The sequence below is a fragment of the Nelumbo lutea genome, chromosome 3 (assembly GCF_056320005.1).
Source record: "Nelumbo lutea isolate HS-2025 chromosome 3, American lotus-T2T, whole genome shotgun sequence".
Lineage (NCBI taxonomy): Eukaryota > Viridiplantae > Streptophyta > Magnoliopsida > Proteales > Nelumbonaceae > Nelumbo > Nelumbo lutea.
Window position 1 is genome coordinate 99,816,922 of NC_142686.1, and position 72,089 is coordinate 99,889,010.

Here is a 72,089-nt window from a genome sequence, read left to right on the forward strand (position 1 = left end):
TGCCGTTTTTGCCCTAAAACAAGGGTGATCATTTTAATGAGTTGGAAAATTTCACTCTTGGACCTAGATTTTGTGTTTAAGCCCTAGCCAAGACTCAAGCCCTCATTAGAGCCCTAAATTTTATGGTTGGGCATAGGCTTAATATTTTAAACCCGCCTTGGGTTTAACTTGACCCACAAGCAATGAAAGCTAGGGGTACTCAAATTTGGTTACCAAAATAAAAACCAAATCGAACCAAACTAAATAAGCAAATTTAGTTTGATTTATTTGATTCTTGGTTTGATGGTGGCTTAGTTGGCAGGATCTGTAGTTGTTGTAGCAAAGACCTAGGATCAAATTCCATTACTACTAGGGTTAGGGGATATGGTACCTCCCGTTGTGTAGCCCCTTGAAGCATATATATATATATATATATTACCAATAATTGATTATCAAATTAAGTAATAATGTTTTGTATTGTTATATATGTTATATATTTTATAGTTTATTATTAATCAATAATTATTGATTATTAATATACTATTAATTAATTAATATTAATAAATAGCATTGGTATCGTACCATTAATAAATATTTTATTATTTATTAATAAATATTTTATTATTTATTAATAAATATTAAGAAGTAAGTAATAAAAACACATGACTGACCGGTTCATATTTGAACCAGCCGAACCGTAACTCAATTTGGTCATACCCCTAAATAAAAACCCAAAAACCGCCAAAACTCCAAATTAATTTCAAAAACTCAAACCTTCCCTCTCCCTCCCTATTTCAGCATTAGGGCATTAGCACGATCTAATTAAAGAACCACCCCCTCTTTCAACGGCCAAAGAACCATCCTACGGCGAGGTAAGTCACCACCGATTATCGGTAATCTCTCTCCCTCTCTCTATTCTTCGAATCGTGCCTCCCTCCCTCCCCCCCCTCCTCTTCGTCCTCCTCTACTACCACTACTACTAAGTATTAAGCAGTTTTATCGTTTGCTAAGAGTAGTTGTGTCATCTAGAATGGTCAAAGGTGGGGAAAGGAGTAGAATTGACAAGGATTAAATATCAATACTATATTCTCGATATGGGGCATATCGTATCCGTATCCATGATCATGGATACAGGATACACTACGATTGGATACGTGTCCTACAAGTCGTGTGTATCGGTACGATATGCCTCCGTGTCATGTTGTCCTCCCCTAAGATAACTTGGGGGGTTGGCCCGGCATAACTTATGTCTCAAGCCCGTGCGGTGTCGTGTCGCGAGTCAGGCTGGCCCATCGGCCAAGTCGAGCTGTGGACCGGGCCAAAGCTATTTATTTAAAAAAATTAAAAAAACTTAAAATTTTAATTTTATATGAATTTTGATGTATATAATTACTTATATATACAATAATTAAATAAATTAGTATAATAAAATTGAAAATAATTACTTATTTTATTAATATAATATATACTATATTATTATATAATTATAATTTAAATAATATATTATATATAAATATATAAATAATATATATGGGACGTACTAGCATGCAGCACAACTCACTCGTTTGTGCCATGATGGCCCACCCCATAGACCTAAAACCCCAGCCAAACACGACCCACACGATTGTATCGGGCCTGGTCCAAAGTCGACCTAGCCGCAGGCGCCACAGCCTGATTTAGACCTCTAAGAGCCTTAATCGCATTTTACTTGCTACCTTCTTTTACAAATATCAATGACCCATAAAAAACTGAAAAAAAAATTTAAAGTCCCGTGCGCGCCTTCGTACCGTCTCTCCGAATACGAAAATACTGGAGAGTTGAGACTCATATTCTCTCTATTTCTCTCGCCGTCTTGGGGTCTCCTTCCTTTTTCTTCCTATTCTCCATTTCCCGTCTCTACTTTTTTCTCCGTTTCCCTCTCTGAAACTCTAACACGAACCAACTTGAAGAAGCCCTCCACCTCTTTTTGTCTTTCTCTTGCTGCGAGTACTAGGTGAGAGTGGCCATGGAGCTGATGGAGGAGAATCTCATTTATTGAGATTGAAGACTTGGATGGCTGATTAGGGGAATCCATTTCCTGAGATTGATGAGATATTGGATGAGTTCAGGGTCTGCCATTTTTCGCGCCAGGAGCTTCCCGTTAGAATGGCAAGTGGAGAATTGTGTCTAGATGCTCCATAGTACTCTGCAACAGTGGTATAGTTTTTTTTTATCAATTATCTAAAATTTTTATGGGGGATTTTGGTGTATTCTTTTCGTTTATGGTGTAAAAATTGTGGAGAGGAGATTTGGGAGATGATGGGGCGGTTTGTGTTCTGGTACGAGTTGTCAGGAACTTCTTCCCCTCTTGGTAGATACTACAAGTGTTTGCAGAGGTTTCAAGGGATTTAAATGCAATAAGTACTTCAACTAGTAAATACTTGGACAAGCATCTATTTCCTTGTGCATGTGAAGTTTCGGAACATCTACAGGGGTGTGATGAGAGAAGATAATATATGTTTGTTTTTTTTTTTCTATAATTTGATAACCATCCATTGTTCTAGTTCTACTATGTGGAATGCTATATCTCTTTTTGGAGTTTCGTGGTCTTCTTTTTTGTTTCTTATTACTTAGAATTAATTTTCTATTATGACTTATATGGAGCATCCTTCTGAAAGATCTCTCTTGCTAGATCAGTTTCCGCTTGGACTGTTCTCAATCAATTAATTGATAAGGAAACTATTGCTTCACTTAGATGGGTGATGGTTTTATTTCTCTGACGCACTTGTGTAATCTGAAAGACTCTTTTAAATTATTTGTTTGAAATTAGAGATGCAGAGTTCCAGATGGAGTGTGGGTTTTTTGCGTTTCTGTAATTCTGGAAAATTGTGTGCTTGTTAAGGTATTCATGCTTAGATCTCATTGGTCATATAGTTCCTAAAAAATGTCCTTGTCTGTAGGTTATTTTTTAATGCTTTTAAATTTAATTGTCATCTCTATGAAGCAAATCTTTTCATTGTTATAAATTCTGAAGAAAAAACTACTCACGAAATGAAACAAATCTTTTAATTGCACAAAATATGCTTTATTTACCTCTGATATAAAAGGCTGCTGGATTGTCCTGTTTGCATTACAGGAAGGAAAACCTCTTGTTCTGAATGTAGTTGGACGGTCTGAGCAGCTGCTAGTAAATGGCTAGTAAGCTATTAAATCATAGTTTATGCTATTCCTTTCTTCATATATATTAGTGACAGTTCTAATTTTTGTGATGTTCAGGTCTCGTGCTAAGGAGTATCTTCCCATTACTGGATTAGCGGATTTCAATAAATTGAGTGCCAAACTAATTTTTGGTGCTGACAGGTACAAATTTAACATATTAGAGGTGTGTTCAAAACTATTGAGAGATTCGGCATGAATTCCATACTATGTTGAATATGGAATATGAAACCTTGCAATATTTCTTTTACAGATCTCTGGATTCTCATGAAATGAAGGATTAAAGTTTAGACTGAGAAAGAAAAATTCTTATTCTGAAAATAACTTGGTTAACCTTTTTAATTATGATGTAAAACTGTAGCTCATCCAAGAACAGAATCAGATTACCTATTTTCAATGTTGTGATGCAACAATTACCACTTAATAAAATTAAACTTCAATCTTTAGGTAGTGATATGATTTATTGTGACAAAATAAAAGACTTCAAGTCCTATTTGATTGAAAGCTTTTCAATGATTGTCTTGTTAAAATGAACTTACGAATTACTTAAGAAGTGAGCAACTTTAAAAAGTCCATTTCTATAATGAAATTTCCTGTACTCTGATATGTAATTCTCTATTATTTACTTGTCTTTAGAAGAAAAAAAAACTTTTCTTGGATATTTTCATTGTTCAATCCTTTAACGTGGCATTGTGGCTTAACTTGTTTCCCATGTAATATACTTTGCATTTTTTGGTAGTTTATATTTGTGGTTTTTACTGAATACATTATTCTGCTTGCTTTGAAAATAGCCCTGCTATTCAAGAAAACAGGGTAGCTACTGTGCAGTGCTTATCTGGTACTGGCTCTCTGAGGGTTGGAGCTGAGTTTCTGGCAAAACATTACCACCAAGTGAATAGCTAACCCTTTTTAGTTTGTTGCCTTTGTAAGATGATGATTTGAAGGATAATTTTGATTTCACCATCCACCTTGCTTGCAGCATTTAGTATACATTCCACAACCAACATGGGGAAACCATCCCAAAGTGTTCACTATGGCGGGGTTGTCTCTGAAGTATTATCGCTATTATGACCCAGGAACATGTGGAATGAACTTCCAAGGTTTGGATTCTTCTTCGTTTTTCTGTGTTTGATTAGCCATAATGGTATCTTAGCAGTTGGCATGGAATATGGATTCGTTTAGTTGAATAATCCATTTGTTTGAAAATTATTATTAAACAAAACATCTTATAGTTTTATATGCAATGTAGTCTCATCTTCTTATCAACTATTGCCTATTTGTTATTTCTAGATTCATTTTGTATTTGTTAGTTTTTCCATAATTTTCTTTTCCACTATGTGGCATTTTTTCTGGAGTTTGGTGGTTCCATCTGAACTTCTATGGAACTAATTTCATGTGCTGATATGTTTAATTATATGGGAACAGGCCTGCTTGAGGACCTCAGTTCTGCTCCATCAGGAGCAATAGTGCTTCTTCATGCATGTGCTCATAATCCAACTGGTGTTGATCCTACCATTGAACAGTGGGAACAGATCAGACAGTTGACAAGATCAAAGGGGTTGTTACCTTTCTTTGACAGTGCATATCAGGTAAATGTGATTGCACCAAAGTACAAAGATTTTTCCCCCAATAATTATGCACTTTGTTGAAAGAAAAAAAGTAAGAAGGCAAGGGAGGATTGTCATTGGAGGCAAAGGCCCCAACAAGGCACAAGCAGAAAAGTCTTCCAGAATTAAGGCTTTGTTTGGTTAAGCTTTTGTCTTTGGGCCGTAGGAAACAAAAATAAGCCAAAAACACTTTTAAAATTGCTTTTAAAAGTGAAGGCAATGTTTCTTTTAAAACACAATAATCTAATGCCAAAACACTTTTAAACCCCAAAACACAAAGCTTTGGGGCTCAGGATTTGAAAGCACAAATTTTGAAGCTTATCCAAATGCAACCTAAACTAATGCAGATATGTTGCCACCAGCCCACTTTAACTAGCACATGATGTGTTAAATCATCATGTTGATCCAACCAGCAATAAGAATGCTACATTTTTTGTACTATGAATTTTATCTTCCATGTACTATGATTTATATTAAATATCCTAACCTAGTATCTTGCTTCCAGCCTATTGAAGAAAGTGTTTCTATGCTGTTTTTTTTTTTTTCTTTGATATATTCTGAAGGGCTACCCAACTGGGGGGGGGTAGGATTTATCTTCCATTAGACTCTTGAACCTGTCATCGAACTTGATTTGGGATGATTTCTGATCAGGGAGGGGAAAACTTGTTTCTACCTCTTTATTTGTGGTACTTGTGGGGATTGATAATTTTGAATTTCTGGAAGGTTTGCCAATATGGACTACAGAATTCCTCCTTCCCCAGCAGCAGAGTTAGAGTAGATTCATAAACACTTCTATTCTTATGTTGTTGCATAATACTTGATTAATATCCACTTATTAACTGGCCCTCTCTTAGCCCTCTCTTATTACCTGCCAAGGTGATCATGATGAAAAAGTTTGTTCTGTTATTTATCTGTTTGTCGGCTCTGACATATGCCATAGCACTCCATCCTTCTTCTAATGGGTTAGTGAGAATTGGTTTAAAAAAGAAGCAACTAGATCCTACTAGTATAAATGCTGCAAGACATGCAAAGAAACTAGGCAAGTATGCAGATGGTCTTGGGAACCTCCCTCGCAATCTGGATGGTTCTGATGTAGATATAGTATCATTGAAGAACTATATGGATGCCCAATACTTTGGAGAGATTGGTATTGGTTCTCCACCACAGAACTTTACTGTCATATTTGATACTGGAAGTTCCAACCTCTGGGGCCCATCAGCAAAGTGCTACTTTTCTGTACATTTTCTGTACAAATGACTTCATCTTCTGTAATTGTCTTCAGGGATTTTCTTTTATGATTAATATTTTTTCTATGCAGATTTCTTGCTATTTCCATTCCAAGTTAAAGGCAGGACCTATCAAGTACATATATAAAGATTGGTAACCTTTCCATGGAAACATCCTTTAGTCATTCATGATCTCTAGACATCTTGAGTTATAAGGTTGTCAGTATAATAAAGATTATAAATATTCTATCAAGAAAATCTGCACTAATATAAATTTTGACCAGGAAATTCTTGTAATATTCATTATGGATCTTGATCAATTTCTGGCTTCTTTGGTCAAGATAACATTCAAGTTGGGAATCTTGTTATTAAGGATCAAGTAGGTTCCTTTTTCAGTCTTAACTTCAAATATGTCCCCTGTAATTTGGCTGTATTGAGTGGTCATGGATGTATTGCAACAATATTTCAGGTTTTCATAGAGGCCACATGAGAAGGAAGTCTCTCTTTCTTATTAGCAAAGTTTGATGGCATACTTGGTCTTGGGATTCAAGAAATTTCTGTTGGCAATGTTGTGCCCTTCTTGTAAGATATTTTTTACATGTTGATTAGATTTTCAAAATTTATCTTGCATTAAACAAAATACTAGTGGATTTTTTACCTATCTTTTTTCACATTTTTTCATTGTATATTACATATTTAATTAGATCATCAAAGTAATCATTATTCTATTTTTTTTCTGTTTTTCTTTGTAGGTTAAAAGATGCAACGAGTGACTCTTAAAGCATAGTTGAAGACAATGGATAATTCTTTTATTTTTAAAATTTCTCTATTTCTTTTGAAAGTCAGACTTTAATATGTATTGAGGGAAATTTAACATTTGTAATGCATTTTAAACAATGGATGTATGTTTTTGGTAGAACAATTGATGTATTCAAATTATATGTGGCATGTATTGAATTATTACAATAATATAAGTATTTGTTAGAAGTTATTATATAATTTTCATGTGATGTATGAATAAAATAGATGTTGCTTTAAGGTGGCATTTCCTAATTGTCATTATTTTACTATTTTATTTGGAATATAGTCATAATATTTCTACAGGTTGAAACAATTAGCTATGGTTTTTTAAGAAATTCTGGGCATATATTGCACTTTTTAGCCACAGTTTGTCAAAAAACCGTAGTTATAGGTTAGAGTATTAAACTTCGGTTTTATCAAAAAACTGTGGTTATAGGTTAGTACATTTAGCTATGGTTTTGTAGCAAACCATATCTATAAATAGAAGAATTATAATTACGGTTATGTAAAAATCCGTGGTTATAAATTTGGATATATAACTACGGACAATATAAAAACCGTAGCTATATGCATCTTTTAGCTACGGTTCAGTCCTTATATGGTATGTGTTTGCCCTTTAGCTACGGACAGATACCGTAGCTTTATAACTATGGATTAGTCGAACCATAGCCATAGGCTATAGCCACGCAAACATAGGCTATGGTTTTCTGTCTGTAGCTAAACTGTAGCTATAGGTCTATAGCTTGACCTTTAGCCACGGTTTTGTTTGTAGTTAAATGTCATATTTCTTGTAGTGCCTAGATCCACTAAAGATAACATCTATAACAGAAACACTAGACCAATATCAGTGCTATCATATTGGGATTGGGCATCATCAAAGCCATAGAGAAAGGGAGTTTGATAAGAACTGACTATTTTAATAAATGTAAAATATTAAAACTTAAAATTTAGAAAATATAATAAAATCAACTAATCCTTACCCAGTCCACTAGAAAGTTGCAAATGCAAGAGTATAAGAGAATAATAGAATATGAGAGTATGATAAATTGATTGTTATTGTGATGAAAATGAGCCAAAGTAAGGGTATTTATAGGAGTTGAGAATTATTGAATTGATTGAAATCCCCTCCTAAACTAGTTATTTATAGTTGTTAGGAGGGGTATTTTGATCTTTTACACGTTTATTTATCACTTAACCAAAATTAGGAATGGCAATGAGGTAGGGCGGGTATGGGTTTTGCATGCCCCATCCTCAACCCTAATTTAAATGTCTCACCCCGTCCCTGCCCCAAACCCCATTGGGGCTAGAAATCTCAACCCTATCCCCATTCTTACGAGGAACGAGGATCCCTGAATTTTCCCCGCCCACCTCAGTCATTCTTACTTGCATACTTGCAAATTTATTTTTTATTTTTTGAAAATTAACTAAAGCTATATTATATTATATAATATAATTAGTATATTATATAATATATAATATTCTAATATAATAAAATATATGTTAAGATATATTAACAAGATATATATTATGTAATATAATATAGTTAGGGTGGGTTAGGGCTGAGGCGGGGTGGACAAATACCATCCCTGCCCCATCCCTAGTCCCTAGAGTTTCAGGTTTCCCCAAAGAAACCCGTCACGACTAGGGTGGTGTGGGGCAGGACCCCACGGGGTGGGTTAAATTACCATCTCTAACCAAAATTCCCCCAAATTAGCTGTTTATAATTGCTAGGGGGGAGGGGGCTAGCAGCTATATTTTGCGGGCCATGTGTACTAGGCCTATGGGCCTAAATCACTAGGCTCAGCCTAGCCCAAGTTTATGGGCCTGAACCCCTACTACCCACATTACACCTCTAAATCTCCCCTCCCAAGTTTATGGGCCTAAATCACTAGGCCTATGACCAACAATTTTCCTACCTAATAAAATGTACATCTTTTATGTAGCATTTAATAGCGGTCCCATCATATGTCCTAAACCAGTTATATGTTACATTAACCATATGAGGTGTCAAGAAAATTGGATAATTATTAATTTAAAAATAAATGCATTAATAAGTTATAAAATTATAAAACAAATTAGGAAAAAATCTATGCTATTGGAAAGACATGATACTAAAAGGGCAAATCAATCAAACCCATTTTGTGAATTTGATAAATAACCCCAGATTTGTTACCATTTTTTATGATATTAATTGATTGGTTGCAAGTTTTTTCAGTATCAATATCGAATCCAATAAATTAACACAACTTAATTTAATTAACTAGTGACACCCGATCAAGGACAAAGACGGAAATGAGGAGTGAGGTCCTTGTCCCAATAGGTAACCCGCTATGACAAATTGGACAAATTTTGAAAATAGTTCTATATAATTACAATAATGTCACTCCATACATTGGACAAATTTCTATGCTATCTTGATGATTAATGGTGATAGTTAAATGTTGAACCAATTTAGACTACTGAATTTTTCCTTCTTTTAATTAAATATTTTCTTGAGAGAGAGAGAGAGTGAGTGAGATAGAGAATTCAAGGATTCCAGCCCTTAATGGGGAAGAACCCATATTCAATGGGGATGGAGGTTCATTTTTCTCCTTGACAGGGATAGGGGACGAGGATAGGGAGTTACTTGGAAATTAGGGAGGATAAGGGTATGGTCCCAGACCCATTGACATTCCTAAATTCTTCCATGTCGAGAAATAACTAGGATGGAGACGAGGATGAGGAATAATTGGGATACCTGATCAAGGACAGGAACAGGGATGGGGATGGGGAGTGAAGTCCTCATCCTACAAGGAACTTATTGAGACAAATTAGACAAATTTTGAAAATAGTTCTATATAATTACAATAATGCCACTATATATTGGACAAATTCCCATGTTATCTTGCTAATTAATGACAATAATTAAGGGTAAAACCAATTGGATTATATGTTGATTTTTGGTCAAAGAAAACTTTTAATTCAAATCAAGAGGGATCAAGGACAAGGATGGCTAGTTACTTAGAAATTGGAGATGAGGATGGGGAGTATGATCCCAACTTCACTGGAATTCATAAATTCTGCCATGTAAATATATTAAATTAATCAACACATGAAACTAGTCACAATAAAATATTACTAAGATAAATTAGGAAAATTAAAATAAATATTAATAAACAATACTAAAACAAGTCAATAGGCATATATGCATAATATTTCATTAGATGTTTTAAATTAGCCACTTAATCTGAATAATTATTTGTATATTGCACATATATTTAAATTCCATTTAAAATAAATGAAAATGAGTAAAATCTAATAAAAATAGTAAAAAAACAAAACAAATTTATCTTACAAAAATGAATAAAAAATAAAGTTCGTGTAAATTCAATTTAGAATAATAAAAAGTAACAACATTTATCTAACCATAATAAAATTAATAGAAAATTTAATACAAGTTTATCTAACAATATATATAGCCCAAAAAAATGCTTGGGTGAGAATCAGTTTGGCTTTTACCCAATTGAAAATGTCACAAGGGCCTTTCAACTTGGATTTTGTTCAACAAAGTCCATGCATCACATAAGTCCCCTACTAGATTAGGTAGGTCAATTAAATTAAATAGCTTGATTATCTATGTTGATGTAGTTTATATTGAAGTAGAAAAAGCACTTACTTTAATTACACTTATATATGGTTAAGTTAATTTATATATTACTTTTATTTAATTAGTAGTGATTACAGATAAAGAATTGATATTAATAAAAAAGGTAAAATACAAAAACCTCCCCTAAAGTTTCTAACAATCATATAAACCTCCCATTTAGTTTCATTTTGACAAAATCCTCCCCTAAGCTTTTAAAGAATTCAGAAAAATCCTCCCTTCCATTATTAACACAAACAGAAAACCTATAAAGTTACAAATTGTTCCTAACTAATAGTTAGGGCATCATTAAAAATATCCTAAACTACTAGAATATTCCTCACTCGAGTAGCAACACTTTTATGCTTTTTTAGAGTTATTTTTTAAAGCATAAGAGAAAAAAACGAAAACTAACCCTACAAAATAATGAAATGGCAAAAGGGGATGGATGAACATAGATTTTTTTTTCTTTGGGGGGACCATTGAGCTAGTTTTGGCTGAAAAGAATAAGGTTGTAATTTGCTTAATGGACTATAGATGGGAAAATCAAGCACTTGGTTCTCTGTCTTTTGGGTTGCCGGTCTGATTCCGACACTAAAATCCAAGCTGACGTCACTCTTCCATATTTCTGAACAGCAAACTGGTTCAACTCTCCTCCACTTTGCTATGCCTAGTGGGTGCACAACTCAAAAGCAGAACGTCTTCCTCTAAAGTTCTTCCAAGTGCATAGCACACGACATCTTCACTCTGCAACGCCAATATCTCAAATCTCAACTTTCAAGGTTTTTGTTTTTTTTTTTCTTTTAATGGCCAATCATCTTGGGTTTCTCTACTTATTTATTTATTTATTTATTTTTTGTGGAACATGGTTTTCTCCTAGTTTAATCAAATCTTTTATGGTGGATCTAGTGGAGTTGGTACCAATATAAGTTTGAACAGAGTTGCCCATGTTGGATTTTAATCTCATTAAAGATTAAATCCAATGGAATTTGATTAATCAATTACATGAAAAACACACCTGCACACATGTATTGAAAAATAGTTTTTTCTCTTACTAAAACCAGTTTTTAACTTGTCCCATATTGGAAAATTACAAGACTTGTTTTGGGTTTTTAAATAGTAGCTTATTTACACTCCTTAGAAATAAATAGAAGAGTATGGAGGCTTTCTATTGCACAATGCACGTGCACGCATGTGCATGTATGTGTACGACGCAATTCGGCACCTTAGAGGCGCACCTTGCTCAAGTTGGATTACTAGTAATGGAGACAACAAGTCCACCAATACCAGAAAGGTATGAAGGAAATTGAGAGAGCTCTTGGGTACCTCAAAAGAACCTTGAAATTTGGCTTATTCTATTGTGATTATCCATCTGTACTAGAAGGGTACACTGATGCAAGTTGGATTGCCGGTAATGGAGATAACAAGTCCACATCTAGATGAATTTTCGTCCAAGTAATGTTCGGTTGAGTGTAAATGTGAGAGTACATGAGACTCCTATCAACTAAGTGATAAGAGAATTTGTGCATTACTTTCTTCATCTCTTCAACCTTAACTCAGTCTTTTGGACATTGATCTCTATTATGTTTCTCGCCTTTAATGATTGGAACATCTTCAGGTGAACAATGGTCCATGTCGTAGCTCTTGAGAACCTTGTCCATGTATGCTCTTCGAGATAGTCCCAACATGCCCTTGATCCTGTCACGATATATCTAGATGTTGATAATGAAGGATGCTTCTCCCAGGTCTTTCATGTCAAAATTATCCGTTAAAAACTGCTTAGTTTCCAAAAGTAGTCTCATGTCACTACTTTCAAGTAAGATGTCATCGGCATAAAGGACCAATATAATAAACTTGCTCCCACCAATCTTGAGATAGATGCATTCATCAACTATATTTCCTTTGTAACCAAAAGAGGTGATGACTTCATCAAACCTTATATACCATTGCCTTGATGCTTGCTTCAGGGCATAAATCTATTTCTTCAATTTGCATATAAGGTTTTCCTTGCTTTCCACTTCGAATCCTCTAGGTTGAACCATATATACATGTTCATGTAATACACCATTTAAAAATGTTGTTTTAATGTCATTTGATGTAATTCTAGATCAAAATGAACCACGGGTGCTCTGATAATCCTAAAGGAATCCTTCTTAGGGATAGAGGAGAAGGTTTCTCTGTAGTCAACACCTTCTTTCTAAGTGAAACCTTTTCTACTAGTTGAGTTTTATACCATTCTATGTTGCTCTTTGAATCTTGTTTAGTTTTACACACTCATTTGCAGCTAACTATTTTGTCTCCATCTAGAAATTCTACAAGATCCCAAACTTCATTGTTCTTCATGGATTCCATCTTGTCAATCATGGCATCCAACAATTTGGATGATTGTTGACATTTGATAGTTTCTTTGTATGTAATTGGGTCATTGGGCCATTTTCAGTGCCAACATCAAATTCACTCTCTTGTAGATAGCAAATAAAATCTCAAGAAATGCCCAACCTCCTCACCCTTTAAGATCTCCTTAATGGTACTTTTTCTATCAACTGATTATCAACTTCCATAGAAGAGTGTGGACCTTCTCTTTCTACATGATCAACAATCACTATTTGGTGATTATCATTCCTTTATTCATTTGGAATATGCAAGACATAACATTGGGACTTTGGCACAATGTGTTAAGCAGGCACATCATCACCAAAAACCCATCCTTAATAAATTTTGCATTTCTAGTTTCTACAGTTTGGGTTGAACATGAAGGACAATAAAATCTATAACCTTTAGATTTCTCAAGGTATCCTATAAAATGGCAACTTACTGTGTTGGGGTCTAATTTCTTCTCCTAAGGTTATTGTAGTCTGGCTTTTGCCCTATATCCCCAAACGTGCAAATGGTTTACACAAAGTTGTCTCCTATTCCATAGTTCAAGTGGTGCTTTGCAGACTGCCTTACAAGGTACACGATTCATGATGTATGCAACAGTCTTTCAGGTTTTCCCCAAAAGGGATTCTAACAATTAGGGGTGTTCATAAAAAACTGAAAAATTGAATAACCAAACCGAATCAGAAAATGCAGTTAATCGAACCGATTGGTTTATTTTCGGTTTGGTATTTCTGAAAAACCGAAGGATTGGTTCAGTTCTCGATTAACCTAAAAAATGGCAGTTAATCGAACCAACTGGTATATATATTTGTATGTATATTATATATATATGTCACATATTATATATAAATATATACATATATTATATTTATGATAATCTATTTATAAATATATTATATATTATATATTTATATAATATATATTATCAATATAAAAAATTGAAGAACCAAATTGGTCAAAAATCAAAATTGATCAACTGGTTAACCGGTGGTACCAGTTTGGAGAAATCAAAAAACCGGTAGGATCAGTTCAATTTGAAAATAAATTGTTTATGGTTTGGTTAACTAAACCGTGGACACCCCTAGCAACAATGTAGAATTGGATATCATGCTTCTAACCATGTCCTTTAAGGTGTGGTTCCTTCTTTCAACTACTCCATTTTGTCTTGGAGTCCCGGGCATGGTATACTATGCAACATGCAACAGTACCACATCCATCTAAAACTTGGCAGAATGTATTAGATGTTGCCCAAATTCATTAAATCTCCCATAATATTCACCTCCTCAATCAAATCTAACTACCTTAATCTTTCTGTTTAGCTTATTCTCCACTTTAGCTTTGTAAATCGTGATGAACTCCAAAGCTTGTGCCTTCTCATGTAGAAAATAAATATAGCCATAATGAGAATAATCATTAATAAAAGTAATGAAATGTCTCACCATTCCAAGAAAGTGTGGGAAAAGGCCCACAAATGTCATATGAATCGGTTCCAAAAGATCTAAACTCCTCATAACTCCCTTCTTTTTAATACAATCCATACATGTGTTAAAATCTGTAAAATCCAACTCATTCAGTATTCCTTCCTTTATCAACTTCTTAATTCTCTCTCTTGAGATGTGGCCCAACCATTTATGCCATAACATTCATGAATTTTCATTAACAATACAACGTTTTATACCAACAACATTATATGCATCAATTGATAAGAGAGATGAGGCATATGCAGTTGTAAGGTTCAATTTGTATAATCCATCACATAAGTGTTAGAAGGGTTAGAAATAAGGTTTGACATGGCTGAACCAGGTCTGGTGGCTGGCCAAATTTACAAAAGTTTTCTAATCCAACCCGAGAACTGATTTCCTAGTAATTTCGAAGTTAGAAATTTCTAGATTGATCTTGCACTAAATCGGACCAGATTTGAAACCCAAATTAAAACTGATCATACCTTATACAAAGACCTCAAAATGCAACTCCTAGAGTGGTAGTTCACACCCAATATCAGTTGCAAAATCGGTCTCTAACTGAAGATGACACAATATTTATGTGAAGTCGATTCAACAACACCGTTTTAACAAAAACTATTCTCCAACTCTCTTGGATCGAATTGGCTTTATGAACCTGATATGCCCTAATGTTTTTCTTGCAAAAATATAGTGGAGGACTGATAGAAATCAATCCCTAACAATGCTAGGTCGAATTAGGGTTCTTGGGTGGCAAGGGAGAAAAGAAAAGGAACAAGAAAGTGGAGAGAATTTTCTAAATTGGACTCTCCCCTCTTTCTCCTTTATATAGCGTACTCTTTTAATCTAATTAGGAGCAGATCCAAATCAAATTTGGATCAGGACTCTATATTTAATTGATAAGTATTATCCTCTTAAGAGGATAAGTTCTCCATACCCAGATCCATGTCCATTTTCAACCAACTCATGTGATCACTTAACAAATCATATTAGTAATGGGCCTTAAGCCCATTTTCTCCAGTGGCTCATGTCTCAAGGTGTTGCATGGCCACTTTGGGCTTGAATATTGTATGGCGTGGGACCCATAAAAGGTTTAACACAAGTCCATAAGGGTTCAACTCTACCTCTAGAAGAGGTTAGGCCAAATTCACTGCTCAGAGTAGTAAACTCCTGACCCAATCAGCTTGGGCTTAGTTTGGGCCTAACATTTATACCCAAATGATCATTGGATTTAACCACCTTATGAAGATGTAAGGATAATGGACTAATGTAAGATAAAGCCCATTAGGTAATCAACCTTGTAACAGTCTCTTATACCTAACCTCTCGACCCATAATCATCAAAACACTACCCACAAGGAAGGACCTGTTCCCTAACTACAAAGCACAATGTTACACTCTCTACAAGGATGGATCCCATGATTAAAACCCTTTGCAAACATTTTTTTATAAAATAATAATATAACATATAGATATATTTTGCAAATCAGATTTCAAATATAGTTGAAATCCATTGTCAGAAATTTAGATTTCCATCAGAGAGTGTAAATCCTGATATTCACTTTGTCTAAAAAAGGGGATCAACTCTATCACTATGATCATCCACTCAAGTAATTTCCCAAACTGCCCCAACATGCCCAACTATTTGACCCTTAATGGATCTCACTGGTTTATACATTAAAGACAACTCAGTTCAATACCTAGTGCAATATCATAATCAATTCTGTGATTTAGTAAAACTTTCCAGTTTTTCCCATCCATCTCCAAGGTCCAAAGCATAACTGGAAATTGGTCCGGGTTCAGTGTTTATTCTAAACACCCACTACATGTGCTTGGGGTCTAACCTTAGCAATTGAGACAAACTGGTCCACCAGTTCGATACACCAGTGTCAGTCTTGTCAGGATAAATTCATCAAATCTATCCAATAGTTGAGAACATTCTAAACTTAACACAAGTCTCGTAAGTGTCTAATTTAAGGAGTAATTCATAGAAAACATACTGATTAGAACATGAAACAATAATGTACTTTATTTATTCACTAATAATATTTTATATACATCAATCCGATTGGAGTTAAGAGCATACACTATCTAACAATAAGGTCCCAATACCAACAATACAAGGTTTAAAAATTAAACTAAAAACACCACTCCCAAAATTAGATTTAAAACCATGAGCATCGAGTTTAGCAACTGACAAAAGGCTTCTCCCCATACTAAGTACATAAATAACATTTAGGTCTAAAACAAAACCTGTGTTTAAAATTAATTTATAGACTCCAACTGCTTCCACTCGAGCTTTAACACCATTTCCCATCATCAAATCTCTTTCTCCATCACTTAACCTCTTGTTGTTGAGAAACCCCTACGTAGTATTTAAGATATGCAGGGTTGCCCTAGTATCAATCCACCAAGTATTAGAAGGTACATCAAAAAGATTAGACTTAGAAACTACATAGGATAGTGAGGTACCTTTATTATCCATGTTTCTTTTGAACTTCAAACAATCTTTCTTCATGTGCCCCATCTTCTTGTAGTAAAAACATCAAACTCTAATGTTCCCTTCATTTTGCCCCTAAGGATTATTTGTCTTAAAGTCCTTGAACTTAACACCATTCTTTTTCTCTTGACCTTTGAGAATTTACTTCTTATTTAGCCCTTGGGGTGTTTGTATAGCAAGATTTGCACTATCAACTTTATTTTTCTCCAGCCTCTCCTCTTCTTGAACACACATGGAAACCAACTCACTAGGGCTCCACTTTTCCTTCTGATCATTGTATGTGACTTTTAGGTTGTGTTTGGTTTGAAGAAAAAAGTAGGGAAAGGAAGAGGAAAGGTAGGGAAACCTTTACAAACCTTGTATAGGTTTCCCTATCTTTTCCTTTGAACCAAACATAGCCTTAGTTGATCAAATTGAGACAAGAGGGAATTTAGAATAAATTAGACAAGAAACCCATCATCTACATTCATGTCTATGCTTTTTATTTGGGTACCAATTTTAACCATGTGAGGTATGTGTTTTCTCACACTACCTGCACCATTATATTTTAAATTTACTAATTGTGTCATCAAGGTACTACCAATTGCTTTGGTAGAGCCATCAAATTGCTCCTGAACCCTAGTCATATATTTCTTGGCGACTGTCTCGTCTAGAATACCACCTCTAATATTCTTTGAAATTATTCATTTCATTATCATTAAACAAATACAATTTGGCTTTCACCCAATCTTCATGTTTATCCTTTTCCTCTTTTGTGTTTTGATTAGTAGGTTTTGTAGGTCCATCTTCTAATAGGACAAAATCAATCATGAGAATGGCCATGACTATCTTTATTTATTCTTTCCATTCAAAGTTTCAATGCCAAACAAATAACTGAGAATCGTAGCAATATTCAAGGTTGAAAAAACAAGGAAAAAACATGCTTACTATATTGCATCTCAATTCTTCATACATGTTAAGTCAAGATCATGCCATTAATATGCATAACTTCAATCAAACAAAGCAAGAAGGTTCCTGAAGGCTTAATGGATCTACTTTGATAAGAAGAGTTAACGTATCATTGCATTCTCACCTTCGGGCAAAAATGCAACACACAAATGCTCGCTCTTTCTTTCCCTTTTTTTCCTTTATGATGACAAAAAATCACCACAAGACTAATAAATATGAACATCATAAAATTCCAAGAATTTATTCCTTTGGGCATAAATTTCTTGTTTTCTATATGGTATTCATATTAATCATCTTGTCCCATTGGATTACACAAAATAATGATCCACCTTTGAGTGTGATCACCATCTTGATGCAACACAATGCAAACTTGTCTATGTTAAAATAAAAGGGCAATTATTAATCACTTAAACTCCATACGAATTTTCAAAATCTGACCACTTTGACGGTTACAAGATTTATCCAATTTGAATGGTTTTAAATTGGTATCATGATCACTCAAAATTATAGTGAGGCAAATTGTCACATATCACATAAACAACTATAACTTGGGACAGATACCAAGAAAGAAAAAAATGATAAATTGATGATAAATATATAATAAATCCACTTTGACGGTTACAAGATTTATCCAATTTGAATGGTTTTAAATTGGTATCATGATCACTCAAAATTATAGTGAGGCAAATTGTCACATGTCACATAAACAACTATAACTTGGGACAGATACCAAGAAAGAAAAAAATGATAAATTGATGATAAATATATAATAAATCCACTAAACTGGTGTTTAAATTAATTCTAAAATTCATGAAATAAGCCATTATAAGATTATGAAAACAAAATTTGGTCAAAATGGTTTTAGATAGCCCTTGAACCAACCACTCAAAGTTTCAAATTTTATAAAACCAGGCTGAATTGTAGGGCTTTGGTCATAATTAGAGTATGGGACCCACATTTATGGATTTAGGAGGTTTAAAACCCCATGGTACCAAGTTTCATCAAAATCTGAGATTTATAGTAACATGAATCAGTTGGTCAAAGTTTCAAATACAAGTGAACTAGTTTGGTTGAACCAGATTGTCAAATTGGATAGATACTCACCAAATTAACTAGGCGAGTTGACTCGAATAACTCAGTAAGTTAACATAGATGAACTTGCTGAGTCAAATCAACACCAAAATGGGTCACGGCTATTCGGGTTCAGGTCGACCCTCGAACCCGCAGTCTTCTTCGCCCGTTTTGAGCTCAAAAACCCAAATAAAGTAGCTTCTATGCTGCTATGTACCGGTCATCTCAGGCCACCATCCGGCTAGAAATCATTCATAAATGGATTATGACCAAAATTGACCACTTCCTTTGAGTTACCTCGCTGAAATCTGGCCAAATCGTCGGAAAACTTGATTTTTTTTTTTTTGTATTTCTACTGTTTCTCATGCTTAGGTTGAGCACCCAAGCTCTGATACCAATTATTATCTATTCTATTAGGATATACAACCTTATACTTGAGAAGAATGGAGTAAGCTTAGCTGAAGCCGGAGATCCTGAAGAAGCCATAACAACTTGAACTGGTCTTGGAGGAGTTCACTTGAACCCCATTTCTCACTATCTTGCTCGATGGGAGAGCTTTGCAGGTAGCTTTGGACAGAAAGCATAGGGCTGTGGACCCTTTCTTTTATAGCCATCTTAAAGAACGGTTACCTTCCCATCGAGGTGACAGTTCAAATTGTCTTTGAATGCTTTGAATGCTTAGTGAATGGTTGTTGTTACCAAATAGAATCTTTGCAAGGCCATTAAAAAAGAAACACTCGAACTGTTTGTTCTTTCTTTAATTCTAACATTTATGACCACCTCACGAAACACCCCCAAAGTTAACTCTGTTGATTTCTAGGATTAGCCATAATCTTGTGAACTTTCACTCATTTTGGCTTCTTTTTGTTACTATTCTTAGGAATGTCCTTTGAAGTATCTTAGCATAACACAATGTTCTAGAAATACTCCATAGAACTGTTGAGAGATATTTACATGGAGAGGAGTACAGAAAATGAAAGTTCCTGGTCCACACGCCAAGAGAATGCGTTTTTGTTTGTCAAGTGTGGGAAGGGAAAGAGAAGACTTACTATTATTTTACCTAGTGCTTTTAACCAACCGTCGACCCATCTAGTCAGACAGTTCGACCTACAAGTCACAATTTCGGTCCAGGTCAACCTAAAACCTAGAAAATATAAAAAAATTGTTGACTTGGTCAACAACCCACTGATCTAGGTGGTTTAACTGTTGACCCGGCCAATGGGTCATAGATTACAAATTAGAATTTATATGAAAACTTGGGAAGGCCATAACTTTCTACTCAATATTGAGATTAAATTTTTTTTCTATTATTTTGTATATCTTGCAACCTATGTGTTTTTGGTGCCTTGGCCCATTATTTTTGCCAAATAATGCCTCTTCTTTTGGCATCAAATCTCAATTGTTAGCTTTTTTATTTGTAAAAGATTAAAATATAAATTAGTTAGACCTAAAATAAAACATAATCATGGATCAACCAATTTGGCCCAATTGGTTGAACCATTGACCCACACAACCCAGAGGGAAAACAGATCAACCTCCGGGTTGGTTTTTAAAACACAGTTTCACCATGGTGATGTACATCATTGGAATTCATTTCCACCCTAGCTATTAAAAAATAGTGAAACTATTGAGTAACATGAATAGTATTGTTAGTGTACGCAAAATAGTTAAGAGGGTTAATTTGGTTATGATATAAATATTAATGACAGTTTATGTTATGGTCACTAAGGAAACTAGATCTGTTCCTCACACCCGCCTCACACAACTCATAGAGGCTTTTTTTCTTTTCTTTTCTTTTTTGGTTGAAACTCAAAGAATTAAAAAAAGAAATCATGGACAATAAAATTCTCGAGGAATAGAGAAGGAAACGACACTGTAAAAGCATGATTGACATGACTAATATATAATGAACTGCTCCATTATATAAGGCAACTGACAATGGAATTCCCATACATTTTACAAGTATGTAAATTCAGCCACATATTCAGAACATCTCCCATAATTTTAACATACATGTATCTAATATATATTCCTAATATGTGGCTAGGCGCTATGTGTACAAAATTTTTTATATATATTATTTGATTATCTTTATTTCTAATATTAGTCAAGATCTGTGATATATATATAAAACCCTGCCCCCTCCCCCCTACAATAGGAAAAGAATAAAAAGGAAATTAAGTTTCATTACAAAAAATAGACTCTTCAAATGGTTAGACCTTTGATTGCCTTGGACAACCAAAGTTTCGATGTAGTCCATTAAGCCTGAAAAATAATTGGAGATTGTCATAAAACCTTTTTCCACTCCCTTATTGGCAAGACAATTGGCAATTCTTTTAGCTTCCCTAAAAACAAGATAAAATTCAATATTGAGACCATGTGAGATTTCTTTTATTATGTTGTGTGTGTAACGGACAGACAAAAGAGCAACTTTATCATCTTTTTTTTTTTTATTTTAGGGAAGCAACAGAATTGCTGATTGCCTTTCCAATGAGGGAGTGGATAAACGTTCTATGGCACAATTATCTTTATTTCTAACTTAATATACCCCATGAAAACTTTGGTTGGCCAAGACAATCAAGGTTTAGCTGAGATTTCTTTTATTTTGTTGTGTGTAACTAATAGACCAAAGGAGCAGCATTATCACCTCTCATGACATTTACCAAGAGTTGATTATCATTCCACCTCTATATTGAAAAAAGACTTATCCATACAAAGTTGTATACCATCAATTAACACTAAGAATTCAACTTGAAGAAAGTTGCTCACCCCATAATAGTTTGAGAAGGCACCTAAAACATTGATGGTGTTATTTCTCATGATTCCTCTGTCAATGTTTAATTTGACATGGACAGCTTCAGGTTTTGTTCATCTAATCTAATGCACTATTCTTCTGCCTATGCTTTTGACTGGGATGCAAAGGTCAATTAGCTATCTAGTATTGCCATCAACATGCTTTGGGGAAGGAGCAAGGTTGTTCAGCTCTCTTATAAACCTCCCCTGTATATGTTTTGACCTTAATCAACATAATCTGTGTCCACACATCTCACCATAAGACTGAGACCCACCTTGTATGTGATATACACAGATACACGCTATGTTGTAACGTGCTTTTGCTTCATGAGGCTAAGCAACAAGGGGTAGCCCTAGGGCTGTAAGTCGGGTCGGGTTAGGTTGGGTTGAGGCAAACCCTAGTCCAACCCTAAGTTCTTAATCCCAAACCAACCTTCAACCCAACCAACCCAATCCTAACTAAATTCCTTCAACCCTAACCCAACCCAACATTCTTCCCATCCCTTAAAACCTCATAGGATTTCTCGATTTTAGATCTTAACTCAACTTTCACTATATATATTAATCCTATTTTTCATTAGTATTTGTTTGTTGATGTTTTTTTTTTGTTCTTTTGGTACAAAATTCAGAAAAACAAGTGTTAGAAATGACTATAGTTTATTATGAGTTATGGCTTACGGTAGATCTTTCTTGTGCGACAAACAACATAGAAGAGATGAAGAATAAAATTTTCAAAAAACATAAAATAATGTTATTAAGGTTTTAGTCTTTCTGATTAGGATTAAGTGAAGTAATTATCTTAAAAGAAATACATGAAACTATGTGGTGGGGGCTATACAAATATCATGCATCTAAACAAATTAATGTATGTTATGTATTACATATAACATATATTTATATATGACATGTACTATAGAATTGGATATGGATTTGGTCGAGTTGGCTAAGGGTCAATCCTAACCCAACCCGAAATAAAGTCGGGCTCATGAATTTTAACCCTAACCCTAACCCAAACATCAACCCGACCCAACCTAGCCCAACTTTTTTGAATTGGGTTCGGGCCAACCTGGCCCAAGTTGCAACCTTAGGTAGCCCATCTCCCCCTCCCTTAACAACCCTAGTGGCAATGGGATTTGATCCCAGGTCTCTACTTTGATGAGTCAGCTACTTCTGCCAACTGAATATTATGTTGTAACGTGTTGGGATCGAAAAATGTTTTTTTTTTCCTTTTTGAACAAAGAAAGGTATGGCTTTCAAAACTGGACCAGACCAGGCGGTCGGACCGGAAAAACCGGGAACCAGTCACTCCATTTTCCCCCAAAACTGCTTTTTTCCCCAAAACCGTTGATTTTGGTCAACAAACCGCCGAATTGGCCGATTAACCGTTCGAAAGGTTTTGACCATTTTTCGAAATTTAAAATTTTTTTATGTTTTTGTTAGAACGGGCCGGCCATTCAAGTCGAACGGTCAGACCGTTCAAACTGGTAACTGGACCCCTGACCGGTTCATTCACCGATTCGTTTTTAAAAACCATGAAGAAAGGCTCTCACGCTGGCACGCTGCAATGGGTCGTCATCCTCATCTGTTTTGTCATTTTGTTTATTTCAACTGGGCGTCAGCCATTTCTGGTTTTCTTTTATTTTCATGGGCTACACAACGTGGGTATCCATCCCGTCTGGTTTAGTTTCATTTCACCTTACAAGGGAGAGAAAGAGAGATGGTATCTGTACTACTGAAGAGCTCGAATAAGAAGCTGTTATCTTCTCTTGTCGTCTTCTTTCTTTCGTTGAATTGCTTCGGAGAGTATAGATCTCAAGCGCAAGTCTTGCCAGAAGAAGAAGGTACGTCTCTCTCTAATGAAAAACTTGTCGTAGTTTCTTTTTGAGCAATTTGTCTCGATCATGATACGGTAAAGGCATGATATCACGAAAACTTTGTACCAATCAACCAGTGTTAACCAATAACTGTGCATGATATTCATCAAAACCCACATCATAGATTTTTTTCCCTTTATCTAACCGTATCAAATCGGTTGGATTGCAAATTCTTCACTGTCTGGTCAGAGATTCATGCTTGGTTGAATCGAAGGGATAGAGAGAGAAGGAATTCCACATTGATTGTTCCGTTCCAAGTTTCAATAATCTTGAAGTTCTGGTTCTCATGTCGTTACACTTTTGATTGTAAAGATCCAGCGTAGAGATAGAGCCGTTGACTTTCCACCAGAGATATAGAGAGAAGGACACTTCACAGTTCACTCACGTTTGGGCGTCTAGATGCAGTCGTCGTCATGTGTTTTGATTGGCTCAATGTGAGCCACGAGGACACAGTCACAGATGATGACTCTGATTGTCTACCTTTTTAATTTGTACTAAATGGTGATCGTCGCCCACGGGTTGTAAGGTGTGGGCCCATTTAACTAATCACGCTTTCCGGTATCAGTATTACTTATTTTTTAGGAGTGCAAGTTGGGCGGCTTGGGTGGGTGGTGTTTAAGGTCAACTCAGGTTCAACTTTAAAGGTGCAAATCTGGAGCTTGGCACTGGCCCAATCTCAGGTTATACCCAACTTTATTAACTTAGGCCCAACCTGAACTTAACCCAATACAACTTGGGTTGGGCTCAAGCTCAAGCTGGGTTAGTTGGGTTTAGATGGATTGGTCATGTTTGAAAGAATTTCTATGCATAATATTACATAGTCATCTATATAAAGTTATACATATACATACATAAATACATATGTATATATATATATATATATTTATATATATATATATTAAAATAAAGTGGTCAATAATTTTTTTTTCTTTTCTCGAATTTTTTATTTTTTTTATTTTGTTATTTTTGAAATAATCAATGAGATGTACTTTCCCAATTACATAAATAATCTCTTATGCTAAAATTTAGGGGTAATAGTATATAAGGGTAACTTTTGGGGTTTAATATCAATAAAAGTAATATATTTAAAAATTTTCAAAAATATGTTTACTTTTCAAAAATAATATCAGTAAAGGGTAAAAATAGTGTTCATCTTCTTCTTGCCATTTTTTCACCAAAGCTGTCGTCCGCCACCGCCTGCCACCACCGTCCTTTGTCACCCATCGCCGCCTTTGCCCACCTCCGCCACCTCTGCCTCTGGCCACCTCCGACAATGTTGCTGGAGATGGGTGGAGGCAGAGGTGGCAACGGTGGTGGGCAGAGGAATGACCACCACGAGGTGGATGGAGGCAGCGATGGATGGCGGCTCTAGTGAACAAATGGCAAGAAGAAGAAGATGAACAATCTTTTTGCCCTTTATTGATATTATTTTTGAAAAGTTAATTTATTTTTGAAAACTTTTTAAATATATTACTTTTATGGATACACCAAAAGTTGTCCTTATTTACTAGAAACCCTAAATATATTACTTTTATTGATATTAAACACCTAAATTGATATTAAGCAGTTGAAGCATGCGGGATGATTCACGCCGTTACCCAATTCATTTTTCGAATCCCCTCCCCTCCCCTCCTCTCCTCTCCTCTCCTCTCCTTGAGTGTCGCAGGGATTCATTCTCTTCTCCCTCTTGTCTCTCTTCATCCACCCAGTAGTGGCTTAACAAGGAGAAAGGGTGGCAGCAGCACCAAAATGAGTAACCACGCAACAAGTGTTGCTCACGTTCATTAACTCCTTCAAGTATTCTCGATGTCTTCTCAACCAGGAATATGATCTTCTCCACTAACATGGCATACCCTCTGCGAGGCATGAGGTTGCCGTTATTTCTCCTATCAGCATCCTCAAGAAAGCAACGTAGCAGTTGCAGGTGGCCATTAGCCCTCTGAAATTCGTCGCTGTATGATAGAGTCTCCTATCAGCATCGTCGTTGTATGCTTTCAACCACACCCAAAGCCATCTGTGATTCATTCCCTGAACCTTAGATAACCACACCCAAAGCCATCTGAATCTAGAAGTAAGAAATTCAAACAACCAGCCTTGAACATTTTCATTTCCTAGACCAGGAAGAAAAACAAAAACTTGAATACGACCATTATTGGTTGCCGATTGAGGGGAAGAAAAACAAAAAGTTGAAAACAACCATTACCGACTACCGGTTTCTGGTATCCAATGAGGGTTAGTTTTAATAACCAGTGATGATAGCTGCTAGCAATGGTTGTGTTTAATAACCGGTGATGATGGCTTCCGGTTGCCAGTATTCGACTAAGGTGAATCAGATCAGAAAATGGGAGGGGGTTGTCGCTGTTAACTCCCGCTGCTACTGCTGGTCCCGATCGTATTTCTGTCTGGGTTCACTGCTTGCCACTACTGTGCTTCATCTTGAACAAGGGAGTGTTCCAGATATCAACAGTGACAAAAGAGAGAACGGAAGAAGAGGGAAAGGGAGAGGAAGACAAAAGAGAAAGAGAGAAAGAAAGAGAGGATGGGAGGCTAGAGGTGGTCTGAAATGGGAGAGAATCCACCACCGTTTACACGAATCGGAGGATGCATGCGCGAACGGTGCCCTGACTGACGGTGTCTGGACTGAAGCCGAATTCTCCCGACTTTCTCCAAAATTATCTGTAATTCTTATTTATCTTCTAAATTATCTCTAATTTCTATTTATCTTCACAGTTATCTCTAATTTAGTAGAGTTTTTCTCCTAAATTATCTCTAATTCCTATTTATCCTCTCCCCTACTTTTTATTTATATTTATCTAAGAGAGTCTGGATTAAAAAATTTAAGAATTATTTAAATATTCTAACAAAATTATATAATAATTTTAAAATATTTATTAAAAACACAAATAATAAATTTAAAGTTTTAAAAAATATATTACGAAATTATGTACTAACAATTTAAATTATGTTTTTCAGATTATCAATTTAAATGTTTTTCAAATATTTAATAATATGTAATAGCTTTAAATAAATAAAATTCAAATAAAAAAAAATAAATATTTTATAGATTATTTAAATATTTATCTTAACTAGGTTTTCAATAGTTAAAATAACGGAATTATGTAATAAGTTTAAAAAAATCTTCAAATTAGAAAAATATTTATAACATAATAATGAAATTAATAATAATTTAATATATTACAAAATTAATATTGAAATTATGTAATAATAGTATAAATTATGATTTTATGAATAATTAAATTCAATAAATAATTAATATTTTAAAATTTAAATATTTTACATATTATTTAAGTATTTAAATAACTAAATATTTTAAATAAAAAATATTTAACATAACTAGATAGATTTTAAATAGTTAGAATAAAGAAATTATGTAATAAATTTTAAAAAAATCTGAAAAGTAAAAAATAATTAAAACATAATATTGAAAGTAATAATAATTTAACATTTTTACATAATCTTGTAAATAACGAATTTCACTTATATCAAGTAATAATTCGAGAAAATATCTTTCAAAAAATAATATTTATTAATAATAATTTTAAACTCTTAATCTGTATTTATTATATAATTATATATACTAAAATTAATATTTTTTGCATTTCAGTAATTATTTATTGTTTTTTGTGATAGATGTATTTTCAATGATTATGTATAAATTTATTTTTTTTTGTCATTTAACGAAAATTTTTCAATAATTATTGGAGATTAAACTACTATTATTGAATTTTTTAAATTTAATTTATTGTACTTATTGTTTTTTTGTAATTATTATAATTTTTGTATTTTTTCATTATTAATATATTTTCAATATTTATGTATTTTTTTATAAATTTTGAATAATTATTGGAGATTAAACTATTGTTATTTATTAGAGTTGAGATTATTAATTTAAGTTAAAATGATGAATGTTCATGAGTTGGTTTGATTTGGTCATAGGCTATTTGGCCAACCAAATTGACCTGGTCAGGTTGGGGAGTTGGTTAGTTGAAACCGACTGCCTTTTTTGTGAAAACCAATCCACTAAAGTTGTATCAGTTTGGGTTGATTTTTTGGTTTGGTCAATCAGTTCAAAAGATTTAAACTTAAAAATTAAATTGAATTTTTAAAATTATAGTGTAATTATTAAAAAATAAATTTAAAAATTAGATTTATGATATATAACATTTTAGACTAAGAAATATGAGAATTTTTTTACTTTTTCATATTAAAATTTATATTTAAAATATAAAATGTTAATATATATCCATGGTTAGGAAATTCGATTTTGGTTGGTTTACAAATGGCCAAAGTGAAATTGATACAACTTGGTCGAATTGGAAAATTTTTTAACCAAAGCCGACCTAAAATACTTGAAAGCCAACCAACACGGGTCGAGTTGATCAGGTTTGTTGGTTTCATCAGTTTAATGAATAAACCTAACTAAAATTAATTATTGTTATTTTTGTATTATAAAAAATTATTAAAAGTAGTATATAAAATATGAATAATTAATAGTTGTTTAAAAAGTTAAAAATATAAAACAATTGTATACTCTTATGTGATTCTACTAGGGTCATTTACTACACATCTTATAGTTTTATATATTTACTTAAACATACCTTATAGTTTTCATTTTATTAAAACATCTCATATATTTTACAATTTATTTACTTAATCAACATTGCATTAAGGAGTGCTTATTTTGCCATTAGGCCCATGATTTTTTATTCCAAAAATACCATTAACACTTTTTTTGTACATAAAACAAATTTAACTAAATATAGCCAATAGAGTGGTTGCCCGTGTTTTATAAAGGGCAGAAATGGTATTTTTATTTTTATTTTCTTTTGATTAAATTTATTTAAATGAATATTATGATCAACACTGTCATTTTCCACTGTCATCTAATGGAAGATTGATTAAATCCATTGCAAATTATAAGTGGTATTTTAGTAAAATTTTAACTATTGGGTAGATTTTAGTAAACCCATGAAACTATAAGGGGTATTTTAGTAACTGACCTTTCTATTATTTAGCATTTGCTTAATAAATCCCATGCATCGCACGGGTCCCCGCTAGTACATAATTAAAAATATATTTTTATATAAATATAATAAAATATGCATGCATTTTTTTAATGGGCTTGGTTTGGATTGGGCCCAGTTCAGGTCAAGCTTGAGCTACTTGAGTCTTCAACCCAAGTCCAACCCAAGTTTAGATCAAACCCGAATTTGCAGGCTCAGGCCCAACCTACAACCCAAAACCTTAGGCCCAATCCATATAAAAACTCAGGTCAGGTTCGGGTGGGTTCAAATTGGAATCCCACATTTGCACCCCTATTTGTTTTCATATCGTGAGGTCTGTGTGCATTCCCAAATCTAAATTTCATTTAAGTCCAAAAAAACAAGAAAAATAAAACGAAAATCGTTTAGGTCCTTTCTAAGAGAACATTTGCACCCCTATTTATTATTTCTCAACCCCTTGGAATTTTGTTATTGTTTTTTTTATTTTTCAAAAGTTATCAAATAATTAAGGGCAAATTGTTGAAACCTTTTCATAATTTCATGAACTTTACATATTCGTGCATATCTGATGAGAAAATAAAGAGGACTTGCATTCACCCAAAATGTCATTAACTGCTTTTATATTACCACTCATTACTGCATTGGTTAATTAATTTGTGCTCGCTGGGAAATTTAATGCATGCTAAATTCTTAACGATCACTGGTGATCACTCTTTACAGTGAAGGCTCTGGAGCAAATATCAGCTAAATTAAATAACAAATATTGGAGCATTAGCACGACTTCTTGCAGTAATGGGGGTTTCAACATAACCTTTGGTCCTCGTGTTCTCAGCATTGTCATCTGCAACTGTTCTATCAACAACTCCACCGTCTGCCATGTCACAAATGTGTATGTACACCCACTTCCTTCTCCTTCTACCTCTCTAGATCGAACCAAAGCGAGTTGTGCTGAAGTGGGATTCTAACTGAATCAAATGCTTCGATGGCCATGATCAGCCTGGGGTCATTATTCTCATATTTATTATCTATTTTCACTGTTACTGAATTGCAGTCGGCTGAAGGGTCTGAACCTGACTGGAGTTCTTCCTGACGAATTCGGGGATCTTCCATATTTGACAGAGATGTAAGTGATTATTTGGGCATTTCAGATATTTTCCCCTTTTTGAGAACATGGAATACTGCTTGATCATCAAAAAAAAAAAAAAAAACCGTTGGTAGATTGTGGGGCCCAATCTTCCATATTTGACTGCTGCTTGATCATCACCTAGCCCGAGGTTTGTATTTTGTGAGTCTTGTCTTGTGCATTCAGAAAACGGTATTTATGTATCTCATCTTATGATTAATGGCTTAAGAAGATTGGGTATATGTCCTACATCTGATTATCAATGGCTTGAAAAGATTGGCCAAAATTTCCCCAAGCAACAGTCTTAGATTTCGAGGTTTGCATTTCGTGAGTATCGTTTTGTGCAACCATTTACAATTAAGAAAGTCTTCTTCTTCAACAGAGATTTTAGCCGAAACTATGTCAATGGGTCCATTCCTGCGAGTTGGGCTCGGTGCCCCCTTATCACCATGTAATTTCTCATCCCTTTACTGTAGTTGCATTTCGAGTTTTATAGGTCTAGCAGAATTATTTGATAGGCTTACATGGCTGAAATCATTGTGCATTGCAGATCCCTTCTGGCAAACCGCATTAGTGGATCAATTCCAGCAGCAATTGGTAGCATTAAAACACTGGAGGAGCTGTAAGTAATGATTTAATATTCTCAAAAGATTATATCAACAAACGGCATCTATGTTTCTGATCCTAATATGGTTTTCAGGGTGTTGGAAGATAATCAGCTTGGAGGAACCCTTCCTCCAGAGCTTGGTAATTTAGGTCGGTTGAGGAGATTGTAAGGCTTCTAACCTTGTTCCCTTAGTTTTTATTTTATTGTAGTATACTTCAGTTTCCAAAAATATGCCCATTGTCTTCTTTACCGTTTAATTTCAAGTTTGGGTATATGGACCAATTTGTCCATTTCTGATATTAATGCTAATGAAAATTTTATGTTGTTATATTATCATCAGCAGCAGCTGCCTTATCACCTAATTGATTGGAAAGATAGATCCTGTCTTCCATTCTGTACTATCTAGGCCCTTGGCCTTCTTTAGTAAAGCTCTAACTCCAAGCTCAGGCCAATTCTGCCTATGAAACAAAAACTACTGGCCATTGTTTCTGCAGTTGACAGATAGAGGCCTATTTGTTGGGTCAGAGGATCATTATAAGAACCGATCAACTAAGCCTGGCTAGCCATGTTAATGGGATTTTATTATGTCATTGAATACAAAACAGGCCTAAGTAACAAGGCAACAGACAATCTTTCACGCATATGGCCCACTTGGGAGTTTCTAGACCTAGTTTTCCCCTTATGGACCAGCTTCGACAAGAAGCCCAGGAAGTTTCAGACTTGTCTCCTATCAGAGCCAATCTTCTCCAAGATCCTCTATCTCACTCGGGGTATTCTATAACTAAGAATATATTGTTCTAAAAGGGCTGGATGGTGATACCATTAACATCCAAATTCATTCCATAGCTGCTGAAACTGTTTCATGATAGCCCCTTAGGTGGGCACTCTGGCATTTTGCGGACCTATCACTGATTATCTTTCCATTTCTAGTGGCCTGCTCTGAAGAAGAAAGTCAGAGAGTATGTGGCCCCATGCCATGGACTTTATTTCTAGGCTTCCTACATCATTGGCAAGTCTTAGTAGTGGATTGATTAACTAATTCTGATTTCACTTTTTAATATAAGATACTCAATATAAAAGGCAGCCCAGTGCATGAGGCTCCCGCCAATGTTGGATCTGGGGACGGGCAGATGTACACAGCCTTACTGTTTCCAAGATTTGAACCCTGGTCACCCCTGTTGTGCCAAGGCCCGTCCTCGTAAACTATCCAATATGCATGGAATATATTAAAGTGTAAATTCAAATCTCTGAGTGTGTCTTTCCCTCTTTTCTTTTCTTTTACTGTCTAGACAGAAAAAAAAAAAAAAAAAAAAAAAAACGAGGAAGAATGAAGTCCCTCAGACTGACCCTTTTCATCCTCCAATACACCTGAAAGAAACCACTCTGGGAGGATTAAGCCCCAAAGCATCTCAGTTAGTTCTGCCTACTCTCCTGGCCGAGGAATCAACTAGATTATTGGCAGATTCCCTGATCCAGCAGGATGAGGTTCTCCTTCTTAATGCCAAGGATCTATCCTCCTGACTGAGATGTCTGCAATCCTTTGTCCTTTCCCTCTGTCTCTTATCTAGCCTACCATGATCTGAAAGTTCTCCTCTACAGAGTGGTATGTCAGGGTACAGTCTGGAATCTCTCAAAAGGTACAGTATGATGGCATGACCAGAGTTTCTGACATAAATAGCCTCTCTATAGACCTAAAGATATAACCATCATGTCTTCTGAACACCCACCAACTCCTGAAGGACTTGGACTGCCCAAAGAGAATCCTTCAAAATTGAGTTTATTAGCTCCTTGGGGCCGGAGGAAGCATAAGGTACAATCCCCTTAGCTGTAAAAGAACAAGCTACATGCTGCCATTCTTTCACCATGTTGTCTTATTGAATCCTTCAAACTCCAATTTAGTGCATCATCGCCATTAACAATTATAAAACTATTACTATGTTCTTTTTTTCTCTTTTTGCTGAGCTAATGTAGATTGCTTTCTCACTCTTCCAGTGTTGTTTCAGCAAACAAAATAACAGGCCCAATACCAGAGACATTTGGAAATCTAAGGAACTTGACAGATTTGTAAGTTGATATTACCAATTTGGGCTGCTGTTGCTTTTCAGGTTACGTTTCCCTAAATTTTGTTTCTACTCACTACATGCAGTAGGATAGATGGAAACAGTATATCTGGAAAAATACCTAACTTCATCGGGAACTGGACCAAACTTAAAAGCCTGTGAGTACCATACTTGATATTTAACTACATTGAGCGTCTCTGCATTTTGTGAGCTTATTCAAGATTGATAACAATTACTGTTATCTAAAGACACTATATCAACAACGTAACTATTTCAAACTGTTGCAGTGACATGCAAGGTACATCCTTGGAGAGCCCTTTTCCTTCTACTATCTCCCTGTTGAAAAACTTAGCTGAACTGTGAGACATCATTCCACTCTTTTGTATCTTCTATATTAAGTTTTGTGGATTTTTAGCTTCAAAGCAATGAAGATAGAATGATGGTACACATTTTCTGATATGATGCATTTCAAATTTCAGGAGGGTGACTGACTTGAATGGATCAAATATGAGTTTTCCCAACCTCCGTGGCATGAAATTCATGCATGAATTGTGAGATTAAATATGCATGGTGTAACTTCATGGCAATGTTTTGTGGTTCCTTTAACCCACAAGGTGTTTGGCTTTGGTTGTGTTCTCTAGGATACTCAGAAATTGCATGATTATAGGCCAAATCCCCAACTACATTGGAGAAGAAATGACAAACATTAAAAAGATGTAAGTTTATATGGTTGAATACCTTTCTCCAGATGCTTTGTCTTTTAACTTCATTTATATGTTGCTTTTTCTGGATGCTAAGTCTGCTGACTGCTCAGGATTCACAAAGTGATGAATTCAATCAAGGTCAATTATTTTGATGTTCTTGATTTGAATGAATTTGTAATAGGAAAATAACTTTCGAGATTGGTAGTTTGGTATAGGCAAGATCGAAGTCTGTCGAGACTTTTTGAACTTTGGAGTGTTGGGTTGGCTGAGTGAAGTTTAAGGCCAAACCCAGGCCTAATTTTAAGAGTCATTCAATCAATCTGAGTCTAGTTGAATCCAAGGTAAATCCTGAGCGTACCCCAAGCTAAAGCCTACGACAACTAGGCCCAGGCTTCAGTTTGGTCGAGCCTAAGCAGGTTGGTCAAATTTGAGGGTTTTCTTATTCATGATTTCCTACTTTATATTTTTATTACTCCATAATCCAATTTAGAATGGATAATAAACAAAAAATCCATGGAAATGTTTTTAGTTACATACTTATGCATGAAGTACATACTTTGTATGTGAGGGGGCAGGGGAATGGGTATTGTATATACATAATGTAAATACATATTGTATAAATGCATTTACATATTTTTGTTGATACATAGGGTATATATATAAGGTCAGGTGGGCTTGGGTTGTGTTAGGCCAGTCTTGGGCCATCCTATGCCCCAAACCCAATCCAACCCAAGCTGAATGAAGGCTTGAAATTCCATGCCTAGGCCCAGTCTGAAACTTGAAAATCCAAGTCCAATCCTGCAAGAGCTTGGATTTGGTCTGGCTAGGTTCAAGTGGGGCCTTTCCAAATGAATCCTACGTTTAATAACTTTCAGGGTTTAGGGAAAACCTTGAAGCTATTGAATGGTTCACTTGACACTTGGGCAAGAATTGAGCCTATTGTGATGGCTTTCAGCACAATCAAGGTTAGGTTTGCAATCCCAATATCCAAGTCATGGTTTTTTGGTTTTATTTGTCTATATCTAGTAATCCATCTATCCAGATTATTTAATGAACTGTTAAATGTTTTTGGTATTGCCCCATGCCTGATATCCATGTGCAAATTGAACTTAACTTCTTTAAGAGAAATCATCACATGGAAGAATCTATTTCATAGAAAAGGAAATTCGTTGAAGTATATTTGTTGAAGTCAATAATTTTCTGAAGACAAGATCTAGGAGGTGTTGCCTAACAGATTAACTATGGAAGTAATAACCATTATCTTTCTGCACCCAGTTAGTATTTTTTTTTCACCTTGGGATTTGCAAAGCATAAAGTGGTTGCACCCCAAGGCTTTGGTATTCCTATGATGCAGGCCCAACAAAGGCATTTTTTATGGGATTCCAATATTCCATTACCAGCAGATTTTAAATAACAGCTGGTACTACAGCCTACATCTGCCCTTTTTTCCCTTTTATTATGGAATTTCCTTGCAACTTATTTCACTAGATACTGAGTGTACTTATGGTACTTCATTGCAATGTTTTATAACCTCTGTGTATGAAATGCACTATGAACTCACTGTTTATTGAATTAATGAGACATTTCATTTTTGTATTGTTTTTGTTCTAACTTGTTTGTTTCAGAGACTTGTCCTTCAATAGATTGACTGGTGAAATTCCTACACAATTTCAGGGTTTGTCAAACCTACAATACCTGTATGTAAATTCTCTGTATAAAAGAAAAATTGATTTTCTTAATTTTCTTTCTTCTTTTGTTTGTTTAATTTATCTGTTGGTTATTGGATTTCCTTCATGATAGACTGTTTTGACACAAGGTAGACACAATCTTGTATATGGATGTAGGTATCTCACTAACAACTCACTAACTGGATTAGTGCCACCTTGGATCATGGTCTGGAATAAAATTATGTATGTACATATTATGAAAAGATTCAAATCTTACTATGTTTTCCATGCAATATTTCTATATCTGTACTTGTTTCCTATTTCCCATATATGGCTTATATTTTCTAACTAGTGTCCCTCTGGCTATTTCCTGCTGATTCCCTGTGCAATCTTCTCTTCCCCCAAAAATTCATTGCCATAATACCTGATAGATCTGTCTTGCAGAGACATTTCTTACAATAATTTTACTCTATACGCTACACAGCCCAGCTGTGAGAACCAACATCAAGTGTAAGTAGCTATCTGGATTTAATATACATTCTATTGTTACACCATTCCTTTTATGTGTAACCCCTCTTTTCATGTTGTTCGACAGGAAAGCAATTTCCAGTTATTCATCTACTTGGAACAACTTGTAAGTTATTCGTTTATTTGAAGTGTATTTAATTCACTCAAGAGACATGTTCAGGAACTAAATGAATCTAAAATCTTTTATTATAGAATCAATTGGTGCTTGAAGAAGGACCTGCCCTGCACTAGCACGCCCAAATGTTAGTAGCTTTTTCTTTCTATTAGATCATTAAGTTTTCAAAACTTGGGTGTTGAAATTAGCAATGCTACCAAGTAATTATTATTTTGTCAGCGGGATTATATATTTTTCATCTTGCATACACAGATCATTCACTGTTCATTAATTGTGGTGGCTAATTATTGGAATTTAATGGGGAAAAATATGAAGTTGACTCAGAACAAATGGGTCCATCAGACTTCCGCCAATATGGTGAAAGATGGGCATGTAGCACTACAGGAGACTACCTCTACAACGACAAAGCTAAATTCATTGCCCAAGCAAATCCTCTGCTGAACATGAGTAGTTCATCAATATACAGCACAGCTCGCCTTTCCCCTCTATCACTCAGGTACTATGGGCTCTGCTTACGTAAAGGAAATTATAAAGTGAAGCTCCATTTTGCTGAAATTATGTATACAGAAGACCAGACATTTAACAGCGTTGGTGAGCGCAGATTTGACATATCAATTCAAGTGAGTAATTGGAAGGCTGCCACAGCTAACTACTTGTTTCATTTTTCAGTGGTGATGGTCCACTGATAATTAATCATTTCAGAGAATTTAGTTCCATCTCTTTATTTATGGAAAAAAATAAAACTTTTATTTAATTTCTTGTGTTAATATTTTATACATACAAACATACACACACACACACACACACACACACACACACACACACACACACATATATATATATATATATAAATTTCTTCTATAGATTAATTTTTTTGGGACTTTTTGCTTCATCTAGGGTGAAATACGATTGAAGGACTTTAACATTGCCAAAGAGGCTAATGGCACTGGTAAAAGCATCATTAGGGAATTTGATGTCTTTGTTAATGGAAGCACATTGGAGATTCACTTGTATTGGTCAGGAAAGGGGACTACTTTTGTCCCAGAAAGAGGTGTATATGGACCCCTTATATCAGCTATTGGAGTGACACCTAGTAAGTTCATCTAGATATTTGCTGACCTGGCCCCTTCCCACTCTCAACGGCTTCATAATAAGAATCACTTTCATGCTGTAGATTTTGACCCTGATACTGGGCTATCTGTTGGAGCTATTTTTGGCATCATAGCTGCGGGGTGCATGGTTATTGTATTGATGTTGGTATTCCTTTGGATGAAAGGTTACCTGGGAGGAAAGGGCCCTGAGGACAAAGGTGAGAGAAATAAATTAAACATAATGCTTTTCATCTTTTCATTATCAAAATACATTCTATGCAATACTACAGTTCTCCTTGGCCATTACTTCTAGTTCTTTTTTTGGCAAATTCATGTTATAGGGCTTTTACTGCAAAAATAAACAAAAAATGAGCCTATCGAGATTACTGATGTGCTCTTCTTCAAACTTCTCACATGGAGAAATAAGTCTTTTTATATAATATATCTTTGAACTTAGAAATGAAAAACAAATTCCTTATTGAAATTGCAATGGAGATCATTTGTTGATTGGTTAATTCATTCATTCATTCTGAAAGAGAGAGAGAGAGAGAGAGAGAGAGAGAGAGAGAGAGAGAGAAAGATGTCGATTTGTGCAATATAAGGCTCATTATCAAGGTTTTAAAAGGCTAAAGGTGGAGGCAATGTGGTTGGGTACCAAAGAGTGAGCTTTAAGCCCTAAAGTGTCTCTCTCTCTCTCTCTCTCTCTATCTGTCTTTATATATGTGTGTGTGTGTGTGTATGTATGTGTTGAGTTGGGACAATTTCTAGTTATTGGGCCCAGTTGTTTAGTTCTTATTTTAAGTTTTAAGTTAGAAAGTTGTTGGGATTTAGGCCCATTAGCTTATGTTTTTAAGTTGTGACTGTTCAGCTACTTTAGTAGCCGCCCTACTAAAGGCATTCTTGTAATCTTTCATTCTTTTAAGTTAAGTATAAAATATAATGAGAGGCTGGCTGCCATAACTAATTCAACTCTGGTTAACATCCCACTCTTTCTTTCTTCTCTTTTCTTCTCTACTGCTGAAACTTTTCATCTTCTTCTTCTTTCTCTTCACAAGGAATTCATCTTGATTTACAAACAATGACTTCTACTTGGTATCAGAGCAAGGTTGAAGGTTCCTTGAGCTGTTTTTTTATGCAACCCTAAATCGGTCAACTATATAGTGATTTAAGAGGCTGATCAAAGATCTCAGGTAAGCCCAATTTTTGGATTTTTTGGTGAATCTGTTTTGCCCTATAGCTGGTCTAGGGTTTCTCATCAAAATCAAGAAAAACTGGAGGAAGGAGGAGAGCCCTGTTTTGGTTGGAGTCTTCAATTTTGACCTAGGAAGTGGCACCCTAATTTTTTGGGGTTCCTTGGAGTTTTCTGTAGGGGGTGGTTCAAGTCCTACCTGATCAGGAGGTTTGGAGAGAGCGGCTGCCTCTTCTGTCGTCTTGCAGAAAAGGAATCTTTTGTGGGAGGACCATATAGGGCACCAAAAGGGTGTCATTAGTTCCAAAAGTGTTTCATTTAATCTTCTTGCATATTACAATAGTTTTCTTTGCACCTTTTGAGAAGTATGGAGGGTCACGGAGTTGAAAACAAGCCCAGGAGTGAAATAGGACCAGTGGGAGGAGGTGCTGGAGACTTTTTCTGGGTCGGGTCCATTACTACAGTTAAGTTAGATGGTTCGAATTGCTTAGAATGGTCATAATCTGCAAAGATGACCATTGGTGCTCATGGGAAGTTAGGGTATATCACTGGTGAAGAAGTGAAACCCAAAACTAACAACTCCCGGTGGGTATAGAAGAACTATATGGTGATGACTTGGCTATGTAATTCCATGCTACCCCATATAAGTAAAAACTTTTTGTGTGCAAATATAACTAAGGAAATATGGGGTGGGGTTGCGGAAACCTATTCATAGAGAGAGAATATTGCTAGGACTTATCAATTGAGAAATCTGATAAATGCTACAAGGTAGGGAAATAGACCTATTGCAGTTTGCTTTTTAGTCCTTAAAACCCTGTGGTAGGAGATTGACCATTTAGAGACATTTTCTTGGGAAACCACTAAGGATGCAACTGCCTACCAGAAGCACCTAGAGAGGTGTAGGGTGTTTGAATTTCTTGCTGGCCTTAATCCCGAGTATGATATTGCAAGACAACATATTCTTTTCAGGGACAGTGTTACTCTTGCCCAGGCATATGCCTTTGTGTCAAGCAAAGAGAGTAGGAGAAATGTGATGATGAAAAATTTTGGGTTTGATCAATAAGCCATGGTTAACACTATAAGACCTAAACAAGGTGGAGACCGGGGTGGCAATGAAATCAAGAAGGAAAACAAAAAAGATTTGATCTGTGACTACTATAAGAAGCCTAAACACACAAAAGATACTTGTTAGAAGCTTCATCCACATCTTGTGTCGAATAGACTAAAAAATAAGAAGAGAAATGCTCACATGGCAGTCACTGGAGACATTCTTGCCCCTCCTACTACAGCTGCTTTGGAGTCTGTTGCAGCAGCTACAGTAAGGGACGAACTTGAGAGGTATGGGCAGTTTCTGAACCAGAGGGATACAACTAGTTCTAGTTCAGCAATAGGTGGACAACAAGGTACAGATGGTTCTAGTGGAGTACACTCTACATCCTTTGCTCACACAGGTAGTTCACATGCCATTACAAATTATGTTTCTACTTCAGGTAAGGAGGGACCTCCTTGGATAATAGATTCTGGAGCCTCAGAGCACATGACCCATAGTTCCACTATTTTTTCCTCTTATCAGATCTGTTCTGGCAAAGACAGGGTCTCCATAGCTAATGGATCTCATGTTCCCATTGCTGGGAAGGGGTTTGTCAAGATTAGTGATTCCATTTCTCTTCCCTCTGTCCTTCATGTTCCCAGGTTGAGCACTAATTTGTTATATATTAATAGTTTGATTAAGAACCTAAACTATTCAGTAATTTTTCTCCTGGTCATTGTATCTTGCAGGATCTACATTCAAAGAGGACGATTGGGAGTGGTCATGAAGTGAATGAAATCTACCTCTTGGATGTCCTTCCTCTTCATCAAAGTCAGGGTCTGTAAGTCAAATTATGCTTTAGCATAATCATTTGGGTCATTTGCCTTTTTCTTCTTTGAGTCTTTTGTTTCCAAAGCTATTTGAGTCTATTAGTTTGTCAAGTCTAGAGTGTGAAGGTTGTCAACTTGGAAAGCATTATAGACATTCCTTTAAAGCTAGTAACAAAAGATGTTCTTCTTCTTTTAATTCTATTCATTTTGATGTGTGGGGACCTTATCATTATGGGTTGTCATTGATATTTTCTCTTATTTGTGGATGATTTCTCTCGATTTTCTTGGGTTTACTTGATGAGGTCCCGAGATGAGGTACCATCCTTCGTAAGGCAATTTCATCAGATGGTGCTAACACAGTTTGGAACACGAATAAAGGTGTTCAAATCAGATAATGCCAGGGAATATTTTGAAAAGCACCTTGCTTCATATCTGTTAGAGTATGTTGTTGTCCATCAAAGCAGTTGTTCCTACTGTTCACAGCAGAATGGTGTTGCAAAAAGGAAGAATAGACACATTGTTGAGATTGCAAGAAGCATGATGATAACACCTATAGTTCTAGTTCTGTTTTGGGGTGATGCAATTCTCACAGCAGTATATTTGATCAACAGGGTGTCCTCTCGTATACTTAAATTTAGCACCCCATTCAGTCTCCTTTTTCCTGAGGAGGAGATGTTTCATATTCCTCTGAAGGTGTTTGGGTGTGTCTGCTTTGCACACATCCTTGGTCCTCACCGCTCGAAGCTTGACCCAAAGGCAAAGAAGTGTGTCTTCCTTGGATATGCAGAAAATAAAAAAGGGTACTACTGCTATGATCCAATCTCTAAGAGTTTGTATGTTACTATGGATGTCACTTTCTTTGAGTCCACATACTTTTTCTTGAAGAATCCTTCTCAGGGGGAGTGTTTTGGGGAAGTGAGTGAACGCTCTATTCCTCTTCCAGTTTTAGTCCTTGTGTCCACTCCTATGCCTGACCCTCCTGTGTCACCTACCTTACCACCTCCCTTGCGTCCTGCTTCTCAGCATTACTCACGATAGAGACTTTATAGGGAGGTTGATTCCACTGCACTAGAACTCACATCACTTCCTTTCGGTTCTTCGGAAACTCCAGATTCAGCTGACACGGATTCAGGTATTCCTCTTGATACCTCTACTGTTTCAGTTCCCATTGATTCTACTAATCCTGTTACCGATAACTTGGGCCTTCCTTTTTCCCTCAGAAAAGGGAAGAGAAAGTGTATTGCTCATTGTATTTCACAGTACTTATCCTACAATGGACTTTCTCCTTCCTATCGTGATTTTTTTTCCTCTCCTGATTCTCTGTCTATACCCAAGGGTGTTAGTGAGGCTCTTTCCAAGCCTGAGTGGAAGACAGCTATGTAGGAAGAGATGGAAGCTTTAATTAAGAATTAGACATGGAAGATTGTGGACCTACTAGAGAGCAAGTAGAATGTTGGATGTAGATGGGTTCACACAATAAAATATAAGGCAGATGGAAGTATAGAAAGGTACAAGGTCAAACTTGTTGCAAAAGGGTACACACAGACCTATGGCATTGATTACCTAGAGAACTTTGCACCAATTGCAAAGATGACCTCTGTTCGGAAACTTCTTACTCTTGTTGCCATATACTCTTGGCCCTTGTTTCAACTTGATGTGAAGAATGCTTTCCTAAATGGGGATCTACAAGAGGAAGTGTATATGGACCTTCCCGCTGGCTTCTACAGTAAGGGAAAGGTATGCAGACTTAAGAAGTCACTTTATGGCTTAAAACAATCTCCCAGAGCAAGGTTTGGCAAGTTCACGAAGACCTTGGTTGTTTTTGGCTACACTCAAACTTAATCTGATCATACCTTGTTTGTGAAGCGAAAGGGATCCTTGGTGTCAGTCCTAATTGTTTATGTGGATGATATTATTGTCACAAGGAATGACCTAAGTGAAATTGATTGTCTAAAGAAGAATCTGCACAAAGAATTTGAAATTAAGGATCTTGGAGAACTTAGATACTTCTTAGGCATTGAAGTTGCAAGATCAAAACATGGAATTTTTATCTCTCGGAGGAAGTATGTCTTGGATCTTCTTTAAGAAAAAGGGAAGCTTGGAACAAAGGCAATCAATACTCCTATTGATCAGAATCATAGAATCAATGCATCAGAAGGTGAGCCAGTAAAGGACTTTGGGAGATATCAGAGACCTGTGGGGCAGTTGCTATACTTGTGTATGACAAAACCAGACATTTCTTATGCAGTAAGTGTGGTAAGTCAATACATGCATTCTCCACGAGTCTGACATTGGGAGGCTATTGATAGGACACCCGGGCAAAGGCATATTTTTTGCTAATCATGAACAGTTGAAACTAGAGGCTTATACAGATGCAGATTGGGCAGGATGCCTTGATGACAGGAGATCTACTTTAGGAGTATGCACCCTTGTTGGGGGTAACCTTGTTTCGTGGAATAGTAAGAAACAGACAGTGGTGGCAAGATCAAGTGCTGAAGCTGAATATAGGATCATGGCACATGGAGTTTCAAAACTTTTCTAGATCTGTTCCCTATTGGGAGTAATTGGAGTATAGGCAGAAGAACCTATGATGTTGTATTGTGATAACCAAGCAACAATCAACATTGCCCATAATCCAGTAGGAAAGTTTGTCTCCCATACATTGCTTCTGATATGCAGGTTGCTGATGTTCTCACAAAAGGTGTTGCAAGGAACAAGCTGTAGCATGATCTACGCAAGTTAGGAATGTGTGACATTTACTCCCAACTTGAAGGGGAGTGTTGAGTTGGGCTGATTTCTAGTTATTGGGCCCAGTTGTTTAGTTCTTATTTTAAGTTGTTGGGATTTAGGCCCATTAGCTTATGTTTTTAAGTTGGGACTGTTCAGCTACTTTAGTAGCCACCCTACTAAGGGCATTCTTGTAATCTTTCATTCTTTTAAGTTAAGTATAAAATATAATGGGGGGTTGGATGCTAGAACTAATTCAATTCTGGTTAACATCCCACTCTTTCTTTCTTCTCTTTTCTTCTCTACTACTGAAACTCTTCATCTTCTTCTTCTTTCTCTTCATAAGGAATTCATCATGATTTACAAACAGTGATTTCTACTGTATGTATGCATTCACACACACACACACACACAATATGGGCCATAGAAGATTGAAAAGGAAATAAAATACATTCTTTTTCTGAAGGTATATCAGTAATTGTTCATGAAGTTATATTTTAACTTGTAAAAGAATTATCACTGATTTTGCAGAACTTAGATACCTTAAGCTACAGAAAGGTTATTTCAGTTTAAAACGAATCAAAGCTGCAACTGGGAAATTTGACAATGCAAATAAGATAGGTGAAGGTGGCTTTGGGCCAGTTTACAAGGTAATTCTGAATTGGGAGCTTTTATCTCAAAATCCTTCATCAATTAGTTTTTCTTGTTCATAGGGTTGATTTGTCTTGCAGCCTTGATGTCTAGTCATTTTTCTTCCACATGTTTCATGTGCTTATCTTTCTGCACAATCATCATTCAGAATTTATCTTTGTCATCCTAGGGGGTACTGTCAGATGGTACTGTAATTGCTGTCAAGCAGCTCTCCTCTAAGTCAAAGCAAGGGAACCATGAATTCATAAATGAGATAGGCATGATATCTGCTTTACAACACCCAAACCTCGTGAAGCTACTTGGATGTTGTGTTGAAGGAAACCAGCTATTACTGATATATGAATACATGGAAAATAATAGCCTTGCACGTGCTCTATTTGGTAAATCTCTTTGACCTTATTTTATCCATTAGAAGTGATTCCTCTCTGCCACTATCATAGTAGTTTCCAGTGAGTCCAGAAAAAAAGTTAAATGTTGATAATAATTGATTTATATGTAGGAAAAGAGAAACATCAACTGAACTTAGACTGGCCAACGAGGTGTAAAATTTGCTTGGGGATAGCAAGGGGTCTAGCTTATATGCATGAAGAGTCAAGGCTGAAGATTGTCCACAGAGACATAAAAGCAACAAATGTGCTTCTTGATAGGGATCTTAATGCCAAAATATCTGACTTTGGCTTAGCTAAACTTGATGAAGAGGAAAACACTCATATCAGCACCCGAGTAGCTGGAACTGTGTGAGTAGACTTTATTCCCTATTTATTTCTTCTCAGCATGTGATTGGATTTGGAATTAAAAAGAATACTAAAATCCTCTCTATATAGAGTAATAAATAATTACATTGATCATCATCCAGGTCTTTCCATACTGCTTGAAGTATACAAAATGATGTCTGCCATTTGACATTAGCTGAGGTCTTCATTTTAAGCATACATGCCATAGCATGAGCTTGATGCATAAAATCAGGATCCTTAGGAATTATGTGGAAAAGGGCTTCTGCCCAGATATAAACCTGATGTAACCTTCCTACAAGCAGGTTTCAAACAGGCAATGCAAGAGCGGTTGAGAAATAAAGAGGACACATACCAATTGTGAAGGCAAAATATGCCCTTTATAATAATAGAAGTTGATCTCTTTTTTTGGTCAAATAAAAAGAAGTTACATATTTTAAAATTGTGAATCTAATGAAGATAGACAATTGTTAGAAGAAGAGGCCACCTTGGCTGTTTGGAAAAAACAGCCTGGGCTGTTTTGGGAGCCTCTACACATGACACCTTATCTAACTCAGGTATTTATTTGTCTTTTCAACTGAAAAAAAAAATAGTGTAAATACTATTTTACCCAGTCATTATGAGACATCATTCACAGCAGTCTCACAAAACAGTTCAGGCTGTTATCTACAAACAGCGAAAGCTTTTCCATTAGAAGTTATCTATTACAAGTTGAAGGGGCTAGAAGAGAAAGGGGCAGATTGAAAGGACTTGGGTGGAAGTACTAAGAAATGATTTAAGCACCTATAATTTGACAATAGGCAACTGTGAGAGAATATAGTAAAAAAATAATGCTAATCCCATCAATAGTCCATTTGTTAAATGCTTTCATTACATCATATCTAGCATAGTTCCATTTTTATATGGCATATGCATTTGTTTTTTTATCATCAAAATTATATACTCAACATATTTTCCGGTTCTTTTTTCCCTCTGTAGAGGATATATGGCTCCTGAATATGCAATGAGGGGTTATTTGACTGGCAAGGCAGATGTTTACAGCTTTGGAGTAGTCTTGTTAGAGATTGTCAGTGGAAAAAGTAACACAAGTTTTCTGCCACAGGAGGATTTTATTCAACTTCTTGATTGGGTAAGCCAGGCATTGTTTCTGTTCATTTGTATCATAAAGCACTCTATCGTTTCCACTCAAAACCTGCTTCTTTTATTGGTTTCATGCGGCTATAGAATAGGGGGTAGCAATTCCACAAAATCCATACCCCCCCCACCCACTCCTAACTTGGTGAAGGCGGGACTTGATCCTAAGTTGGTTGGTTCAAAAAATTGCTAACTACCATCATTTTTAAGAGAAGTGCTAGTAGGGCCCCATGTGATGCACAGGAAAAGCCACTATCCAATACGATGATAGAGGGAATTAAAATTGAAGCAAAAGAGCAATCTAAGTTGTGTTTTTGTTCATAGAAATTGAAACAAAAGGAGCCTTGTGACATTTCCAATTAGGTTGTACTAGTTCAAGCCCAATCCAACTATTACTTTTTTTGGTCAGATGAGCTTTGTTAATTATTATTAATTATTAATAAAGTTAAAAATTTTATTAATATTTTGAAACTTATTAAATTTTAAGATTTGAATTTATATTTACTAATTAATTAATTTTATATTTTATTAATGTAATTTTTAGTCAAATTTATTTGAAATATTTTAAGTTGCTTTAAATTTACTCAATTTATAATTAGTTAGAATTTTTATAATTTTATTAAGTGGATTTTATTAATGTAATATGTGCTAAAGTTTTTTACTTAGTTTTGAATTTTTATTAATGAATTTATAAACTACTAATTATAATAAAATTATTTGGTACATGCAAAAGACATGTTTTAACTTACATGCCATTGTGTAGTTTCATGAATCCAAAAATAGGAAAAAAAAGAAACTTATTTTTATTAAGTCCAAATTATTTCTATAAGCATTGACTAATAATTATTTTGTTAATTATTATTAATGATAATTATTTGAGTAATAATTTCAACAGTAATATCAATAAATAAATAAATTCAACTGAATAAATTAATTTTAAAAAGTATATGTATTTATAAATAATTAGTTACTAAAAATATTAAAATAAATTGATTTTCTATTTTTTTTAATTAACCTATTCATTTAATGTTTGGGAAGCTTCCACCTTTGTTATGGTAGTGAAATGGGATGTAGGGCGATGTGGCTAAAGGCTAAGAGCCCAATGATGTGGCAAAACGAAAGGCCTTGGTAGGGTGAAGGCAAACATGTACTGAACCAGATTTGTTCTGTTTAGTTTTCTTTAATTTAAAATTAAATTTAAATTTAGTTTAAATTAATAACTTTTTTACTTTTATTAAGTTTTAATTTTTTAATAAATTGTTATTAATGAATAATTTAAATTATGATTTTATTTTATGTTAAGTTTATTATTGTTTAAAATTTTTAATAATGTTATATCTTTCTATCACAAATTAAGTATAATATTAATGTAATTAAATTTAACAAATATTATTGTTAAAATTAGAAAGTAATATCCCATTTAATTTTCTATTATGTTAATCATTTTAAATTGAAATAACTTTTTTACTTTATAATGTTAATCTATTATTTATAATTATAATAATATATTTAATTAATTATTAAGTTTTATTATTTGTCTTCTTGTATTATTTATTTTTTCTCTTATTAGAGAGATTTTAAGTATATTTTTATGTGAAAAGGAGAGTCTCTCATTGGTTGTTTAAAAAATGATATGGAATAAAAAAAATAAAAAAAGGACAAACCTTTTGTAATTAGCTGGCTATTTAAACTTTTTCTTTTTAAATGGTCTAACATTCCAAAAGAAGCTTTATGTCTTCCTAGTCTCGCAATCTAGCTTGTACATGTTTCTTGGCTTTACAGGAAATAATTGCCAATAATTTACTGTTCTTAAATATTCCTAAGAGGGAATTTCACCTCACGCACAAGTCATCTTTCTTGAACTAGTTGGGCAAATAACTGTAGTGTCATCAGTATTGATAGTGTGATGATTGAAAAGTTTTGATAAGACAAATATAAACGTGGTTTGACTGTTAATCTTTGCTCTCATGGAATTGCAGGCTTATCTTTTACAAGGGCAGGGAAATCTCATGAAGCTTGTTGATCCTGTCCTCGAATCAAACTATTCTGAAGAAGAAGCATTGAGGATGCTGAACTTGGCTCTCTTATGCACCAATCCATCTCCTTCTCTCAGGCCAACTATGTCTAGTGTGGTGAGTATTCTCGAAGGCAAAATGCCAGTACAAGCGTCACGAATGAAACCAAGCTCAGCAAATGAACGGATGAGGTTTAAGGCTTTTGAGAAGCTCTCACGCGATAGCCAATCAAACGCCTCAAGCACATCTCAAGAAAGTCAGGTCCAAAAGAGCACATTGACGTTGGATTCCTCTACGTCTCTCCATGACAGAAGATTGTAAAGACTATTAACAACGATATATGTGTTAGTTGGCTTGTGGACTCAAATCCCACAATCAGCAGTTTGGGGAACAAGGGGTCAAGGGGAATGGGGAAGTTATTAATGGTGAATAGCACCCAATACCAAGAAAAAAAAAAAAATGAGAACAAGAATTAGCTGAATGTGATGGCTATTCATTGGGCTGTGGAACCAATGATAATGTTCCAGTAATAAAATATATGGAATCTGCATTTTTACCGGGGTGGAACATTATCATTGTGAATTTGTCCACTTGTCCACTTGCAAAAATGTAACTTGTTTATTCATTTAGAGTTGAACCCAAAGTGGAATTCGACCGTTTGGAAGGTTAATTGTCCACCAAAATTGAAAACTTTTCTCTATTTCCTGCTTAATAAAAGACTCCCAACAAAATTGCTTTTGCAAAATAGAGGTTTAAGTGTGGATGGAAAATGTAGTTTTTGTGGAGATAACGAGGATGTTGAACATATTTTTAAAAATTATACAGTTGTTAAACAAATTTGGGATGCAACAAATCCCATTTTAGAGGATCCTTCAGGATTTAATCTTTCATTGGAAGATTGGTGGCTTAAAATTGGAAAGAAAATTTCAAATGGAGGAAACAATGAAAGAGAAAAGTGTGCATTCTTATTATGGTACATATGGAAAAATAGAAACAAAAATCCTTTAATAATGTGTCAACCCCTATTCAAGTGGTGATTGAAAGATCTCTATCGGTCTTTTCGGAATACTATGAAACCAATTTGAAGACTAATAGGGTGGATTCCCATAAGTCGTGCAAATATGTTGTGTGGCAAACTCCAAAAATTGGTACTATCAAAATTAACTTCGATGCGTCCTAGCTAAACAATGGGTTGTGCTTAGTCGCAGCCATAGTTAGGAACTTGATGCGTGAGGTGGTAAATTATAAGCCTTACCACTTACGTTCTATGACAATCAATTTGGTGGAAGCTTGGGCCACATGGGAGGCCCACAACTTGGCAATGAATTTCCCAAACCATTCCATCATCATTGAAGGTGACTCCTTGATCATGATTTCTTGTTTGAAATGACTCATCGACCCCCCCTAGAACCTTCGGAACATCATTGAAGAGTGTTTGGATTTGAAGAATCGAGCAAACGAAGACTTGATTTACAATCATGTCTATCGGGAAGCTAATCAAACGGCAGACTGGTTCGCCAATCAAGCATTTCCGTCCCTACAAGGTACAATAAGTCTCAATCTTAGTGATCTTCTTTGGAATCTAGCTTGTATTTGTAAGTCTGATTTATGGGGACACGCTACCCCCCGTCTTGTGTAACCCCTCTTGGTTTCTATCAAAAAAAAAAAAATTGTGTCCATTTGTAAAGATTTATACTTTTACTAGCTGTACGGGTCCCATGTATTTTATTTCTGGTGTGAAACATTAAAATTGTGAATTTGTCCACTTCTAAAGCTTTACACCTTTACTCATTAGCTTCTGTTAATATTCGATGTTTAGATTGTGTTTGATTGTAAGGCAAATGCAAATATGTACACTACATATTGAAAAAATCTTTGTGGAGAATTCTCTGTCTTCATTATGCAAGATATCATATATATACAATTTAGGAGATTCTAGCCAAAGACCCCAGGGAACTACAACAAGCTAAAGATACATGTATGACGATAATATAAGGATTTTCCAATACTCTCCCTCAAATTGGTGCATGAAGATTTCGAATGCCCAATTTGCCAAGGAAATAGGCGAATTTTTCTTTTCCGAGAGCTATATGCAGAGTCGCGAACAAAATGACAGTCGACTTCAATATGCTTTGTTCTCTCGTGAAACACTAGATTTGCGGCTATATGCAGAGTCGCCTGATTATCGCAATATAATTGTACAAGTTCATCATGCACCACTCCCAAGGACAAAAGGAGTTTCTTCATCCACTTCAACTCATAACTTGTTGCAGCCATTGAACAATGTTCTGCTTCTACCGATGAGCGTGACACATTATGTTGTTTTTTTGTTTTTCAAGAAACCGGTGACTGCCCCAGTAGAACAAAATAGCCAGTCAACGAACGCCGTGTCAATGGGCAGCTTGCCCAATCAGAGCCGCAATAAGCATACAAACGCAAATTGCTATCAGAACATAACAATATACATTGTCTAGGATATCCTTTCATATATCGCACTACTCGCAGAGCTGCCTCCCAATGTTGCCATGGACTCTCTACATGAACTGAGCTAGGATATGAACACAATAACACAGTTCAGGTCATGTGATGGTTAAGTATATCAACCGCCCCACTTGTCACCGATACTGATTGGGATTTTCCATTAGAGCACCCTTTGCTAGCGCAAGATGATGATCATGTTCAATGAGCACAGATATTGGTTTGGCTCCCAAAAGTCCACATTCCGAGATGATGTCTAGGGCATACTTCCGTTGAGACAAAAATATTCCCTCAAGGCCACGAGCTACTTCAATACCTAGGAAGTGCTTGAGTGGACCCAGGTCTTTCATATGGAAGCATCGATTGAGATACTCTTTAAATTTCGTAATGGCTACAGTATCATTTCCCCCAACAATCAAGTCATCAACATATATCAGCACGTGCATACGAACATAGTGTTTGAAATAAGTGAACAAAGAGTAGTCAGGATACGATTGAACAAACCCGAACTGTATCAAGGCCACTGTCAATTTTGAGAACCAACATCTGGGAACTTGACGTAATCCATATAGAGATTTCTTCAGTTTGCGCACTTTTATTCGATCCTTAGCTGCGAAACCTGGCGACAACTACATGTATACCTCCTCATTCAAATCCCCATGTAAGAATGCACTATGTACATTCATCTGATGCAACTCCCAGTTCCTAGTGGCTGCCATGGCTAAGAAGGTTCAGACTGTTCTCATTTTGGCCACAGGAGCGAAAGTCTCATGTTCAAAGTGGAATTGAGTGTGAATGTGGTCTTTCAAACACTGAGCAGTGTAGGTTACGTAGGGCTTTAACAAAATAGACGACGTGCAATGTCGATGTCCCCTACCAATTTGCTCTTCTGGTGTTGTTTGTGGTGTTGGATCCACACTAATTTCGTCCTCACCGCCATTGATTTCTACTTCCTGCACACTCTCTCCATCTCCTTGCTCCTCCTCTCTACCATCATCATTATTTTCAAGGCTCCCCCTACCACAAATATCGACTGTATCACTCCCCCTGTCTTTATTTCCTCTGTGGCTGTGAAAAGCATCATCGTCAACCACAGTATCAGTTGGTGCAATGGCTAGGCCAGGGTTGTCTTCTAGAGTTGCTTTTAGATTAGCGGCATATGGAAATATATTCTCATGGAAGACTACATCACGGGAAACAAAATATTCACTTCTTTCAACATCATATATGCGCCAACCTTTCTTTCCGTAAGGATAACCTACAAAAACACACTTCCTACTCTTTTCTCCAAACTTACCATTGTCTCGAGGACTCCAATGAGCATAGCAAAAGCAGCCAAATGCTCACATTTGCTCGTATTGAGGTGGCATCCCGAACAGTACCTCATACGGAGTCTTCCCACCAAGTACAAAAGAAGGTGTCTATTTATCAAGTATCCGATAGCTAAGACACACTCCCCCCAAAAACCAATGGGCAAGTCTGCTTGAAATCTCAATGCTCTCGCAACATTCAAGATACGCTTGTGTTTTCTCTACACCCGACCGTTTTGTTGCGGTGTTCCGACACAAAGTTTGATGCAGAATGCCATGAGTCTCAAAGTATGATTTTAAGCTTTTAAACTCTATTCCATTATCACTTCGAACAATCCTGACTTGTTTGTCAAACTGACGTTCTGCCATGGCACAAAATTTCTCAATAATATGTGCTACTTCACTTTTTTCCAGTAACAAGTAAACCCATACAGCACGAGAATAATCATCAACAATGGTTAAAAAGTAAACTGCACCACAAGAGGTAGGTACTTTATAGGCGCCCCATGTATCACAATGAATTAGAGAAAAAAATCATAAGCTTTATGTTACTTTTAGGAAAAATTTCCTATGTTTGTTTTGCTCTGTAACAAACATCACAAGGCTTATCTCCTTCAGTTCTACTATTTAATTTATCTACTTTAGGAAGAAAAGATAATATCTGTTTAGACGGATGCCCTAATCTGCAATGCCATAACCCCCATTCATCCATACCTCTTGTTCTATTCGCCCGAACCAGTGCTGCTCCTCTAAAATGATAGACCCCATCACACTGGTCACCCGCTCCAATCAGAATCCTCGAGGTTTGGTCATGTATCACACACAGCTTATCTCTTGCAATAATTTTGCTACGAAAATAAGGGTGTAGTTCATTCTTGGTACAAAAAGCACATGATGTAAATAAATATTTCCACCCAAATGTAAAATCCCTTCCTTCGCTGCAGTGGTTTGCTTCCCATTGGGAAGTCCCACTGGACACGGTGTAATATTCCGTACATCCATCAATAAATCAATTTCTCCAGTCATATGGTGCGACACCCCGGAATCAAATATCCAATCAGTAGAATTTTTCTTACCAGAAAGTCTTCCCATTCCACCATATTTGTGAGAGTTCAGAATATTAAGAAGTGTTGTCCATTGTTCTCCACTTAGCCTAGGGAATCTGTTATGATCATGATCATTCGTGATTTCAGCCTTCTGTCCTCCGGTCTCACTTGCCGCAGCCTGGGCAGCGTTTGCTCTTGCATTGTTCCCTCATCCACATCTGCTGGCACCCATGCTCGAAACACCTCGCCCACGACCTACTCCCTTCCCTGACGACGTACTGTGGGGTTTGTCTCCCCACCATTCCGACTTACTTGAGCTCTCACCATTCCGGCTGTTATTGGCAGCCATGGTACCGATCAATAAGAAATAGTAAGAAACACAATAGTCTTTTGATTATCCTCTGAATCGTCAACTGGCAAGAACGAACTTGGAGCTTCGGCTCCTGATACTGTTGTGCATTGTTCCGAAAGGGAATTCGGTATCGCCGTTGTTGTTAGAGAGTGAACAGTCTGGGTTCACTCGAACAGGAAAGCCTATACCCGAGAGAGATCCGAACCAATGCAGCGATTTTCGCCGCGACTCAATTCAAGAGCTCTATAGAAACGACGTCTCCCAAGGATAACGACAAGCAGCGTTGTTCGCCTAAAGTCATAGCCTGACTTATGGGCCTCGAAGCGTTGCCCAACTCCAGGCACGAGCCTCTCAAGAAATCAGACCAGCTTGAGTTATGGAGATCTGCTTCGGAATCCAGAGTATCGAGAGATCTGCTTCAATATCGTTTCATCGACGGGAACAACTTCCATCTGAAGCAACAGTTCCAGACCAGCTTCGGAGCTAACGTCACCAGCAATGTGATTAGAGACAATGCGGATCCGGAAGATAATAAGTCTAACATCAGGAAACCGGATTCAATTGACTTCTGTGTGAGAGAACCAAAGCCCGAACCATCGAGACCTTTGAGCGGAGGCCTATCTACGTCATCATGGAAGACACAACAACATCGTAAGAGTTTCTTTGACATGTAGGATTTCTTTCCGGAACCAAAACACACAAACTCTCTCTACGGAGAGATCGAGAAGCAGTTGAAGATGTGGGAATCGATGAACCGACAAAGGATCTGGAGACACTAAAGCAGATTCTAGAAGCTCTGCAACTCAAGGGACTTCTGCATTCCAAGAAACTAGCAGAGCATATCCGACACAAAAATTTCATATATGACTGGAAATTCTACGCAGAAGATCAATCATCCACTATTATCTGATCGCGCAGGTTCCAGGACGTCGTCGGATGCTACAACGACTGGCCGAACTTCAATGGGAGGAAGGCAGCCCGCTTCTGATTGAGGAAAAACCCAGGTTGTCTGGCATGTCAAGCACTGAAGCTGCACAGGGATTCCGTTCGAACACACCACGCTCTAATACCATGAAAAAATCTTTGCGGAGAATTCTGTCTTCGTTATGCAAGATATCGTATATATACAATTCAGGAGATTCAATTGTAATAGGAAACTACAACTAGCCAAAGACTCCAACCAACTACAACTAGCTAAAGATACATGTACGACGATAAGATAAGGATTTCCCAATACATATTTACCCATTTTTCGATTTATGAATGCAAATGCGATTCGCATCTTAAACCGTTTTTGCATTCATTTTATTTTATTATTAAATATTCCAACGATACAATGCATTAACTTGGCTAAAAAAATTAATTATAAAAGTGTCAGAAAATACATTTTTACTCTTATAATTATTACTTCTTTTACCTTTCAAATAAGCTAGCAAACGGAAACCGGAGTACAGAAATACGCAATTTGACGTACCTTCCATCCCTCTCCCGTATTCTTCTTCTCCTTCACCATCTTCTTCTAGTAGCGGTAAACCGAACTGGCTCGATCCTTAACTAGCGGCGATAACCCCTCACTCTCACTCACTCACTCTCTCTCTCTCTTCCCCTTCGTTCTCTCTCCCCCGTGTCATCACTGACCTTCCCGTGTCACAGGCAATCCAGATGCGGTTGCGAATGAATTCTGTCCTGGGTCGGGTCTGTTCTTCTGAAACTCTAGTTTTGACATCGCTTCGATCTAGTTCTCATATTCTTCCCCTATTTCTTTGTCTTGACACGAACCTAGCGAATGCAAGTGGTTTTCGGGGACGAGGGCTCGGGAGTGTCGAATGTAGAACCTCAGATCGTGCTCAAGATGAGATCTAGTTGGTACTGGTCGCTGGTGGTCTCGTACGGGTTAGGGTTCGTATGAGAAAAGGTTGGAGGGGAGTTTAAATGACAGGGAAAAGTCCAACCCGGGTCTTGGGAGTAGCTGCGCGTTTGAAGGACTTGGGCGAAGAGTATCGGCAGCAGAGAGGGGCGGTGGATGACGAACCAAATCTTGTTCGAAGCATTGACTTGATCATTCCATCCGTTAGACGGAGGCAACGCTGGCGACTCATCAAATCCAAAAATCTTGTGGATTAGTAGGGTGTGATCGAAAAGAACGATAGGGTTTGGTCCGTATTATGCTTTTGAAGGAAAAGATCATTGAGACGAGCTCTTGAGCATTGATCACTTGAGAACAAGAGAGAGGTGTAGGCTGAGAGAAAGAAAGAGGGGAGACCGAGAGAGTGACCAAAGCAGCCGCCATTGCTAGGGGTTGCAGCGGCGATGGTGTTGATCAAAGAGGCAGGGGATGGGATAAAGAAGAAAGAGAGAGAAGTATGTAGGATTTTATTTTAGCTCGCCGAGATAGAGGAGATTGCAGTGGTGGGGTGGTGCTCTGTATCCAGATGTAACCGGACTAAAGACTTCAACTCCTCCCGTTGGTCAATTTACAAGGTTTTGGAATCGCCTCTAGAACCCAAATTGCGAAAACCGGTTTTGATCTTTGAGCTTTGCATTTTCTAAGCTCCGGACACCATCGTAAAATCGAAGGGTATGTTGGACCATAAAAGGATAGTTTAGGCATTTTGAAAAAATTAAACTCACATGTGTAAGGGTTTTGATAGAAGGTAAGATAAGAGTAGAGTTAGTCGATCAAAAACAACACAACGGTAATTTAAGAAATTTAACCATTTTATTATTGGTGTGTAACTATGGTTTTTAAAATAGACCAGACCGAATGGTCAGATTCAGATTGAAAAAACTGCACTTGACCAGTTTCATTTTACCTCAAAATTACTTTTTGGCCAAAATACATTGATTTGGTTAGCAAACGTTGACTCAAACGGTCGAATCGTCAATTTGAACAATGTTTTTTTTTGCTGTTTTTTGCTTTTTTTTATTTATTTTTTGTTAGAGTAGGTCGTCCGTTTGGACTGGACAATCGGACCATTCGACCTGGGAACTAAAACCATAATGATTCCCTGCCCAGTCCAGTTTTAAAAACCTTGTGTGCAACATTATCATTGTGAATTTGTCCTCTTATAAAGGTTTACACTATGAAACTCAAACCCAAAACAATATAAGACGAAACCACTATTCGTACTTGTTTGTTGCTGTTGGTGGGGGAGTATAAGAATAAGACCCATTAGATAGAGGGGAAAGAGAAAGATGATGCAGGGGAGTTGAACTTCGGCTATCTTTTGTTGATTTCTGGGGATGAGATGTATTTGATGCTCTTCAACAATTGGGATTTAGAGTCAAAGGATTTATTATCTTCAATTAATAACTCCATAACTGAATAAACTAATTAATTCATTCTGGTAGATGTGTGATTTGTGGACTAATTATTCGTTTCTTTTTCAGTTGGTTTGTTCTTTTTTTTTTTTTTTTTTTTTATAGTTTGTGTTGAAAGAGGCAACGTGGAATTGAACTTCATGTCTGAAAAAATACTAACTTTCTTGGTCGTTTTCTATGTTCCTAATATTAGAAAGAACTTGGTCTCAATAAATCTTGTTTGTAAGAAGGGATTCAAAGTTGTATTTAAATCCGATAAACTAATCATGTCCAAAAACGAGATGTTTGTTGAAAAGGGATATATGGTTGTAATGGTATATTCAAATTAAGTATTAATGAAGGAAAAAATTTTTACCTATATTGTTGATTCTTTCTCTTTATGGCATGATAAATAAGCATACTTGAATTTTATATCCATAAAGAACATGAGAAACCTCGGTTTAATTACTTATAGCAATGAATTAAAAGATAAGTATAAGATATGTGTAAAATCTAAAATAGCTAAAAAACATTTCCCAAGTGTTAAGAGAAATTCTCAACTTCTAGAACTAATTCATTTTGACATTTGTGAACTTAATGGTATATTAACTAGAGGAGGTAAGAGATATTTCATAACCTTTATTGGTGATTTTTTAAGATAAACCTATGTCTACTTTATGAGAACTAATAATGAAGCATTTGACATGTTTAAATAATGCAAAACTAAAGTTGAAAATCAATTGAAAAGGAAAATTAACATACTCAAAAGTGATAGGGGTGTTGAATACTTTAAGAATGAGTTTAATTACATATTTGAAGAATTTGAAATAATACATCAATGCTCTGTTTCCTATACCCCTCAACAGAATGACTTGGCCGAAAGGAAAAATAGAATTCTTACAAAAATGATAAATTGTATGTTGATGAAAGCTAATGCACCTTAAACCTATAGGGAGAAGTACTCCTAACAGCTTGTCATTTATATAATAGGATTGTTTCTAAAATTAATAATAAGTGTCTATATGAATTGTGGATAGGAAAAAATCCTAACTTAGCATACTTAAAAGTGTGGGAGTGTTTAGCATACTACATAGTTCCAAATCCTAAAAGAATTAAGATAGGACTTGGAGCAAAAAGAAGTATGTTTGTTGAATATGCAGAACATAGTAATGTCTATAGGCTTCTAGATTTAGAGTCTAACATAATAATTAAAACTAGAGATGTTGAATTCTTTAAAAATAAACTATGTTTTGAATCCACAGAAAATAACAAAGAACCAAGAAGAGAAACTTATATCTCAATAACTATTGGTAACAATGAGACTAAAAAAAGAAATGAAACAACTATAACCAAGGTTTAAAATTCGGTTTATCTTATATTTTAAAAATAGATACAAGATATGCAAGGGAATTGTATATATCATCTTTTTTCATTCGTATCAGGGGTGTCTTGAGGCATATTGGAGGCATATTGGGAGTGTATCGAGGAGTATTGGTAGCGTATCGACAAAAAATATACGACCAAAAACTAAAAAAAAAATTAAAGAGGAAAAGTAAGCTTCTTTTCCCTGAAATAAGCCTTCTTTCACCCCCCAAATGATTCTAAGGGCCTATTCGCTTGCTTTGAAATCTGACATCTAAAAATGCAATAATTACATTAAGAGGTATATTGGTATTGGTGAACTTTTCTTTTCTCTGAATTCTGAATGCAAAGAATGTTGTTCTGAACTTTGAATTCTGAATTTTGAAAATTATCAAATATCTATTTTGACCCCTTATGTTAGAGTTTTTGTTTGTCTTTTTGGGGGTATTATTGGAAAACAAAAAAATGTATGATTGCACTTTAAGAGATAAGAGATAAAAGGAAATGACCAACCACTTTTCTCTTAAAGTTAAAAGATTCCTCTTAAGAAATAAGAGTTAAGAGGAAATGAACATTCCCTAAAACTCTAAACCTCATTCCTAGAGTGCTAGATTTGAAAAATTTTGCAAGAAACAAGTGTGAATTGTTAATTTTTTTGAAGATTTTTCAAATTAAAAAAAATGGTAAAAATATGTAATTTTTTTGAAGTTTTTATAATATCTTATGATTTCTGTTTTCTTAAATGTACACTTTTATGTTAATTTACATTTCTTACATTTAAAATCATAATATTTTTTTGTGTTATCGATAGATTTATGGAAATTTCATGAAGATATTTGGGGAAATATAAATTAACAAAAAAATTTGAAAATACAATTTTTTCTCTGCTTATAAAGACTAAATATGTTTTAAATCTATGGATTTATCTATCATATCCATAGAGTTTTTTGTTTTGAAATTTCTTCTTTAATATTGTTTAATATTGTTCTTTAATATTGTTTTGATTTTTTATTTTTATATATTTTTAAGAAATAATTGAAATTTCTTCTTTAATATTGTTTTGATTTTTATATTTTTAGAATTAAAAAATAAATAATAATTAATTATATTTTATCATTTGATCACAATAATTGAATATATTATAATTCTATGGATGATTTATCATATCCATATAGCAATTGAAATTTCTTCTTTAATGTTATTTTGATTTTTATATTTTTAGAATTAAAAAGTAAATAAATAATTAGTTATATTTTATCATTTGATCACAATGATTGAATATGTTATAATTCTATGGATGATCTATCATATCCATAAAGCAATTGGAATTTCTTCTCTAATAACTATTTTTTGAATATATTATATAATATTTATTTATTTTTTATATTTTTTAAAATAAATAATAAATAATAATTATTCAAATAGTAAATAATTATCAATTATATTTTCACTTAGAAGTTGTGCCAATGCATATTTTGTGGTTGGATAGGAGAGTTGGATTTTTCCCATCCCATAAAATGCTAAAACTTAAGAATTATAATTTATAAATTATAGTTAAGCATATGATTTTTAATGAAATTATAATTAACTACAATATATTTCTTCATAAAACCATTAAAATATATTAGTTTAATGTATATACACCTCATTGAGGTCTTATATTTAGTGTTGTTGATGTATTTTTATGATTTATTAAAGTATTTATAGTGTTTCAAAGAGTATCTATGCATATTTTAGTTTTTCTCCGACATGCATGCATATCCAAGACGTATTTTGATACGTCTTTTAAAATTGTCTTTCTGATACACTTGGCGTTTCCGATACTTTGAACCTTGACTGTAACACATATATTAGAACCTAGAATAATTCAAAGACAAAGAACATAAAAACACTTGTGTTCTGATTTTATCTCTACTTAGTCAATTGTGTTCTTGGTTGAGGCTGATAGAGAAAAAGTTTTAAAGAAAATACTCATTATATTAGACATTGAAAATGATCCAAAGACCTACAATGAGGCAGTGACCTCTAGAGATGTTGCCTTTTGGAAAGAAGCTATATAAATGATGAAATGGATTCGGTAATGTCAAATAACACATGGGTACTAGTAGACTGTAGACTACTCCATGATTAAAACCAATCAAATATAAATGGGTGTTTAGAAGAAAATGCAACACTGATGGAACTGTACAAACTTTTAAAGCTACATTGGTAGCCAAAAGATTCAGCCAAAATGAAGGAATTGACTACTTTGACACCTATGCATCAATGGCAAAACAACTTCTCTTAGTGTCATTTGTTTTATTTCCTTTTCTTCTTTCTTGTTCCCATTCGGATTGTTCCACAATCTTTGAATTAAATGTCTAACTTGGTTTTTGTTCTCTACAGTTTAGTCATTGACTTCTACTAAAGATTTGTTAGGGATTGCGAGAAGTATTAAAGAATGTTGAAGCATATGAAGCAATTCCATTACGAGAAGGTGATAAAAGAATTTGAAAAACTGACAAATGAATTTTGGAAGAAAACTGAGAGGTGGAATAGCAATAGATAAACTCTCTATGTTAATGTCCTGAATTAATAATAAATGATAAATAATGTCTTCAATTTTCAGGAAATTGATTTATTTGTTTTGCTGAATGATTATTAACATCTACAGGTTGGTTAATGAGTATTTGACATTTTGGTGGATGCAGGGATCTTTCTTTCAATGACTTCAATGGAAATTTTCCTAATTCCTTTGGTTCTTTGTCCAATCTTTTTACTTCGTAAGTTTTGATTTTGGTAAATGACTAGGATTTTAGGACTAAGTGGTCAAATTTATTTATGTAGGTGGAGCTTCTCCGCAATCCATGCAGTTAGTTGCTTGTATAGTTATTGTCAGATACATATTTGTATTTATTCATGTATATGGCTTTGACAAACAGATGTAAAATTTGAATATCATGCTTACATAGAATTGATTCTGATGAAATTTGTGATTCTAAAAATCAAAATTTTAAGTTTGAATTTATGAAATTTGTTGGAACTAATTCTTTTTATGGGCTTGAATAAACTTATTCATTCTTTGAAGCCAAACATTTTAACTTAAAAATGAATCATTTTTTATTTTGAACTCATTCTTCAAATATGTGTGCTTTGGGGCAGATTTGTAAGAAAACATAGCCTTGATTTCGAGTTTGAAATGTTAGAAATTTCAGACATTCTTAAGAGAGAAAAGAGAAAGAAAGAAACTTGATTGTGGAAGCCCTTGGTCTCATGGCAATGGAGGCCACCATGTGCAACTCAAAATAAATTACATGATATAGCATAGGCAACCCAGATCCCTCTGATATAAGAGGGGCCTTTAGAGATTGTAATGGGATAATATTATACTTATATTTTGGACCGATATAAGATATCGGGACTCCGCAAGGGTGAAATTAACAGCATAACTTCAAGGTTTAGAGCTTAAATGTTTTTTATTTTTCAACCATGCAAGTTCTGAGTTTCAGAGACTTAATTGTGGGAGGAGAGTTGAGAGTAGTTGTGGGATGGCTAAAGAATAACAGTCCAATCTCTTGACAATACTGAAGCACAATGGTGGAACTAAGAGGTTTAGAAAGAGATAGGGTTTAGGTTAGGTTGGATCTAAGTAACACTAAAGAACAACGGTGAAATTTGGATCTAGGTATATCTACTGTATTCCTATCTGTTTGTAGACCTATATGGAGATAAGCTCAATTAGGTTTGCTGAGTTGGGCTTGCAATTCAACCAAACAATATAATATCTCTCCTTGTTTTTTCTATGATAACTATGAAATGTGCTACATCCCTAAATCAGGTTTGCTGAGTTGGGCTTGCAATTCACCCAAACAATAGAATATCTCTCCTTGTTTTTTTTTTTTTTCTAAGATAACCATGAAATGTCTTGCATCCCTCACCTTTTCAATCATAAGTTTTGAGTTTTAGCAGGGTTTGGATTCTCACTTGGCTTCTCCATCCAAAGCATTGAGGTTAAGCAGTGGATAGATTGAGAGTAATTAGGTAAGCTTTGATATCTGCAACAACTATTTCCTTTATCTCCAAGCCAGCTTTAGAGTAATTGGGTTTCCTTCTAATATCTTTGAATAGAACATTCACTATCCTTTTCAATAAAAAAACCCTAGTTCATGGAAAATAAATTTTATTTAGGGTTAAAGCATTTCTTAGTAAAGTAATATACACTATTCACCATGGGAATTACAGTTACCCTAAAAGGGGCTTCTTTATATGAGCAATGGAACAGGGAAGTATTTGCTCAAAAAACTTCATCGAAGTAAGTAAATAAATAAAAAAAAAATTCATGTTCGTGTAGTTCCCTTGTACATTTGGATAATTGGATGCTTTATGTACATTTTCTAAATAATTATTACACTTTGATAATTAAATTACTTTCTTCTATGCATTTTGAATTTCTAAAGTTATATTATAAAAGCTACTTGTTCTATATAATAGAACACAACTCTCCATTCCGTGAAGAAGTCTAATTTAGTTCAAAGAGTCAAAGCCAACTCCTAAACTCTTGGTCTCCTGGTTATAAGTGAAGGGATGGGAGATCCATCATATGGATGGCCGAACCCTACAAGAAGGTTGGGCGAAATTTCAAAAAAAAATTCTTTACTCCCATCTGAGAATCCTATTCCCAATTTAGAAAACTGCATTTTTAATATTCGTTCTTGTAACCAAATCAGTCTAAATCTGAAACCAAATTAAGGGAGGGATATACCTGATATGGAATCCACACAAGAATGCTCCTCCCAACGTAGGTATTCACGCCTAAAGAAAGTACCAAATCCTCCCTCCACTAAAGACGACACAGCTTAGGATAAGGCATGATCAATAGGTAGTTCTCCACCAAGAACTAGTGATTCTTCAACAAGAATCGAGTGGGACAATGAGCACAGCTTCTAGATTGTTTCTTCTAGCAAGAAACAATATCAAGATCGAATCTTGATCCAATCCAATAATTGGAGATCGAACAGGGTAGGGCGGCAAGAGCAGGAAGAAAAAAGAGCAGAAGGCAAGATCAATCTAACTATGTTGTCTTCTCTCTGTATTCAGTAAATGTGTTTTGAAAGTTTACCCTGTTCTCTTATTTATAGCCTTAAAGAGATAATTTCCTACTCTCGTTAGGAGTTTCCTGATCCAAATCTTTTATTTGGATATGGACTCTTTAAGTGATAAAGATAATCATTTATCTTATCTACAGATAAAGCTCATCCTTCCTAATCAAATTAGGAGTTCATTTGATCCAAATCTTTATTTGGATATGGACTCTTTAAGTGGATAAGGATAATCCCTTATCTTATTTACTGATCAAAATCCTAGATCCGCCCCTATTTAATTAATCTAATTAACCCAATTCAAAATGGCATTTTAGGTTCATTAAGCTTTCAGGCTTACTTTCACTTTAATGCTGCCTACCTTGGCTCTCTTTGTATGGCGTGGGACCCTATCATTGATCTACACAATAGCCACATGGGTACAGCCTAGCCTCTGTTACAAGGCCTGGCCGAATTCACTATTGAATACAGTGAACCCCTGAGTCCATCACTATGGGCTCTTAATGGACCTAACATTTACACTAAATGGTCATTGGGTCCAGCCATCTTATGAAGGCCCAAGGACTATGGGTAGATGCTAGATTAGTCCATCAGGTATAATCCTTAATGTTCTTACAATTAACCTCTCAGCCCATAATGATCAAGCATTGCCCTACAAGAGAGGACCTCTGCCTCGGCTGTAAGGTGCAGTACTGCACTCTCTACTCACATGGATCCCGGGAATTAAAATATTTTTCAAATATTTTGAAACCATAATATATATATGTATATCTCTATATAAATATATTTTGCAAAACAAATTTCAACGGTTGAAATCAACTGCCGACAATTTAGATTTCCATTAGAGAGAGTGCATCCCAATCCGATACCTAGTGCAGTATCATAATCGAGTCTAGGGGCCAGGTGTAATATTCTAGTTTTTCCCATCTATCTCCAAGGTCTAGGGCAATACTGGAATTTTGGTTTGGTTCAGGGTTTCAAGAAAACTCACACTACATGTACCTCAGGTCTTGCCCTGGCAGCTGAGACAAGTTACCTCAACCAACTTGGTGGTACATCAGTGTCTACCTTGGTAGGATAAGTCTCCCTATATCTATCCAACGGCTGTGAAGATTATAAACTAACATGAGTCTCATATGTGTCCAGTTTAAGGGTATTACAAAGAAACACACTATAATTAACATGAATCAAATATGTACTTTATTCATTTAAAATAAATGTCATAATGTACATCATGCTTATTGGAGCTAAGGGCATACACTGTCTAACAATAAGCACCAATAAAAAAACTTAGCATGGTTGAATCTTTGATCGAAAAAAAGACCACCTACCGACATATCGTTCCGTGTTGATATTTAGAACCTTGACTACCATTTGAAGCTCATACTTAAGCAGTCCATGTTTGATTTTTTTTTTTTTTGGGTAAAGCACAAAAATCTTCTCCTAACAATTACAAAAAACTCCCCTATAATTTTATTTTAGCAAAAACCTCCCCTAAATTTTTAAAGAATTGGACAAAAACCTCCCTTCCATCAATAACCCAAACAGAGAACATTTATACTTACAAAATTACCCCTGAGGCGTCATTTAAAGATTTTGTAAAGTAGCATGCACAAAAACGTATTCAGCCTCCTCGGTGTTATTTGGTCCTTCATTTCCTTCCGGTGAGCTTCTCGGCTTAGAAAAACTGATTTTTCCCATGAAGCATCCATTATCTAACTATTTGTCGTTATGCTTGTTGACTTTTAGCTTATGGAGTATTTCTTTTTCGTTAATGCAAGTGGGACGTGTCGATGTTGCAAATAATAAAGGGATCAATCTCTATACTCTGATGCCGGTCTAATGGCCATGTTCTGGTTAGGTGAGTTCAGTCAATGAAACTGAATGTGTATGTACTTTTGTATAGACAGTTATATTACAGTGTTAGAGTCAGCCTGAGCGTTAGCCGGATACGAATGACCGAAGTTAATAACTTATTAACGGTCCCCTGTGCTCAAACGTTGGTTTCTCAGCCATTTTGAAAATGGCAAAGAGAACATGGCCATCCAATTTGTGGGCCATGGTTAATAATCTTCTCTAGCCACAAGAAGATTGAACAGAGAGCTGACTGAGGCTTGATGGGATTAGTCATTTACTGCAAGCGACGACATCCTTGAATGGCAATAGCCTGTGACATTTCTGGTAAATTAAGGTGTTATCCCAGGTCCATTGGCCGATATGTGAGACCAACGATCACCTTTCTGGTGGTCCCTCCTAGTCTTGTGTGGTCGGCTCCATGACTGAAAATGCACTGATTCAGTTATCGGAAGGTCTCCATGACTGAAACTGCACCGGTTTAGTTATGGTGCTCCGGCATGTGGGAACTTGGTTGCAGCGTTCATCATGATCATGCGTTTTCTAATGGCCTCATAAGCCATTGCTATTGGCTTATGAGGCCATCTCCTCCACATCGCAATTTTACATGTCGAGCTCCCTCAAGGGATCGTCCCTTTCGTCTTCGCCAAAGAGTATAACGTTCATTTGGCAATAAAGAGCTAAGTTCAGATTTGATATGTTGTTAATTTACAGTGTTCAGAAATTGATGTTGTTCAACGTTTAAATCTTAGGGTGATGTTTGGAATGTTAATAGCGTTGTCGATCACATTGGTTTTATTACCGTGGTTCAGAGAATTGATGTTTAATAACGTTACTCGAAGAAAAGAAAGAAGGCGCAAAAGGATTTGGGGGTGTGATACAAATAAGCGTCGATTTTCCCCGGATTTGGGTGTGATAAGGGGCAATTTCGTAAATGTGGATGAGTAATTTCGTAAATGGTGATGTTTTTCGTCTGGGTTACCGACGGAAGGGAGATTTTTGTCTAATTATTTAAAAATTTAAGGAAGGTTTTTTTGCTAAAATGAAACTATAAGGGAGGTTTTTATGATTATTAGAACTTTAGGGGAGGTTTTTTGTATTTTACTCATTTTTTAAATAAAAAAAACCACAACATTCCAAAGGGATTGGAAAGCAAAATAGAGTAAATTAATGTCGAAGTATAAAGTGTGGGGATGCAACTTGAGTGAGACCAACCTAATCCAACCCCAAGTTTTTACATAGATTGTCCCAACTCAACTTGGGTTGCGTACCCAACCCAATTGAGTCCAGTGAGATCATGTCTGGACCCAAGCAGTTATCTTTAGTTTATGTATTGTAGGTGTTGGGGACATGGTTGAGCTGGCCATGAGGCCCCTGGCCATCTGTCACAGCTCGGCCACGTCGACATAGTCTGGTCAGGCTACGACATTGCCATGATCCCGCCGACCACGTCAGCTACGGCCCTACAGGTAAGCCCGCCTAACTAATAGGGATGGGAAGACAACTCCGCCAAGGAGTAGGACTCTACCCCCTGTAACCTTGGCGGGGAACTCTACCCCGATTTCCCTAGAAACCTACTGTAATCAAGATACGGACCCTCTGGCTATAAAAAGGTACTCCATGCTCGAGGTAAGGGACCTTTTGACTTGGAACACCCACATTGCAAAATTATCCCAGACCAACATCCCTATAGATCAGCCCAGTCATCCACCACCTCCTACTGACTTGAGTGTCGGAGTACTTACCCGGGGGTAATTCCTCAGGCTTCTGACTTCTTCCTTGATCGTAGATCTTGAAGCACGGCCTCATCCTTGAAGCCTCGACGCCGACCTGCCAACGAGGACTATCTGATTGCCATCCTAGGTTCGTACACTACCTCGGATCGAGCAACATCAGATTGGCATCGTCTATGGGAAGGGCACAAAAAGCCTTTCCCGAAAATCTCATTCCTCGCCGCACAATTAAGAAAGCGATTAAGATGCCTAAAAACCAGCTTGAACGATCAACTGGCCATTCCCTGTCTCGAGAGAACCAAGAAGTCTCGCAACCTTTGGCCCCAGTAGATCCAACGCAATACCGAGCCATGCAGGAAAAGGTTGATAAGATCTTTGAATTCATGCAAACACTAGGGTTTGTCGTGCCGCCCAACCGGGTTGTCCCCCCTCATGCCCTGACACGCACGAAGGACAATCCTCAAACCGAGGACCCCAAAGCGCGCCGATCAAACGCAAGGGAGAGCAGTCCCGAGCGTATGAGGTAGGACACGACCCGAAGGCCCGTTGCCACCGCCCGTTCCCGTGGATGAGACAACCATAGCCAGACACAACAATCAGCATGCATCCCTGCCAAAGAAAGGCTCGGCAAAAGGACACCACCCTTTGTAGTCTCAGTTGCCGAGTCAAGCTCGATCAAGGATCACCCCACATGACCCAAAAGTGAGGCCATACACACTGTAGCCCCAGGCAACAGAGATGCCAAAATTAAAGAGCTCCGGCAACATCTAGAAGAGTTAGAGTGCACTTCCACCCATAAAAGTGCAATTCCCATAGTAAACCAACCTGTGCAGGCCACCGCGCATATCACCAAGGAGCCACCCTTCATCCAAGACATAGTAGACGAGATACCCCTATCAGATGGCGAGCCCCCCAATTCGACAAGTAAGACGGGAAATCTGACCCTTTCGACCATGTCACGGCTCTCAAAGCCCAAATGATGCTACATGGTGCGTCAGAGGGACTGATGTGCAAAGCCCTTGTAACCATGTGGCAAGGCCCAGCCTTGGCATGGTACTCCTCCTTGCCGCCGTGGTCTATAGCGTCATTGGCCCAACTGGAGACCTAGTTCTTGGCACAGTTCATAACTAGTCAGAAGCATTGGAAAACCTCGGCCAGCCTTATGCAGGTTCGACAAAAAAAGGTGGATTCCCTTAGAGATTACCTGGTGAGGTTCAACAAAGAAGCACTCCAAGTCAGGGACTTAAATCAATCAGTTGCGGTGACGACCATACAACACGAACTCCGCCCTTCCCCATTAAACTTCTCCATCTCTAAGAATCCTCCTAAAATGTTAGTCACGCTAATGAACCACGCGCAGAAGTATATCAACACTGAAGAGGCCCAGGCGCAGCTCAGAGACGATGATGAGAAGCCCGACAAAAAAAGGAGAGAGAACGACGAGCGGAACTCCGAGAGGTTGGACAAACACCACAAGAGACAAGATCTCGGACTGACCATAGACCTCGCACCCCTCTATCGACTTATTGGAATTTCACACCACTTAATATTCCGCGGTCTGAAGTTCTAATGCAAATCCGTGATAGCAACTATGTCAGGTGACCCGAGAAGATGAAGATGCAAAGTAACAAGAGGAACCGAGACAAATATTGTGAGTTCCACAAGGACCACGACCACGATACGGAGAACTATTTTGACCTGTGCAACCATATCGAAGATTTAATTAGGCGCGGTTATCTCAGTGGCTTCATAAACAGAAAGGAGAAGTCAGCCCAAGAGGAATGAAGAGTGGATGAAGCTCAGCAGCCCCCGCCTCGAGGTCCCCCAGCCAGCATCATCCATGTGATATCGGGAGGAACCACCTCCGGAGGGGAAAGCAGCTTGGGGCAGAAAAGATATGCTTGACTGTGCGAGATAGATGACCAAGGTCACGTGAGGAGGCACGACACATCTATCACCTTCACCGACGATGACTTCCAAGGGGTCTAGACACCGCACGATGATGCCTTGGTCATCACAGCCGAAGTGGCCAACTTTGAGCTATGGCGAATCCTAATCAACATAGGGAGTTCTATCAACGTATTGTTTGAAGATGCATTTGAAAACCTCAGCATTGATAGAGAACGACTTACACCAGTTAGCACTCCCTTGATGGGATTTTTGGGAGAGCCCCTCTAGCCCACTAGGAGGATAATTCTTCCCCTCCTGATCGGAGACGGCGACGTGACTGCAACGGCCATGGTAGACTTCATCATGGTGTGTTCCCCCTCCTCTTACAACGTGATCCTCGATAGGCCGACCCTCAATGCCCTGTAGGTCGTAGTCTCAACAAACCACCTTGCCATGAAATTTCCAACCAAGTATGGCATAGGGGTGGTGCACGGAGACCAGAAAACAACGCGACAATGCTATCAATTATCCCGCCGAGGACCACGCCTAGCGACCGAGACATTGATGGCTGAAGCATATGAATTGCATGACGAAGTAAAGGTATAGTGTAGCCAAACCATGGAAGACCTCGTCTAGGTCCCCCTATTTGAGGAAGATCCCAAAAAGACGGTCCAAGTTGGCTCCCTGCTAGGCGACCACCTTTGAGAAGAACTTGCTCAACTATTAAAGAATAATGTTGATGTATTTGCTTGGTCAGCAAAGGACATGCATGGAATCGATCCCGAAGTTATCACACATTAGCTGAACGTCGACCTCCGTTACCAACCTGTGAAGCAGAAGAAGAGAAAATTTGCCACAAAGTAGTGGCAAGTGATCGCTAATGAAGTACGGAAGTTGCTCTACGCCGACTTCATTATGGAAGTCAGATACTCCGATTGGATGGCCAACGTAGTGATGGTGAAGAAGGCCAAAGGAAAGTGGAGAATCTGCATCGACTTCACCAACTTAAATAAAGTCTGTCCCAAAGACAGCTTTCCCCTATCAAGGATTGACAAGCAGGGCATGAGCTCCTAAGCTTCATGGATGCCTTTTCAGGCTACAACCAGATTCGGATGGGCCCGAACGACAAAGAACCAACGAGGTAATGCCCTTTGGCCTTTGGCCTGTACTACTACAAGGTAATGCCTTTGGCCTCAAAAACATCAGCGCCACCTATCAGTGGCTAGTGAATGAGGTATTCAAAGAACAGATCGATAGGAATGTATAGGCATATGTCGACGATTTGCTCGTGAAGAGAAAAAAGGCTGAACACCACCTGGCTGACCACCACGAAGTCTTTGACACACTTAGAACGTACAAGATGAGGTTAAAACCAACCAAGTGCGCCTTCGGAGTTGGCTTCGGAAAGTTTTTGGGTTTATGGTAACACTTAGAACACCACGGCTCACCGGTGCCTTCCCTTTTTCAAAGCCCTCAAACGGCCAAAGGACTTCCATTGGACAGAAAAGTGTGAGCAGTCTTTCCGAGAAATAAAGCAGTACCTGAGCTCGTCGCCCCTCTTGACTAAGTCGAGCCCAGGAGACGAGCTATTACTCTACTTTTCAGTCGGGGATGAGGTCGTCAGCTTAGTACTAGTCAAAGAAGAGGACCGGGAACAGAGGCTGATCTACTACACCAGCAAGGTCCTCAGCGGCGCAGAGACCTAGTACTCTAATCTCAAAAAGTTGGCTCTATCCCTCATCCCCGCAGCCAAAAAACTCAGACCCTAATTCCAGGCCCAAAGCGTTCGAGTACTCACTAGTTAGCCCCTCGAGTAGGTGGTACAGAGACCGGAAGTATCAGACCTCTTGGTCAAGTAGAGCATGGAGCTAAGTGAATTCGACATCAAGTACGCACCTGACGGCAATCAAAGCCCAGGCCTTGGCAGATTTCATCGCAAAATGTACATTTACCATTTAGGAACCGGCTCTATTTCCCCCAGCATGGACCCTCCATGTTGACGGCTCGTCAAACCAGCAGGGCAGCGGCACCGGCCTTATCCTCCTCGACCTGGACGATGTAGTGTTGGAACACCCTCGAGTTCGAGTTCAAAGCATCCAACAATGAGGCTAAGTATGAGGCCTTGATTGCTGGGCTCCGCCTTGCTTTAGACCTCGGGGCACGACGAATCGAGGCCTTTAAAGACTCTTAGCTCGTGGTCAACTAAATCCACAGCCAGTTCGAGGTCCGAACTCCCTCTATGGCGAGCTACCTAAAGAAGGTGCAGGAGCTCATTCAGCAGCTTGAGCATTTCAACATCCAACAGATCCTTCGAGCCGAGAATGTTCAAGCCAACACCCTTTCAAAGCTCGTCAGCTCGCCACAGACCGATCTTGACTCAATTGTCCAGTTAGACATGCTGGCCCAACCAAGCATCACACCATCAACCGTTCTCATCCTTCCATTGCAACATGGATCATCTTGGATGGACCCCATAATCGAGTATCTTCAAGAGGGCACCTCCTCGGAGGATTGAGCAGAAGCGAAAAGACTCCAACACATAGCAGCCAGGTATTTCCTAATACAGGGTCAACTCTACTGCCGTTCCCACACGCTTCCCTACTTGAAGTGCCTCCCCCCAGCCGAGGCAGACTATGTCCTTAAGGAAATACATGAGGGCATTTGTGGAGATCACCCCGGTGCGCGCAAACTAGCCCATAAGTTGCTCCGACAGGGTATTTCTTACTGACGATGAAGTAGGATGCCGCCCAGTTATTCTAGAAGTGCGATAGTTTCCAACGTCACTCTAATCTACGTCACCAGCCTGCGGCTCCTTTGAGATGAATCGCAAGCACATGGTCGTTTTCCCAATGGGGAATGGACATCCTTGACCCCTTCCCCACCGCGGTTACGCAGAAGTTCTTTCTCGTAGCAGTGGACTACTTTACGAAGTTGGTAGAAGCCGAAGTCCTGGCACGCATCACTGCCCATAATGACTGAAACTTTCTTTGGTAGGGAATCATCTGCCTCTTTGGTATCCCGTGCGTGCTCATCAAAGACAATGGAACACAGCTCATCGACAAGAAGTTTGAGGCCCTCTGTGCTGACTTAAGGATCGATCACTGGACTACTACAGTACATCGACCTCAGAGCAATGGGGAAACCGAGGTAACCAACTGCAATGCATCTAGATCAGGCCAAGAGAAAGTAGGTTGAGGAGCTGTCGAGCATTCTCTGGGCTTATAGGACGACCCTGTCAACTGCCACTAGAGAGACCCCTTTCAGTCTGACCTATGGCGCCGAAGCCATGATCCTTGTGGAGATAGGTTCCCCAACCCTTTGGATTGAGCTCTTTGACAAGGGACAAAATGACAAAGATCTACGCACGAAGTTGGACCTAGTAGAAGAAGCTCGGAACTGAGCACATGGTTGCAAAATAGCAGAAGATAGCACGACATTACAATTCTAAGGTAAGAAGACACGAATTCAAGACAGGCAACTTCGTTCTATGCAAAGTCATAGTCCCCACACCAGGAGAAGATAGCACGACATTACAATTCTAAGGTAAGAAGACACGAATTCAAGGGTTGTATAGGGTCAATAGAGTCCTCAGACCAGGTACTTATAGAATTTAAGACCTCAAAGGTCGATCAATATCGAGGACTTGGAACTCGGGAAACCTCAAGATGTACTACTAGTAGACCCACAAGCAATAAAAGTCTCCTTTTAAGCTACTTCTTCGACCCAGAGGTGCACCCACAACCACTGCACACACTACACACACACATGCTAAGTCGCACTGTCAACTAATTTAACTCCGCCAATCTCCAAACGATTGAGCCCATTACGCCTAGCTCGGCAACACATTGCGAAGCAAGCTACCCGACTCAGCTACCAACGGCTGAGCCTAAATGTGGAGGAAGAACACCCCCGCCCACCAAGGTCTGAGGGCGGTCGAGGAACTCCGCACTACCGTCGACTTAACGGCTGAGCTAGCTGGGAAATGGCTAACCCTAGAAGGGCCCCAAAGGCTCCCGAGACCAAAAACTGAGCATCCCATGGCTGAGATCTCAAGAACCAAAATATCTCGAACAATGACACCTCAGTCAGCACAAGACTGGGGACGCCGAGGCATAGCCTGGCCGGCTACACCTCGGTCAGTACAAGATTGGGGGGCGAAGGAATAGCCCAGTCGGCTACACCTCGGCTAACCATTCCTCGGTCGGCTATACCTCAGCTTACGAGGTCGCCCAAGGCACAACCGGCCCCGACCCATGCAATGGCAAAACCAGCCACACTCCAACCAATAGAATCACACGAGAGACATAGCCCAGCCTGGCACAAACAACAGCTCGGCCAAATGGGCTTCAGTTGGAAAAAGAGGCACAAGTATAGCAACACATGATCAGATAAAGAAACATTAACAATAACTAAACTGTTCATTACATCGTTTAAAAGCTCGACATACCGATCCCAAAAAAAAAGTAGCAAACATAGAAAATAATAAACAAAGGAGGACCCTTCGGCCTCATCTTCAGCTCCAAAAAAATCAGCAGCACCAACAACAGCTTCGGCCTCATCTTCAGCTCCTTTGGCGGACCCTTGCAAAGAATTTGGATCAAAGGCATCCCAGCCTTGCGACTCAACGGCCAACACCGGGTGACAGCGAAGTATCCTTCATCATAAAAGATTGAACCCAACCGCGAAGGAAGCCTTGACGTACTCATCCATATGCAGCTACATCTCCTCCCATGCCTTGTACTCATTGATGACTTCCTCAATGGCCTCCTACCTCAACCTATCCCACTTAGCCTTAAGCTCAGCGATCTCCCACTTCAACTCCCGAACAAGACTAGTCTGCTCAGCCAGCTGTGCCTTTAGCTCAGCCACCTCCCTCTCCAACGCAGCTGACCGCTCCCCAACAGCCTAGAGATCGGCCAACTGGGTCTTCTACCGCAGATACTCAGAGTGTTCCCACTCGTACGATGATCGAACATCTCAGAGATGATCAACCAGCACGACTGCCG

The 72,089-nt window shown here is 36.9% G+C and overlaps 1 protein-coding gene, 1 long non-coding RNA gene and 1 pseudogene across 3 annotated transcripts; 2 read left to right on the top strand and 1 right to left on the bottom strand.

The window, feature by feature from the left end:
• Positions 1–1,749: 1,749 nt before the first annotated feature.
• LOC148867140 (aspartate aminotransferase, cytoplasmic-like) lies at positions 1,750–7,006 on the top strand. The gene is made up of 9 exons (XM_088975563.1): positions 1,750–2,175; positions 3,235–3,318; positions 3,966–4,065; positions 4,154–4,274; positions 4,600–4,763; positions 6,100–6,161; positions 6,292–6,386; positions 6,477–6,589; positions 6,760–7,006. Exons 1-7 carry the CDS (start codon positions 2,150–2,152, stop codon positions 6,302–6,304), a joined length of 570 nt encoding a protein of 189 aa, XP_088831689.1. The 5' UTR covers positions 1,750–2,149; the 3' UTR covers positions 6,305–6,386; positions 6,477–6,589; positions 6,760–7,006.
• A 16,260-nt stretch (positions 7,007–23,266) lies between these two features.
• LOC148867141 (putative LRR receptor-like serine/threonine-protein kinase At1g53440) lies at positions 23,267–47,425 on the top strand (annotated as a pseudogene). Its single transcript, XR_016108963.1, has 24 exons — positions 23,267–23,421; positions 29,199–29,367; positions 29,530–29,601; positions 29,984–30,052; positions 30,152–30,223; positions 30,302–30,373; positions 32,201–32,272; positions 32,355–32,426; positions 32,556–32,627; positions 32,748–32,819; positions 32,910–32,984; positions 34,598–34,669; positions 34,817–34,882; positions 35,084–35,149; positions 35,235–35,273; positions 35,360–35,409; positions 35,535–35,902; positions 36,180–36,375; positions 36,457–36,591; positions 42,681–42,799; positions 42,970–43,180; positions 43,300–43,537; positions 44,510–44,660; positions 46,645–47,425. The product of XR_016108963.1 is annotated as a putative LRR receptor-like serine/threonine-protein kinase At1g53440 (transcript).
• Positions 47,426–50,759: 3,334 nt separating this feature from the next.
• Positions 50,760–54,514, bottom strand: LOC148867142 (uncharacterized). The gene is made up of 2 exons (XR_016109212.1): positions 53,341–54,514; positions 50,760–52,965 (listed from the first exon to the last, which is right to left on the bottom strand). It is a non-coding gene; the product is annotated as an uncharacterized LOC148867142 (long non-coding RNA).
• Positions 54,515–72,089: the final 17,575 nt, after the last annotated feature.

What these genes read in the sequence shown, in the direction of transcription:
- LOC148867140 (XM_088975563.1), top strand. Translation starts at nt 2,150, where the DNA reads ATGCTCCATAGTACTCTGCAACAGTG. An exon ending in ATGTGGAATGAACTTCCAAG is followed by an intron (nt 4,275 to 4,599) that starts GTTTGGATTCTT and finishes ATATGGGAACAG; the next exon opens with GCCTGCTTGAGGACCTCAGT. An exon ending in TCTTTGACAGTGCATATCAG is followed by an intron (nt 4,764 to 6,099) that starts GTAAATGTGATT and finishes TTTTCTATGCAG; the next exon opens with ATTTCTTGCTATTTCCATTC.